The sequence below is a fragment of the Molossus molossus genome, unplaced genomic scaffold, assembly GCF_014108415.1.
Source record: "Molossus molossus isolate mMolMol1 unplaced genomic scaffold, mMolMol1.p scaffold_m16_p_8, whole genome shotgun sequence".
NCBI classification, from domain to species: domain Eukaryota; kingdom Metazoa; phylum Chordata; class Mammalia; order Chiroptera; family Molossidae; genus Molossus; species Molossus molossus.
In genome coordinates this window covers 77,871,742-77,943,228 of record NW_023425402.1, presented here as the reverse complement: position 1 = coordinate 77,943,228, position 71,487 = coordinate 77,871,742, and the positions used below count along the sequence as shown (strand labels likewise).

Here is a 71,487-nt window from a genome sequence, read left to right as displayed (position 1 = left end):
ACTTTGCCCATCAATTTTACCATTCTTGGGAGTTTGGTCCTCAGAGCAACCATATCTTAGCCTGAGTGGAATGATGACCGAATAATTGTTCCGCTGAGGTCCTGCTTTGACAAGCCTTTTACTACTGAAGTTTTCCCTCTTTCTCCCCATTCAGACACTTTCCTCATGATCGACTGACAAACATTCTCTCTTATTTCCCATTAGATTCTCAACATTTGAGTCCCAATAAAATTGTACTTTTCTCTCTAAAATGTGCTTATTCTCTATCACTTTTTTCTATATTGGCCCCACTATCCTTGTAGATACCAAGACTCAAATTCTGGTGTAAGCTTTAACCTCTGTCTTAACTTTGCCCCTGACAATTCGTCCTCCAGCACTTTTAAATTGCCTGAACTCTCTTTTGTTTAATCCTTCCTAAAATAATTAGAAAAGTGAATCAGTATTCACAGTCCCCAGTCCTCTAATTGTGACCTCATGTGAACCGAGGAAATGATCTCTGAAATCAGAAGTTCTCAATTTGTGGTCAAGGACTTCTGGGTATCACTGAGACTCCTTCAGTAGTGCTGCAAAGTTAAAATTATTTTTATAAAATTACGAAGTCATTATTTCCCTTTTTGACTTTCATCCTTCCATGAGTGTGCACTGGAGTTTTCCAGAGACTATGTAATGTGTGATATTGCAACAGATTGAATATAAGAGCAGAAATGTTAATCAAATTGACTTCTTATTAAGCCACATATTAATGAGATTCATAGAACTGTGAAATAGTCACTCATCTGATCATATGTTTGTATTTGAAAATGTATTTATCCTAAAAATATTATTTATATTAACATAACAGGTGTATTACTTTTTGAATGAATAAATGTCTATATTTTAAATTTTTGTCAGCTTTAAGTTTTAAAATTATAAATATAATTGGATAGAATCTACATAAACAAAAGTTGTTTGGGGTCCTAAAATTGTTAAAAATTTAAAAGAGTCCTGAGATGAAAAAGTTTGGAATCTCTGACTTAAATAATGATCTTATCTATAATATTTTCTCTAAATATTTTCTTTCAAAATATTGAATTGACTTTATGAAATTTGTTATGTCATTATCTATTTAAAATATTCAGTGACTCCAACTGACTGCAGAAGATAGTCTAAAGGCTTTAACCTATGACCCAACTCTCTACAGTCTGTTTCTTGACTCGCGGTCATGTACACACCTACGCAAAGTCAAAGCCAAGGCCCAAACAGTTCTACCTGTGATGGTACAATGAGCCCTTCTGAGACTGAGAAAATCATGATCAGCCAAAGCAAGAGTAGCCAAATGTGCCAGATCTTCATGGTCCTTGTTCCACACACCAAAAAGGATGACACTTAAAGAAAAGAGGCTAGATAATGCAGCACAAATTAAAGACACTTCATTGCTGAGGAGGCAACTCTAGATTACAGCCAAATGGTTTTATGGTCTGCAGTTCTATTACACAGGGTTCTAGGAAGGAGAACCCAGGAGGTAATGAGAAGAAAACTCTCATGACAGCCTCCCAGGAGAGATAGGGAGGCATGTGGGAGATGGCCTCACAGCACCTTCTCACAGGCTCCCCCACACCCCCATCATCTTATGTTCGAGAAGGATCACAGAGCATCCTCTCAAGGCTCAAATTAGCTATGATTCAACTTTTGCCTGCTTGGCCTATATGGACGTGTGCAAGACCACCACAGCACATGGTAAAACCTTCACCCTATACTTTCACTCAGTTTCTTCCTGCATATAACATATACTTCATCTATCCTAAGCCACTCAATTTTATATCTACAATGTGCTATCTTGCCTTTGTTTCTGCAATTCACATAACAGAGTTCACCCTTTTCTTTTCTTCTATAAATATGCAATGTTCTCAGGGTTCAGAAAAGATTCTCTCTCCTCTAAGACATGTGTCTGACCCTCCCAATTACATTTCCTTTTGTTTTCATTTATAATCTCCCATCAGAGTTTATCTATAACTCCCTACCATTGCTCATGTCTTGCGACCTGTACATCATATTACTTGTATTCATTTTACTACTACTTTGATTAACTTTAAGGCTTTTGACTAAAGGGAACATGTATAATTCATATTTATCCCCTACAGGGACTAACGAATTTCCCCAATTCACACATCACTCAACACATATTTATTCTGTGAATAAATCAGTAATGTAGGACTAGAGATAAACAGCCACAAGGATTATGAGTAGGCACTTAATTTTTCACATCCCAGTAAAGAACACTCTTATATCTTTGGGAGTTATAATCCAGTGAGCTTTTTAGGGCTGGGAAATTATGGTCAATTATTTGCAATTTCATCTCAGATGTATTTCATCACTAGCTGCTATTTGGGTTGCATTAGCAGATCTAGGTAGATCTCATTCCCTTAACCTTGGCTTCTTGATGAATTCCTACACAGGTTATCTTCTCAAAGATACAGCTCCATTGAGAACTAGCCAGATTATTTTTATTGTTTCCCATAAACTAGAACAAGAACAAGTAGAGTAAAATACACGAGAGAATTAGGCCTAAATTCTAGGGCTTCAGAACTGAGATCTGAAGAAGAATTATACTGGAAAACAAAATATCTGGTTTTGTAATTGAATACTTTTGTCAGTTGGGTAAGTTTCACAAAGTAGATGGGGTACTTCATTACCAACATTATTAGACTACCAGAGAGTTAATTTTTCCCTTCAATGTCAATCGGTATTTCATTTTCCTCTGACATTACTTATGAACATAATAGACCATACCTGGTACATTACTAAAGATGAGTGAGCGATGAATTGAACAGATTGCAAATACATCACTGTTTTTAAGTAGCAGCTGCTGCAGGCCTCAATGTTCTTAATAAAAATCTTGTTCAGAGTATTGGGCAGATGGTTTTCAGGGAAGTATAGTCAGTAAGTAAGCCTTTATGATATTTTTAAGCCGTTATGGCAGTGTTAAGAGGGCACAATGAAGTTTAATCGCATGAGTATTAACGGCTGGTACTTATAGCTCTTCAGAGCCAGAATGTGATCTTTCCTTGCAAACATTATATTTTTTTTGGTTGCTCAAATAGTTTACTTGTATAAGTTTGTTGCTCTGTTGGCTCTCAACCAAAAGACATGGTTCATGATGACATTTTAAGAAAATTTAACTGTAGCTTCCAGTTCTTACAGCAAATATATTGAACTTTTTAAAGGTCTAGTTGGTTAGATCATGGCTTGTTATGTTTTACATTCCAACTTCATGAAATATATTTTTAATCTCAATAAGTGCTATACTTTATTTATTTTCATCTTAGTACAATTGATATCTATTATCAATTAATAATATATTATCAATTCTTATTATTAGAAAGAAGAAAAACAGATTAGAAACAACATTTTACAGATATGCATATTGTATTTAGCTTTCCACGCCTACCTCATGCTAGCATCTAGTTGGAGAATTGGTGGTGGTGGTGGGGGGGGGTTGGAAATAATCTTGCCCTAATCTGCCACATTTATCCTTTGTCTGTTTCTACATTCTTCCCAATTTTTATTTCAATTGCATTCCTGAATAACTATGGTCCTACCATAATCTGTTTGTGTTTTCTATATTGGTGACATTCTAGAATCAAAAGATCCCTCACTAAGGATCACAGGACCTCTTGGGCAGGCAGAAATCCTGCTCCACTATAATGGAGGCAAACGTGAAAAGTTACGATGACCATTGAACTATCTACTTTATGCTTTCAACTGCTGTACGATAAGACTCCATGTCTTTAAACAGATGTAGGCACTGTATATTAATAATATAGTATTAAGTATATGACTAAGATGACATTTATCATGTTCTCGTATAAAATCATTTAATATTTTTCTATATATTTGAATTACTTGTTTAGGATAATTACTTGTGAAGGAAATGCATGAGAAAGTGTTCGCACCACACATATGTTTTAGATGGCAAATTTGGCCTAATCCATTTTACTTTCTGATGAGAAACTGAAGAGCAAGAGAAAGATTGATTTCTTTGTGGGAGAGAGTGAATATTAATAAAGTCTAGCCTAAAATTATTTTACTAGGCCATGCTGGACCCAATTGTGTTTTTAAAAAATGTCTACTGAGCCCTGGCCAGTTTGGCTCAGCGGTTAGAGCGTCGGCCTGCGGTCCGGAGAGACCTGGGTTCGGTTCCCGCCAAGGGCACGTACCTCGGTTGCAGTTTGTCCCCGGCCCTGGTTGGTCGTGCGGGTGGCAGCCACTCGATGTGTTCCTTCACGTCGATGTTTCTTTCTCTCTCTCCCTCCCACTCTATCTGTACAAAAAAATGGAAAAATATCCTCAGGTGAGGATAAAAAAAAAAATTTTTTTTTAAATGTCTACCGAATAAATAAATGTTTTGTTCCAAGGACCTACCATTTTGAAAAATGAGCCTTGTTTATTTTTTTCCTTGTACATGAAACATACCCTTATTATAGAAAAATTAAAAATTCAGAAATAAAAGGTTGAAGAAACATTGTTTTAATGACACTGTGTTCTTTATAGTCTTCCTATGGTTTATATGGTACTGTTTAATATTCCAACTATTTAGAGGTGTAAAACAATGTCATGGGAAAAAAAAAAGCATATTCCTAAATATATTTTAATATTAATTTATTTTTATTTTTTGGAAATAAATATATATATATATATATATATATATATTTGGAATATATATATATTTAGAATTGCTACCTCGAAAGAATGCTATTTTATGACTTTCTAGATTCTTTCCCAAGTTGCTTTCCTAAAATGTATGGTCAGCATACACTCCTATGAAAGTAGGTTGTTACACTGTTACTGTCATTTGTTATCATTTTTTCATTTAACAACTAAGAGTCTTTTGTGAACAGACTCCTACTCATTGTTATCTTCGAACATTTTGGGTCCATTACTTCTTTGTGGAAATAAAATCATCCTCCCTACCCATCTCACTGTAAGGCACACAAATCCACTAATTTGCAAACTGTTGGTGAATGTCTACTGATCTAGGTTCTAAGCCATGTGATGGTCAGCCAGAACAAAGTTCATCTACCTTTTGCTAGTAGCAATTTGAACATTATTGTTATGATCTAATTTCACTAATATTCAGAGAATTTCAAAATTCAATTATAGAAGAGGTCAAAAAAAGGACATAGAATATGAGAAATAAAATATTCTAAGCAAAAATCTGAGTTAAGGTGCCTCTATTCTAAAATAAATGAGGTCAAAAATCTCTTTATTTTAAAGTGGTAGGAACAGATAGATTCGTGGCCTACATTCTGGAAATAACAAATTTCTCAGATCTAAACTGCATATGCAAAAGACTAAAAATAAAATGGAAGGCTGCTGACCACCGAATACACATTACTGCATAGCAGCTACTAAGTATAATGATGTGTTCATTAGTAACCCATGAGCCAACATCTACTGGTTTCTTTTCCATTACAATAGGAATAATTGAATGTTTGTATTTAAAATGTATTGATTATTCAAAGAGACTGTGATGTATTTCTCCTGGACTGCTTGAGAATGAACAAATGAAAAAACTGCAAACTAAATTCACAGACTTCAACTCGTCCTTATGGAAACAGATCATGTGTTTGCTCAGTCTGACCTCCTATGAAAAGATTATTAGCTTCAATAGGTTCATTGTAATCTCTATGCAAATATTATGTGAATCCATTTTGTTGAAAATGATTTCAAGGTGAATGAACATTTTGTTGTGAGCTAATTAGTTGTTGATTTAACTTATCTACTTTATCAGTAATTTATCTTTTTGTTTTCAGATTCCAAGAAAACAAAAACACCTGCAGAAGGTATTGGAAATATTTCCTGATTTTGTTTTATATTTGATGAACTTCAACTAGCCTTACTTTCTAAAGGATTAATATGGGGGAAACAAAAAAATGATGTGGGATAAAGGAGAGAGAAAAAAATATTGAGATTGAGAGAAAGAAAAACAAAAACAAGAAAAAGAGTTGAGTCTTTCCTGACAATACTGCTATGAGAAATATTTGGCAGTTATAAAAAAGAATTACTGTATATGTTTACCTTTCACAGTAATTGTTTTAAAACAAAAGTTGCTTGCCAAAAAAAATAAACAATGTTTAGCACCAAGCATTTATTTTACTAGGAAACATAAATTCAATTAAACTTGGATATACCAGCATCAATTAGAAAACTAAATTATTTCTTTGTGTTGAATAGAATCATAACTCATATGGCAAGTACACTGATTTCTTCTGTATTTATTCATATGTATTTGTGTTCACATGTATTTATGAAGACTGCAAGGTATAAATTATTTAAAGTGGTTAAGCAGTGTAATCCTAGGTAAATTCATTGTCAAATACTATTTTACAACCAAACTAAAGAAACCCCTATGAGCCCTGGCCAGTTTGGCTCAGGGGTTAGAGCATCGGTCTGCAGACCAGAGAGTTCTGGGTTCAGTTCCCGCTAAGGGCATGTGCCTCGGTTGCAGTTTGTCCCCGTCCTGGGTTGGGGTTGTGGGCTGACAACCATTCGATGTGTCTCTCTCACGTCGATGTTTCTCTCTCTCTATTCGTCCCTTCCTCTTTCCTGCCCTATCTGAAGATAAATGCAAAAATCTCCTGGGGTGAGAATAAAAAAAAAAAAAAAAAAAAAAAAAAAGGAAGGAAGAAACACCTGTGATAATCAGCAATACCCCAGAGCAGCGCTCACTGTGAAATTTAAGGGAGAGGACAAAAGAGAGGTTCAAAAATTTACAGTCTAATCAGTATGTTGGGGGAGTAAACTTTTTCTTTTAAAGTTTTAACAGCAATGGTTTCTGTTTATATTTCTTTCAACAGAACAACCCAAGGGAAAAAGTAAGGAAATGCATGAATATATACATCTTTTCTCTGTACTACTACCATAGGCCTGCTGGCTCATGTGGACTTGCAGTTTTGAATCTCCCTTTTCTAAATTTTATGCATGTAAACTATTTGTTTTTTTTGTCAAGATGAAAGAATACACAACCTGGGAATGGGGTGGGTCAGAGTGAACCAAAACTCATGGTAACTATTCTTAGAGTCCTTTTTCAAACTCATGTAATCATCTAATAATATTATCCACAGCCTCGTAAACTAAACTACAACTGCCTCCATTAACCAAAACTGTATTATGTTGGTGTAAACTTAGTTCCTATAATCTGGTTAGCCTTGCCCTTAAAAAGGACTGAATAAAAATTATTTTAAAGGATAGTTTTACAACTTATTTTCTATTTATTCCCTCTTGTAATACAAAATGGTTTGGCTTGGTCATACCATGATTTTTCCTCCTCCAAGTGCTGCTATGAGCTCTGTGGAATATCATTGCTTGGGATCCATATCTTAGGCAGCATCCACATACAGCTGTTTGCTAACAACTCATTAAAGCCTTGAGGTTGTGTTCTTTGCAAATATATATTCTCTAAAGAAAATAGAATATATTGAACAAGTGGAAACAGAAAACCTTACCTTCAGCATATTCAATTAGCCATTAGAAATCACATTTCGAGGTATGTAGAGCTTTTAAAGATCCCAGTAATATTAAAAACATGTTTTAAAGCATACACCAAGTTTAAAAATATATATATTTATGCATGATTTGCTCCTGCAAAAGGTCAGGACACTGAAAAAGCCTGTCATAAAAATGCTCTAAAATATCCTGTGGAGAGAATCATGATATTATACTACAACTCAGCCAGGGGGAGCAATCTATCTATAAAGAAGGATGTGTTCCTTCAGTCCCAGATTTATGTGTGTGCAAAGCTGCTGATGAGCACTGGCACATGAAGACAGAAACCACTCTATAAACCACTGCACCAACAAGAAAATGAGAAATAACTGGAGATTGAAAAATGGTATAAAATTATGCATATATATATATATATATATATATATATATATATAAATCCTTACTTTATTGCAGTCTATATGATTTAAAAGTACCTGCAGACATGCTATGGCTCCTTGGCAATCTTTAGGGCATTGATGCAGCTAATAAATAGAGAAGATCTCTTAGAAGTTCATTTACATCTCAACTGCTTTCCTCTTTGGAAAGATTTGTGGATTTTGACTTGCGCAGTAATAGGGAGAAGAAAATATCTGTCCTCTAAACAACTATTAATATTTTTTCAAACTAACACATTTGTTCTGATTTATTATCAAAACATGTTTTTATTATTGTTATTGATGCATCTTTGGATTTACTTGGTTTAGCTTTTTTGTCTTTAAGATTGATTCATTTACTACATCATCAACCCTATATTCTTATTTTGCTCCTACTTTTCTAGTTTACACAAAGTAAAAGGCTATACTTTTTTCTTACTTTAAAAATAAATGATGTCCTGGTAGGGAAACAGGGTGAAGAGTACACGAGAACTTTCTGTACATATTTTGTAAATTCTTGTGATATAATTTTTCTGAAAAACCAAAAGTAAAAAAAAAAACTAAAAAAAAATTATTCGTATGCATGATTTTGAAGATCCTGAGAAAATAATGGTTAAATACGTTTATATTTATCAAGGGTAATTGAATAACTACTTTTTGAATTATTCCACATAATAAATGCTCTCAATAATCTTTTCTTGTATATTGTTCCAAATCAGCACAGTATTTATCTTGTTTAATATTACTGACAGGCCCTTTGAAATCTCACATTTACATGGTATTTAATATTGATGCAACTCAAATCTCCTTCAGGTATTTTTTTTTCATTGCTTTAGAGTTCTTTCAAATATTTTCTAATTGATGTTTTACATCAGCCATAAATTAAGCTATACATGTAATCACTTCATATTTTTCAGACAACCTTTAGTAATGTTATTTTGTTTAATTTTGATAAGTCTCCTAAACTTCTTCCTTTGACTTGTAACACTTGATCCAGCCGCTTGTTTTGTTTTCCTGCTTGCATGCTGTCTTGGGAGTGAATAAATCCGTCGTTATACCTTCATAACTACAAGCCTGATAAAATTGTACACTTGAGAGATTGATGAGATGAACAGAAAAGATTTGATGACACCTTATGTTTCTAAAATATAGTCCTTAGAATTATTTCAGCATAGACATCTAGTCTCCAAAATGTATTTATTAAACAAAACTCGAAGACATCTCTCCATTCTTTAAAAAATAAATCAATCAATGTTATGTTGAAGCACTTCTTGAAAATTCTTTTTTAAATTAATTCTACAGGTGTGTCAAGACAAAATAAATAAGAATACCCCACATTCTTTATAAAATTAGTACTTGTTCTTTATATAAAATGTGTGTTTATTATAATATAAATGTCAGGTTCTTCTTGAGGCAATAATGTTGTTTTGTCTTGTGCAATATTGACAAAAGTGGGTTCTTATATAGAAAGAAACACTGTCTAAAAAAAACTTTATAAGAGACATTTGTCCTATAAACACATGAATGTGTTTTGCTTTGCTCTTGTCCTATAAACACATAAATGCATTTTGCTTTGCTCTGAAAATTCTTAGTCTGTTTTACGGCTCTAAACCTGCCTCAGCAAAGCCTTTGTCTCAGCAAAACAAGTATCTCTTCAATATAAGAAGATAACACCTTAGAAGAAAAGTCCATATGAAATCTGTCCAAATGCATCTGAGAATTATTTTAGACCAGCTACAATAATGATCCTTTCTGCTTACCTTGACCCCAGTTATTTTATGTTGATATAATAGCAAATTTAATGTTTTCCATCTTTTATAAAACATATTTTCTTTTTCTGGTTTATTATCCATGTAAAATTTTAATTCCTCTAACATTCAGAATATTTTCATGCTGCTTTGTGAGGTAACTCTGTGAAGGGAGATAGAAGGAAAGACTTGTTCTAAATATGCAATATTAGTCTTATTGCCGCAATTATTATTACTTACTGCAATCCTGCATTAGCACATACATATTTCTTTGTGTTAATACAATTAAGTGGTGACACACAAAACTGGAATAATAGTAATAACAATAGTAATATGTTTCAGAACAGGAAAAGAAAGAAAAACATGCAGAACCAGGTAACTGCTTTCAAATGTCTCTATCTTCTTAATTTTAAGATATTATTTAACTTGCATTTGCATAGTGAATTGTGATCCAACAGCATGAAAAACAAGCTGACTTGTTTTTCTTTTCTTGCTTGATACAGCAAAGTCACCAAAGAAGGAACATTCAGGTGAGTCGGTCCAGCGTGGCTGGGTTCCTCTACCTGATGTCCAGCAGGCAGTGAGGGCCATGACGGAAAAGGCAGGAAGTGCTTCTCTCTCACAGTCTGTTGTCCAACTTCTTCACATAGAGTTAACACTAAAAAAGTTTTAGAAAATGAAAGGGAAATAATATGTTACACTCTTGCTACTCAGTGTGCTCTGTGAACCAATCAAAATCACCTAGAAGCAAAGCAGATTCTGGCCCCGCTCCAGGCTTCATGAATCAGAATCTTCCACTTCCTGAGACCCTCAATGGATTCATCTATGCAGTGTTCGAGAAGCACTGTTTTACAGTTTAGTGTAAAAAAAAATTTAAAATGAAAACAAAACACTTTCTGCAAATACATCTGATAGTGCTTTGCTTTTAAAATATGAATATTCAATTCCAGCAAATTCTCTCTCTATTCCAGATGTTACTTAATGACGTTGCTATGTACTCAGGGGAGTTGCAATGAGAGCACAGTAGGTTTTCCCCTACAGTCCAATAGTGAAAAAATTGAACTGGAAATCAGACAACCAGAAAAATAAACATAAAAACAAACAAAAACTAAAAATGCAGTTAGTATAGATATAAAAAGGTTTTCTAAAAGTTTTCCAACATTGAACTTTCCCTATTAGTTGTTTCAAATAAACGTAAACGCAAATTTTTGAAAAATTTATTGACCACATTTAAAAATATAACATGTTTATTTTGTCTGGTAAAATTTTACTCAACAATTTCACTGATGTTTCTTGTGTGTGTGTGTAGAGGTGGTCATAGCCTAATATAATTTCCATTAGTCACTCCTGCTATTTTATTGTATTTAAATAAAAATAGCATTTACTCAATATTATGTAAATAACCACACAAATATAGCTCAACTATAATTTTACCCATGCCACAGGTTTCAAATTACATTTCTTATTCTTCTTCCATGTTTGTAAAACTTCCTCAGACATCCTAGATCCATATAGTTGTCTCCCTAAGTCAGCGGTCCTCAACCTGTGGGTCGCGACCCCTTTGGGGTCAATCGATCCTTTCACAGGGGTCGCCTAAGACCATCGGAAAACACATATTTCCGAGACTCCAATCTTCTATCCGTCTCCAGGCGGGTCCGCCCACAGGCAGTTGCGCCCATATACAACATGAGAAACTGTATTAAAGGGTCACGGCATTAGGAAGGTTGAGAACAACTGCAAATAGTTCTCATAGTATCATTTTCTTTCTTTTATGAAAATACTTAATATACTTTTATAATTATAGTACCTTTTTTCACTTTAAATAGCCATAATGTAGAGACGAAGGATTGATTTTTATATCTTAATTCCAAGAGTGCTTATTATGAAGTCAGGCATAGAGTAGGCACTTGATAATGGTAGATTGAGCTGTTCACCATTCCACTCACTCTATCAGTCAAAGTTCCTTTGAGAAGAGAAATCTCAAATGGGTTACTTACATTTATTTAAAGCATTTAAATATGAATGACTTTCAAATAATTTACAGTATGAAATAATTGCACATTTAACCACTTCACATTAGCATTGGTATTATCCTTTCAGAAGAAATATTTTTATTTATCTCACAGAAAACAGACTATTTATTCAGGGGTAACATTCCCTCAAACGGGCCATAACACATAATCTTACTCATGCACATATGCAGAAAGCTAAAATAAAGCATACAACATAGAAACATAGAGAAGCAACAGAATGACTACAGGTGAATCCATTTCAAGAATTTTTAAAGTTAAATATTATTATCTAGTATGAGTTATCTATTCATTCTAGGGTTTCATGATACTATAGCAGCTTAGCAATAATTAGCTTTATTTTAAAAATTGAAACCATTGGATAATTTATCAATTCACATCATTTTTTTCTTACCATTTTATAGACTTTAAGGAAAATGAATTGGCTTGTATGTAAAAACAATTAGATGCTTAAATATTTTAGAATGGATAACAAAATGAGTCAGTTGTGAATGAACATCTATGTTGAAAGAAGGTATATGAATATGAAAAAATGTGGTTCAAGGCATATATTTAAAGTAGATCAAAGAAAATGGCACAGTGTTGCATTTTCTCTTCCTCAGATCTATTTTTTATTGGTTTCAAAAGTTATAATACAGTTATTTAAAAAATGAAAATAACCTTAAAACTATGTTAGAGAGAGACAAGTGGATGTGTAATTAATTTAAACTTGATTATTTCTTGTTCTTAATAGTTCTAAGTGAAAAAGAAATAAAAGCAAAATCTGTTGAATAAAACTTTTTTTAAAAAAGCATATTCTAGCAGATTCTCACTTAAGTTTTCTGTTATAGAAAATGCTAATGGTGATTTTTAAATCTGGCTTACCAAATAATTTTTGCTATGATTATTTAATTTGTTGAAATAACAAGCATAATTATTTAGCTTTGCATTTTCTGTAAATTCATTCTTATTAAAATTTATCTGTAGATTTTTTATTTGTAAATGTTAATTTATTCAGATTATAACCCCTCCTTGAGTTGTTTGTATTTTTTTTCCATTCTTCAGAATGTTAATTTTTTCAATCTCATAAACACATTAGACTAAATTTTTCTGATGATTAATTACTTTATCAAACAAGTAGGAAATATAATTTGTCGATCAGTGAAGTCATTTTGTCTTTAATAAAATGAATCCCCCCCCACATTTTATTAACTGCTACTGTGATAATGTCATAGTTTTCCTTTTAATGTATATATCCTCAGAATTTAAATATTGACTGATAACTATAATATACTATAGTGTTTGCTTCAGTAGTAGTTTTGACAATACCCTTAGGAAGAAATGATGATTACTTTGTCAGTATTTCTTAATTCAATAAAGTATCTAACAGATTGTCATTAATAAAAATTATTTTGGCATAATTGCATGTATTTGATTTTAGAAAAAATATACTTTTAGTTTCTCTAAGCATTTTATATAGAATTTATGGTTAATCCTCTGTTGTATGGCTAATGCAATATGTTTATATTTTTGGGGGGGGTGGTAGAGATTCTTCAGTATTAAAAGTTCTACTGATACTGGGTTTTTGAGACCATGTATATTATTGGTGAATCTATCAGGGAAAAATTGGAAATATAATATTGAGTAGCTTGTTGGAAATGTCTTTTTAAAATTATAGTTGGAAATGTTCGCATAGACATAATAGACTTTAAAAGAGAGGTTTTACATTAATTTAAAATTCCACTTATATTCCATGAAAAAGTTTAGTTAATACAAATCTTATTGGAACTCTATATTATAAAGGCTTTGATGCTAATACAGAAATGTTTTAAATAGCTGCTATGTACAGTAGGTTGTTTGTATAGTAAGTTAATGCCAAAGGTGAAAATTGCTTATTATTAAAAATACTCTTAAAATTTCTTAAATCACCTATATATTACTGTGCACACAGTTTTACACACATAACCTTAACATTCAGGAAATTGATTTACATGATCTTAAATTATGAGAGCAAATGAAAGAGGGAGGTACATAGTTTAGTGGACATAAATTGTGTATGTGATGTGATTTCATAGTATTGAATTTAAAAAGATGGAGATCGATTGGGTTAGAGCAAGTCCATGGGAAAAGTAAGAGGTAATTTGTCATTAGCACTCACTTAAATAAAATAACTAAAATGTAGATTGAATTTGTGGTGTGAAATTGTTTACCTAAGGAAACCAAAATGACTGTAGGAAAAATACTGGAGCACATAGACAAGCTTGTTATTAATTCAGTTTGGAGGTTCTCGTGGTACCATAAACTTGAAGAAAAAGGAAAACCTTTTCAATTCAATGACATAACACAAAGGAGGGACACACAGTGCTTCTACAAGTACAGTTATGTGTCAGGGATTATACGGTTGCAAGAAGAATGCCTTAGACCAAGCAAGGATGCCAAAGCTAGATTTACACTTTCTGTGAGTCAGCAATAATTCCTTTGGTATAGTACTTACAAACCTGCCTCGGCACACCCAGTGCTCCTCCGTGCAGTCTCCTGTTCCTACTTCTCCCACACTGGGTATCGACATAGGAGTTGACAACATGATTAGTTATTTCCAAGCCAGAAGAGAACTAAACAAGTAGATCTTTAGATTCCAGAGCATTTCAGATCTTCCATACTCTTCTGGGTGAATCTTTAAGAGAGAGTATAGTAGATAATGTTTAACAAATATGTTTGACCACACCTACCTCATTTTTTTTTCAAACAAGACTTTAAGACTATATGGGTACTAGACTTATCAGGGAGATCACTTGGTAAGGTATATAAATGTTGTACACCAGTGACTCATATATTGTATACCATTTATAATTGAAAAATAAATTTATTAAAAAAGAACTTGGAAAACACTGACATACATGACTTCATTCCATATCAGGGACCATGGGACTCTGATCATGTATTTCATATGCATGTTCAACCAGCCAGTGGTCAATTTGAATTTTGAACAAAAAAAGAACCAAGGTAGGAATCAGGATCAAAGTACAGTCATTTTTAATTGTGGGTTAAAATTTGTTTGAAATGGCAACAGTCGGGCATTTTTCATCCCTTAACTTTAACATTGCATTAGACTGTGTGGTATGTTCAGCCATCAGGCCTGAAGATGTTTATTACCTTAACTGCATTTCCATACCTAAACTGACAAATCAGATATCTGTCTCTTGATCTACATGTCAGGATTGTCCAGAAGTCAGTATACAGAGTTTTCAAATAAAGTTCCTTTGAATTTATTCAGTTATGTAACAGAAGAATATTTGGGAACAATTTATATTTGTTAGAAAAGTAAAATATGTTTTTTTTTACTCAAATACTTTGTCATGAAAATTACTTGGGGGAAAGATCTATGGGCATGAACTAGTAGATAGGATATCAGATGGGTGTGTCTAGACCACATATTGCATGACAAATATGACCATGCATCTCAGCCCCTCAGGACAGTCTTGGTTTACTCATATTATTCCCTAATAATTATTAATAATACTTCCTTTTACTTGCTTGGCTTGGATAATAAATTATTCAATTGCTACCCAAATCATTGATAAAGTTCACAAAATGAACTAAAAATAGTACAGATAAAGAATCAGGGTGATGATTTGGGGAGGTTTCACTACCAGGAAACGTAGAATGTGAGAGGCCTGGTGTTGACTTAGGTTCAGGACAAGCTATAGCTCCTGTTTAGTCCTATGTATACACCCAAAGTCGGCATCCTGGGTGACAGTCCCAGACAGGGAAATATCATGGTTCAGGGCTCAAGAATATTCAAGGCAGTTCAAAGAGATCCAATCCAGATCAATGAGTTCCAGTAACAGTGGAATCTGAATTCAGTTTAGACACGAGGAAGGAGAAGGACAGGATTTTAAATGAGAAATCAAGAATACATTTTAGTATTAGGAAAACATAATAATGAATACAGCAAAATAGCTCTGTCAAGTATGACCACTGAGACCAGTATTATTATGTATCCCAAGTCTTAGTAGTAAAATAGTCTCCAGATAGTTTGTGTTAAAGGGTAGAATAATATTGGTGCAGATCTAAACAAGTTTTCCAATAAGAGAGAAAAAAAGGAGATCCTAAACTGGTCCCACTTGAGCAAAAATATGATAAAAGAATGAGCAGTCATTTCAGACAACTAGAGAATGGATACATTTTTTTTTAAATGCTGTTGATGTAGATGGTATCCATTACCAAAAAAGAAAAAAATGTATCGGTATTTCATACAGTTCCAAAATATCAGTTTTATATGATCAGGACTTACATGGTAAAGACAAAACAATGCATTAATTCAAAGGAAAGTATAGAAAGATATATTTAATATATATTTGAAGGATTGGAGAATTTAAATTATATATGCAAAACAAGTCATAGATAAAAAAGATACAGTTCATTTTATTAAAATAAAAAAACTTTAATCCATAAATACTATAAAGAGATAAAGTTAAACTACAAACTCGGAAAAGATATTTGTAGCATATATAAGTAACGAGAGAGTAATAGCAAAAAAAAAAAAGGCCTTAAAAAAAAAATAAAAAAAAAAAACAAGATAAAGTACTTGATAGAACAATGAGCATATCAACATTATTTATAGTAGCACAAAATTAGATATGACCTAGTACCTATTGTCAGGAGAATAAATATATAATTTGTAGAATGTGTATACAGTGAAATATTATACAAAAGATTAATAAACCAGCTACAGTTACTCATATCAACATGACTTCTGTAAGAAGTTGAAAGTGTGCTTGAGCAAACAACAATTTGAATAAGGCAGCATCAAACCCCAAATATTCTTAGGGACACTCTATTGGTGGGTGTTAGCACAGAGGTTTTTACAGAGAAATGAGGAAGCAAAGCAAACAAATTATTTAAGTGGTTATCACATGAATAGCCTTATTTGGGAACATTAAGTTATTTGGCTGTTGAGATAGCCACTCTTGAGTTTCATTTTCTTTGACGTGAGAAAAATCTAGTTGACTCCGGCTTTGGTTTGTTTACATAGGTTACCAAAGACACTAGAGCGACTCCAGTTGTGCATCTCAACATGATGTTTTGAAAGAAGCAAGTCACAGAAATTAAGCAACAACATGCTTCAATTTATATAAACCTATCTCACTAAATAATATAATTTACTCTATATTAAATGGTCTAACCTTTGTTTAGAGATACATACATGTAATAGAAACTGTTTAGAAAAATAAGAAAATAATTCATACAAAGTTAGGACAATGACAATTCTGAGATGAGAGGACAGGCGTGTAGTTGTAGTTGGACAAGTAAGACGTTTCAAGAATGATAACATCGTATTTCTTACTCCTACGAAGGGTTTCTAATGCGGGCATGTTTTATAGCCATTCATTAAAATGTGCACCAGTGTAAATGCCTTTACACCTTTTATCTGTGTGTCTTTCACAATTAAACAAGTTTCGAAAAGTAGAGGATGAGAAGATAAAAGTGTGACATTGAGTGGATGACAGAGATGAGGTAGTTGGCATCGTGGGGACATAGCAGTGAAGGTTGGGGTTCTCTGAGGTTATAAAGTGTGACATGTGTTTTTAAGCAGATGTGGAAGCATCTTTGAAGTGGAAAACTGATGAGGTAGCAGATAGAATCAATATTTGGAAGAACAAAAGCCTGACTGGGAGAAAGGAGATGGGATGCAGGGCAGCAATGGAAGGGTTGGTATCAAATAGGGGCAGGGACTGGTACTCCTTTGGGACTGGAAAGAAGACAGATGTGCTGGAGATGTGACAAAATGAGTAGACTGATCTGCTTCTGTTTCCCCTATGCATTTCCCAACAGCAGCTTGACTCTCCATTGCAGGGTGTTGGAAGCTTGAGGAGGGAAGAGAATGCTGGTAAACTTTTACCGGTTCATTCTTATTTTTCTTATTTTCCTATGAATGAGAGAAAACTTTAACTTTAATTAGCCTTGATTTGAGGTCCAACATTTTGTAGTAGGACCAGCATTTCAGATTGTGTCTTAAGGGCAGCTTTCCTATCTTCCACACTAGATATTCTGAGAAGCTTTAAGAAGACAAGTTTGGCCTTTTCATTCTATTGTTTTTTCTCTCACAACAATCAATATCAAATAAAACTTTGTGTTATGTTATGCCTAATCTCTTGTAATATACAAGATTGAGGTCCCCATAATTAAAGGCTAAACAAACAAACAAGTCCTTTCAAGTCTTCTTTCCCATAACTCATATTATTTTAGATTTGATTATGAAGTAATAAATTAATATTCCAGTGTATTTTGTGGAATAAGTCACCTCCTTTTATGGTCACTACTTATATAAGTTAAAATTTTAATATCACATTGTGGTATCTTGGAAGACACTTTCTGTATTACTATTTAAAGAAGTTCATTAGTTTATAAAAACACAAACACTTCACCGTTTGACTTTCTCTGCTGCTTGCTTTGCTCTCAGTTGTCACAAACATTTTATCTTTTGGACAGTTTAGTCTTGTCTGACTTTAAATCCTCTATCTAGTTTGTATCTCTGATATTTATTTCTCATTCTTTAATATCTGAATTTGCAGAAACTGATAGAGCCAAAGGTGAGGTTGGTGCTGCCTCCACTAAAAAAGGTAAATGCAACTTAAAGAAAAAGATGTCATGACTAAAACTCATTTCTGCAAAGGTTTCTAACTTAATGTATTGTATAGTGCTTATTGAAGAGCTCTATTTATTGATTTTGCTATTTCTTTGATATAGAAAAAGACTCACTTTGCACAAGATTTATAGTGTCTCTATTAACAAGGCTTTGTCTTCAGTGTTCTAACACCAATAGTTTTATCCTTTAGGGCCATAAACTAAAACTAATCATTGCAGTCCAATTGCAAGTTAGTTTTTGAAAAATTGAGGAAGTGCAGCTGTTCAAGTTCATTGGGATCCCAATCACCTGGAGACCATTAAACTGCAAAATATAGCCTTAGGTAGTTAGAGCTCAAACAAATGAAACTTTGACTAGGAGAACTTACAAGAAAAATGTTCATTTTGTAGAAGAATAATATCGCATTTAAAAATGTGTTTCTTGGGCCCTGACCAGTTTGGCTCAGAGGTTAGAGCATTGGCCCGCAGACTGAAGAGTTACAGGTTTGATTCCCAGTCAAGTGCACATAACTGGTTTGCAGGTTCAATCCCAAGCCCCCTGTTAAGGTTGTGTGGAGGCAACCAATTGATGTTTCTCTCTCACATGGATGTTTCTTTCTCACATGGATGTTTCTCTCTCGCGCTCCCTTCCTCCCTCCCTCCCTCCCACTCCATCTAAAAATCAACATAAAGTATCTTTGGGTGAGGATTAACAAAAAAATAAAATAAATAAAAAATGTGTTCCTCAGAATTTTCACCTGGAAACATTTTACTCTAAGAAACAAATGGGGAAGTTTGGAATTTAAGATTTCAAAGCTATTTTTCTTGTTATGTCTGATCAGAAGCACTACTTATATGAATATTAGAGACATTTTTAAGAATATATTTTTAATTAATTTATTTTTAATTGAAAATGTTTAATGTTGACACTGTTGCAGACTCCCTCATTTCTCCCCCTGTGCCAACCTCCACCTATCTCTGCCTCCCTCTCCCTTGGCCTTCACCAAAGCATTGCCCATGTACATGGGATATACATATATGTTCTTCAACAAACCCCTTCAACTTCTGTATCCTGTCACCCCCACCTCCCTCCCCTCTGCCACCCCCCAGTCTGTTCCATGTACCCATGCTTCTGGTTCTATTTTGTTCATTGTTTTATTTTGTTCATTAGATTCCACCTAATAGTGAGATCATATGGCATTTGTCTTTCTCTGATGGGCTTATTTTACTTAGCATAATATTCTTTAGGTCCACCCATGCCTTCACAAATGGTTAGAGTTCCTTCTATTTTTACAGCCTTATAATACTTCATTGTGTAAATGTACCACAGTTTTTTTTTATTCATTCATTTGCTGATGGGCACTTGGACTGTTTCCAGATCTTGGCTATTGTAAATAACACTGCTATGAGCATAAGGGTGTATATATTCTTTCTGATTGGTGTTTCAGTATCTTTAAGATATAGACCCACAAGTGGGATTACTGGGTCAAAGGGCAGTTCCATTTTTAATTTTTTGAGGAAACTCCATACTGTTTTCTTTTTTTTTTTTTTTTTTTATCCTCACCCGAGGACATTTTTGCATTTATCTTCAGATAGAGCGGGAGGGAGACGGGGGAAGAAGGAAAGAGAGAAACATAGATGTGAGAGAGACACATCGACCAGTTGCCACCCACACGACCCCAACTGGGGCAGGGACAAACTGCAACCAAGGTATGTGCCCTTTGTGGGAACCGACCCAGGACTCTTCAGTCTGCAGGCCGATGCCCTAACCACTGAGTCATACTGGCCAGGGCATCCATACTGTTTTCCACAGTGACTGCACCAGTCTGCATTCCCAGAATATTTTTAAGAACATTAACATACATTAAAAATAATCATTATGATAAAAGTTTTGCATATTCCCAATTAGAAATAAACTGCAAAAATTCTGAAACTTATGACTTTATTTTATAAATAGATAGAAATGAAGGAGTAATGTATCCAATGTCTTTGGAAGTGTCTGAAGAAACAATTTAGCAAACCCTTTCTCAGCCTACACTCACACACACACACACACACACACACACACACACCCCTACAAACCATTACAGTGACAAGGTGGCAGTGGATTTGTTAACTACATAATTATTAGTGATTTCAAAAGAGCCTTTTCAGGGGAGTGGCACAAGTAAAAGCTGAAATACGGCAAACTGATGGAGGAAAGAGGAATTAAAAGATATAAGTAATGATGCTGAAGTTGCTGGGAGCAGAAGGAGAAATCAGAAGGCAGCTTGGTTATCTTTAATCTATGTCCATCTCCTTTTTAATTTTAGAGGTAAAGTCCTTATTCTTCTCTTCAAGACTGGTTTCTGCGGCTGTGTTCTCCTTAATCAGTCTTTTTTTTTTTTTATCATCCTCACCCAAGGACATTTTTCCATTTTTTGTTCAGGTAGAGTGGGAGTGAGAGAGAGGAACGGAGAGAGAGAGAAACATCGACATGAAAGGGAAACATCGAGTGGCCGCTACCCGCACAACCAACCAGGGCCGGGGACAAACTGCAACCGAGGTATGTGCCCTTAGCAGGAACCGAACCCGGGTCTCTCCAGATGCTCTAACCGCTGAGCCAAACTGGCCAGGGCCCTAATCAGTCTTTATTACTGCTTTGTGACAGCATCCGCTTTCGGGTTATTGGCTTTATTCCTCATTCTGGAAATATTATTCTCAGCTTCAAAATTACTTTTTCAGGATTCCTATTATTCTACCATTGTCTCCTCTGCACAGGTTAGTCAGTCTTCTGAGTGCTGATGTGCCAACATCTCTTCTCATTTCCCATGAAGCTGAGGCTCCTGTCCCTACTGAGCCATTGATGCTCTTGGAAAGGCTGATGACATTATCATTACTGAACCAACAAACCATTCTAGTCCTCACATTACTAGATTTCTCAGTTGCATTTATCACTGTCTCTTCGCTCAGTCTCTCCACTTTTGGGTTATCATGCCAACATAGTCTCCTGGTTCTCTCTATATTTTCTGACCTTTCTTTCTGTTTTTGTTTGTTTGGTTTGTTTTGCACCTTAATTATTGATGTTCTAAGATTCCATTAGGAATTCTCCAAATTTCTTATTCTGTAAACTCCCTTTGTGAGCTATGTCCACTCTCAAGACTGAAACTCTGCCCCCAATTCTGTTGTCATTTCATGCTTCATGAAAAGGTTTTCCCAGAAAATGTCACCCTTGTTATGTTCAAATCTCCAATAAACACCTTCAAATTAACCTTTCTTGCACTAAACTTCTCATTTCCTCTTCCCAATTTGAATTTTATTATCACTGGTGAAATCACAATCCACTCTCTACCTCACTGTTAATCTGAGGGTGATTTATTTTTCTCTTTTGCTCCTTCACTTGATAGTCAAAGAATCTTCAAGTCCTTTTGATTTTATCCACTAAATATTTCTTGAATATATTTCCTCCCATTCATGACCATGACTTCCATCTTAACTCAATTCTTCATTATCTTATGTTTAACCTCTATAACAATCTTATCACTGTCCTCATCTTTTTATTTTTACTTCGCTAATATTCATCTTACCAGAACACCTATGGCAGTAAAAGTAAATTTTCAGGCATTTGACTGAATAAACCACTCTTAATTTAAAGCTCTCTTTTCCCAGTCGCCATCCCTAAAATTAAGTCCAAGCTTGTTAAAATGATGTAGGGTCTCCCAAGATCTGGTTCTTGTAATCCTTTCAAACTTCCTTGTTTCATATGGTATAATAACACCATATTCTTTAAAATTTAAAATACCCTAGAACTAAGATTCAGGGAAGATGGTAGCAGAAAGGGGTAGTCCTGTGAATATATAAAGTGGTTAGCATCATCTGAGAAGTGATGAGAAACCGCTCTTTCCTATCTCCTTAACCTGTAACCAAGGACCTAGTAGATTTAAGATTTTTTTGCCTACAGTTAGCAATTTATTGCATTGTTTCAATCATCGACATCTCTAAGCAATATACCTTGTGTAGGTAACATCACATTCCTTAAAAATAACAGTTTGTCCTGCGAAGGCATTAGGTCCACATCCCATAAGTAGTGTATGTATCATATAGGCAACATTTTAAACTGCACAATGTTTCCTTACCACTCCTCTCTTCTTTGCTCAGATCCTGATGTATCCCACCTTCAGGTAAACCTCACTACCCAGGCACAAGTCCCTACTGCTCTTTGGCATACATGAATGGTGTTGAGGGGCAAGAAAGGAGAGATAGAATATGGGTCCCTAAGGAAAATCGAAGGGGAAAATCATGAAATTAAAGCCTGTATCTAGAATAAGCCAACTTCACAGTTGAGCTCAGGACTATGCCTAATCTAGGTATTGCATTGGAAGAATGCTAGCTACTTTGTTTCTTCCTATTAGTTGGGTTTCCTGAAGGAGTACAACATATACCTACTTTGCTTATTTTCTTAAAGTAAACTCTCCAAATGTAGAGCGAAGAAAATTTCTTCTCTCAGCACCAAAGGAGGTTTTAGGGACTCTGTGGTATTGAAAGAAAAACTGATTAAGTTCTTCTTTAGATTCCAAGCAGTTAGAAAATCTACTTAGATGATCTGTTTATTCCTAATGTTTAGTCTTCATAGAGTTGGGCTTGATGAATTTTACATCAGAATCAGAAATGAAAGGATCATTATTCTTTTTTCCAAAATGTCTTCTTTTCTGTGTAAATACTTGGCATTTTCAGTGACCTTTCCTGAGTAACAAAAAACAGCACTTTAGGCGACTAGCCTCTTCTACTTAATATGAGTGCAAGAAATTATGAACCTCTCATTAAATAGAAAACCTTGGTGTTTATGCATAAGTTACATTCAGTCATTTTTCTGAAAGACATTTACTCTTTAAAGGATTTAAATAAAACAACTCAAAAATGCATGTTTTCTGCACAATACTTGTAATAAGTTTTATAAATAAAAGAATTATGAATAAAACTATATACTCAAGATCTATTATAATTACAAATATTCAATGTTTTATTTCCATGTTGATTTAAGAGAGAGCATTAGCAGAAGAGATTAATATACCACATAACCTACTAGCTCCTTAAAGAAATTGGTTCCAAAATTGGCCAATTGGCCTTTTGCAATGGTCCCATTTTCTATTTTTAGATTATTTCATTTATTTTCTATGAGAACCCTCTGCTTCAGCTGAACTGATATACTTTCCTCTAGGTACAACTAAGGCTTTTCTGCTTCTTTGCCTCTTTCATATCTTATTGGTTACAACTGAAATCTCTACTCTTTCAAGAAAGCCACTGACACCAATAGCCAAGTTATGAAAGCAACCCCAGTGCCCATGAATAGACAAGTGGATAAAAAGGTTGTGGTACATGTATACAATAAAATGTTACTTGCCCACAAATAAATGAAATATTACTATTTTGCTACAGTATGGATGAACCTAGAGAGTATTGTGCTAATTGAAATAAGTCAGACACAGAGAGACAAATACCACATGATTTCACTTATATCCAGAATCTAAAGAACAATAAATTTTTTAAAATGCAAACTATAAAACTCAAAGTAGGAGGAAGATGAATATAAAATGTAAGAGCAAAAGCTAATTAAACAGAAATTAAATTGTACAACAAAGAAAGCAATAATAAAAATTAGGTTCTCTATAAAAACTAATAAAATTGATAGGTTCTTATGAAAATATTAAGAAAACTAGGGAGGCCTGGCTGTTGTGGCTCAGTCACTGAACGTCCACCCCGAGTAGCAAGAGGTAGCTGGTTCGATTCCCAGCTAGGATACGTGCCAAGGTTCTGGGCCCAATCCCTAGTGGCGGGGGTTGCGGGGGGGGACATGGAGGAAGTAGCCAATAGGTGTTCTCTCTCAATGATGTTTCTCTTTCTCTCTCTCTCTCTCTTCCTCTCTCTCTAAAATCAATAAAGAAAAAGTTATAAATAAAAAGAAAAATAGGGAGAACGTGCAAAATATCAATATCAGAAAATGAAAGGGGCATAATTGCAGACCTTACAGATAATAAACAATAGAAACATTTTCTAATAAATTTGAAAATTTTAATCAAATTGATATTTTGAATCAATAATTATAATTCTTCCTCAAAGAACATTCTAGCCAGATGGCTTCAGTGGTGAATTCTTTTAAACATTTAAGGAAAAGTTAGCAATCTGCGTCAAACCTTCCATATATAGAAAATGAGAAACATTTACTCATTTTAACCTTAATATCAAAACCTAACAGGAGCCCTGGCCTGTTTGGCTCAGTGGTTAGAGCGTCAGCCTGCGGACCAAAGAGTCCTGGGTCAGTCCCTGCTAAGGGCACATACCTCAGTTGCAGTTTGTCCCCAGCCCTAGTTGGGGTTGTGTGGGTGGCAACTAGTCGATGTGTCTCTCTCACATCGATGTCTCTCTCTCTCTCTTCCCCCTTCTCTCCCTCCCGCTCTGTCTGAAGATAAATGCAAGAAAATATCCTTGGGTGAGAATAAAAAGAAAAAGACCTAACAAGAGCTGAAAAAGAAAGAAAATATAAAGGTTAACTTCTCTTGTGAACATGAAGGCATAGACCTGAGCAGATCAAGTCTAATAATCTATCTGAAAGATAAAATGCAACTAAGTTGATTTTATTTCAGGAACTAAATTAAAAAAAAAAAAAGTTATCTATGTAATTAACCAGAACAATAGAATAACAGGAATAAATAAATGCATTATAGTAGATGCATTTGATATAATTCCTCACTAGAGTAGAAAGAAGCTTTCTTAATCTGTTAAATTGTATAAAAAGCCATTAACCAATACCATAGTCAATGGAGAAAAACAGAAAGATTTTCTCCTTAGAATTAGAACAAGAAAGATGTACGCTGTCACCACCTATTACATATTGTACTGGCCATCACAGCAGTGCAGTAAGGTGAGAAGAAGAAATAATAGGTACAAGAATAGAAAAGTAAGAATAAAACTCATTACTCACAGATGAAATTATCTACTTGAAAAATTCAAAAGAATGTACATATGAACTATTATAACTAATGAGTGAATTTAACAAGTTTTCTGTAAAAAAAAGTTAATTCTCTTTCTCTCTCTGGCTCTTCACATTAACTTTTTGAAAAGATCATGGCCACTTACACTGTAGACATTTTTCATTGTTCTGATTGTTTCTTCAGAATACTATTTGATATGCTATCTATATCCTGTATTTGACTGAGAAAGCTAAGTTGTTTGTTTAACTGGATTTCAGTTGTTTGGTCAAGAATATTTCAGAGGTTATACTATATACATAACAGTTCATGTCATTAGGAAGCACAGAATGTCTGGGTGTCGTATTATGAATGAATGGTTCCAAGTTTCATCACTGGATTAGGTTGGTTACAACCACATTTCTTCATTTCAAAGTTACATTCCACCCCCACCACCTCTTCCATACCCCACCCTTGCAACTCTGTGTGATGATACTTGGCTATAATGACAATATTCAGTTTCCCACTCATCTTTCATCTAAAAGTTGTTAGTATCCTCTGAAGATCTTTACTTGAATCAATTATTTCAGTGGGTACACTGATTTTATGTGAATATATTTTTACCATTTTCATGTATAAATACATAAGCTGTGAATACAGCACTGAGACCAATAAGTGTCAGAAGCAGCATATTTCAGAAGAAACAACACCTAAATGATAATCTTACTTCTCTTTTGGTTACTTGTGATTTGGGTGACTTCATTTAATATTTAAATAAATCTCAAGTATGACTACACTGTCTTTTCAATTGATTAAGCTATATTAAGCTTAAATTTAAGGAAACATCTAGTTGACGTTTTCAAGATACTAAATGACTCCAGCAATAACCTGAAATGTAAGTCGATTAATCATTATCCTGTCAAGCGGAATTCTTTGAAGAGCATGCTTATCAAAACAATATAAAAGAATAAAGTAGAAAATAATGTGGAAAAACTAGTCAGAAAAAGACAAATATTTTTTTTTCTCTGATTCTATAAGATTAGATTTAACATGGGTTTCAATTAGATTACTGAGAAATAAGAAATGTTGAAAAATAGCTTGTTTAGAAGAAATATTTGGCACTGAATAGGTTAAAATGCTTTTTGGGGGGAGCAGAAGCAGCATTTATATCAGGAACTTTTATTTAAACCTTATCTCTGTTTTGCAGCTGTACCTGGAAAGAAGGAAGAGAAAACAACCAAGACAGTGGAGCAAGGTAAAAAAAAATGAAGGAGGTTGACACTCTCTTCCTTAGAAAGACAACAACATGAGGAGGAAAGCACTGGATTCAGACAGGCGGAAGACAGTAATCCTTGAATCTATTGCTCTCCATCACTGTCCTCGCATGTTGTTTTGTGCCAGGGAGAATGTGAGGCAGCAATCGGGTTTTGTTCTTTTGTATAACTAAACTTGGAATATAAGTTTAGATCAAGAAAACTCCATAGACTGCTTAATTGCATCAGGAAAAATGCTGAAGACTGTTGGGAATAAGGCAGTGATCCTCCAGGGCAACTGGTAGACATTTTTCAGTTTGATTTGTGGTTTTAACAACACCTGACCAGAAAAATAGTTTAAAAGATAAAGATGAAACAATTCCATTTATGCAAAAACAGTTTCTTTGCTTAAAAACATTATGTGTAAAAGTTAAAACAAAGAAAAAAACAACAAAAGTAAGTTATTTGAGTTTCTATTATGACTTCAGCAATTGATTCTCCCAGAGTCTGAAATTTTAATTTTATATATCATAATGCATTTTTATTTTTATTTATGCTTCTATATAATACATATACCACTCCAGAATATGCTTGAGAAAAAAATGCTACAGCACAGTAGTTGAAACATTTAAAATGATGTTAGTTCTTCTGTTAGAGTTCACAGTGCTAAAAATTTTAATTGTGCCCTCCACTCTTTGGCATTTCATATATTATAATACCACAATATTTATTATTTACTATAATAAATAAAATCAGAACTAGAAATAATTTTGTCAAGAATAAAGAAAAAATAATTTCTCTTAAATTTTAGATGCCATAAAATTTCTAATATCAGAAATTTAGAATTTTATATATAAATATATTTAAATATCCATCAATTCCTCACATTTTAAATGAGTAAAGTAAGGTTAAGGATTCAGGTAAACTAAGGTTAAGGATTCAGTTAAGACAATTAGTCAAGGATTTATTTCTTTGGGCTTTTCTAAATAAAATCACATTATAATTACACTGGAAAAGTTTTCAAACACATTTTGGCTCCTGGGAACTGTCTGGAATGTTAGATTGCAGTAGAATGTTTCTGTCAAGTTCTTTTAGAAGTGGGTGTTTTAGTCTCTGCAATATAAAGTAGGTGTAATGACTCCTAATTCAACTTGTTCACTTAGGCAAGGTTCTGGGCTTAAATTTCCTCTTTAAAAATGAAGTTGATTCTATATGGCCTACTTATCTGATAAAAAGTAGAACCCAAACAATAAAGCATATGTAAAAGGGTATGAAAAGTTATAATTTCCTAGATAAACATACAATATTTACTTAAGCATCTTTTTCTTGAAAAATCAGCTTTAATATACGTGAGATCAACTCTCAAATTGCTATCATTCATCTTCATACATTTCTCCTATGTAGTGTAAAGGTATTGATTATTCATCTTTTATGGCTTTTATAGATTTCTTTCATAGCCATAGCATATTAGGAGAAGATTGATTAGAATATAAAGTGGCTACACTAATAATAGTATCTAAAAGATTACTGATTTAGGTGGAGAATATTTCTCCTTGCCTTCAAGTTATTGTCAGTTTCATTAATTCTATCATTTCCTCGAGTTGATAGGAGACTGGAAATGGCTATTAGAGATGGGAACATACTTCTTCCTATGATTTTGTAATTAATAATTTTAAATAACGATACCTTTTATCTTATGAAGACCTTAAGCTCTTGGCTTATGTAAAAAAATCTAAGAAGTTATTTTCATGGCTTTTTTATATCGACTTAGTAAATCATTTTGGTTTTAAATATTGTAAAACAAAGGTCTCATATTTTTCAACTATAAAAATCATAAGAAGTAGAGTATTTTCATAATTTGCATACTTTGTGATGACATATCTATGACTAACGATTGATATGAAAATATATATTTTGTGGTTTTAATAAAGGAGAGAATTTATATGAGATAAATCAATGACATCCTATAGATTTCATTATAGTATTCGAATACTTATTTATAAGATGATGCTTTCAGACTGTCATGTACTTTCTTCCTTATGTAGTTTTCAGCTATCTTCCTAAACGTGCATAATCTCAAACTAGTTCAGAATGCATTGTAGTACTATTAAATACTTTATAAAGAGTTATTTCCATTCATTTAAGTTTGAATTTATGGACTTGTACAAAGGAAAAAACTTTATGATTTTCATAATACTTTATGGATGTCAAATATGCTTCGGAATCTATGTAAAATTGTGTATATTAAACTAATGGACTTAGTCTGAACTATGATTGGAAAACTTGGGAAATACTGATCAAACTAAACTTTATAGGAAATTTAGATAAAGGTGAAACAAACTTTATGTTAGTGTACTTAGTAAGCTAGACATTATATCATATAAGATGTAGAAATTTGATTAATCTAGCTTCTGAAAAATTCTAAACCTATAACTACCTGTAACTCATGGTAAATCATGTTTTTAGTTATTCTTCTCATAAAGATCATACATTGACTAGAATAGAATTTTGAGTATTAAGAGACTCTATAAATTCCTTCACCTTAAAGGTGTATGTATGTGTATGCACACATACATAGTCACACACACACACACACACACCATTAACTATTTCCTCTTGTTTAGAAAGCATCAGGAGAATCAAATATTTTCCGCAATAAATATTACTCTGCACACTGTGAGACCTGAGGACTGCCAAAGATAACACATTTGAACACGTGTTACCATATGAAGATTCATCTTTATATATTTGTATGTTATATCTAGAAAGTGCATCACCTTTCATTAAGCTTACTTTATTCATTTGTTTATATTTAATTTCTCATATTGAGTGCACATTTCCCTCCTTGATAGTTCTTTTAAAAATTGACCTGCCCTCACTTTTTCAGTGTCACTTTTTTTCGGGAAAAAATCTTTAATAATATTCTCTAGTTATTAGCCAGAGAAGCAAAATAGTTACTCTAAGGAAGCATCCAGTGGCTTGCTACTTACTGGGGCAAGAAAGAAGACCAGCCCAGAATCTCCTTGTTTTTAATATTTTTCCTTCAAAGTGACTTAAGTTCAACAGTGAAAAGGTGAAGTAAATAGTAATAAATTAAATCACTCGCAAATCATCTTTCCTTTTCTTTCATTCGTACCTGTGTATGACATCACTTAAGTTCTTCTTTGAGAGTCTATTCCAAGAGCGTATAACAATGCTGGCATTTGGTATATGTTTAATTAATATTTGTGGGGTGAATGAAAACATAGGGGAATTGTTGAAGAAAGGATTTTTAGGTGATCCAGACTTCAGTGAACTGTGCCTCTGTAAATACTGAGCAATTAAGAGAATATTTTAGTAAATCTAAATGTGATTTCCAATAGTGAAGGTTGCCAAATATTTCAGAAACCAGAAGATAAATGATTAAATCCTTCAACTACTCCCATCTGACAGTGGAAATAGTAGAGAAAAAGTAATAAATATGCATTATTAATTAATTAATTACATTATTAATGATACGATCTTTGTAGATAGTGCTGTTATGTAAACAAGACTGCATGTGCAGTCATCATCTGGTTAAAGATATTGGAAATATTAAATTTTAGCAATTGAAACTATTATATTATTAACTATTTTTTAAAATTTAAAGTGGAAGAGAAAATAAAACAATTGGCCAATGAGGACAATGTATGAAATATAGAAACATTAAGCCTTGTCCTTGATTTTCTAATTTCTACAATTAAGAAGCTGAAATAGATTATCTCTTACTCCCTCCAAATACCAACATTGTCTATTCAGCAAAGTTTTAAAGTAGTATGTTTCTTATATCAGAATATAGAAGCTATTGCTTCTTTAAGGCTGGTCTAGAAAGATTTTCATTTCTAAGATGCTAGGGAAAACTACCTTTTCTTATCTTGATTCTTTATTGTCCTAAAACTAAACAGAAAGTTTCATTACAAAAATATTTAGTGTTCTATCCTCTTAATTAAAAAGCTCCTCAAATCCAATTAAGTAGAAACATATTTAAAATATATATGAAAAAATATTAAATAGAATTGAGTGCTTATTAACCCCACCTCAAAACAAATTTGAACAAATTAGTAATCATTTTATAAACAGTAAAATTGGAGAATGTGGATCATAAATGTGCAGTTTATTTCCTGTAATAAAAACATCGATTTTACCTCAAATTAAGAAATGTTTCTAAATTCATAAATTTGCTAATTTGTGTCCACCTGAAAAGTTTCTGTCTTCCTTGCCTCTGATGCTATTTTGTAAACAATGGTACCCTATACAATTGTATTGGTTCTCAATTGTCACAGGAGCAGATGAAACTCAAAAGCTATTATATGATTTGTAAACTTGTTCTTATCCACCTTTTCGTATTCTTTTATTCTCTGTATCTGCATTGGTCTATGTAGAATCTGTGATGTGTACCTATTGTAGTTTTAGTTCGTACTTTCAAGTGAATGTTAATAATATGCAAGAGTAATGATTTCCCTGAGAGAAACTCATTTATTTAAATGATGAATGTTTATATTTCATGGTGTGTCAACATTATTTTAAAAAGAAAAACAATTTTACAATTAAGATCAGTGGAGTAAAACTGAATGTTCAGTTAATTCATATTGTATTAAATTATTTGCTTCATATGTGATTATAAAATAACCTATTTGCACATGTGGACTAGGTCATGCTGTTGACTCTCAATAAATGTTAAATGATAATAACAATTTACTATCGATTCTTGTGAATTCCAAACTTCTTAACAATAGTTTGTACTTTAGTTGTTTAATATTTATTGAGCGCCCACAACAGGCTAGGCGCTGGGAAATGGGTGTGAAGAACACGGAGTGGGCTTCAGAAAGAAGATTGGTCTACATATGGGGCCCATGCAATACATGTAAAAATGAGTGTACTCTGCTTATTTATATATTTTATACAATTCAAGAGAACCTTAACAGTTCTCCATTGTCTCGCTTGCTCACATAACACTTTTCACTTCTGCTTACTCTTCCTTTATTTAATACTTTTAGAATATTCTCACAGTTTATCGCATGCGCGGGACATTTCTTTCTAGTCCCTTCTTTCTCACCATGTTTCTCCCCACTCCCCTCATCCTAATAGAGACAGGTCTAAATCCTATCTATCACATCAGAACAACATAGCCTAAAGATGTCTGTATTGTTACTTTGATCTATATGATGTTTCCTCCTGCCATACAACAGGTATGGTTCATTTAATTCAAACATTTATTGTAGAAACATCATTCAATGCTAAAGAGAATTTCAGCCCAATAAAGGAGCAACGAGTGCCACCGATGCTGGTATGATTTGAAAGCAATGCAATGAGACATACAGTCATGCTGTACCATTATCTCAAAAGTTAATGGTTCGTTATTATTAATGTTCCATTTTCCCTAATAAGCTAATGTGTAAGTTGATCACTCTTATTTTATACAAAATATGCTATAGGCAAATACAGGTCATGGAAAGCGATAACTGTAATGCCCAAATTCTTATTTCCATAAAAATAGCCTGCCTTTCAGTTATCATGAAAATGAACAACTCCTCTGTCTAATGTGACCTCTTTTTTCTTCCTTTTCTTAGAGACCATGGGTATTTTATGGGGGGGCGGGGAAGCATACTAAATCTATAAGATTAACTCGGGAAACTCACCCCGCACTTCATACTGGGATCACCATTCTTACCACTACATTTACCTTACTAACTCTCAGTCAGAGAACTGGTTGGCAGTGCTACCTTATATTTCCAGAACAGAAAGCAAGCCTAGGAGCAGAGTTACTTCTACTTTGCCTGCGTTCCGCCCCTTCTGATTCATCCAAGTCGTCTCTTAAAGGAAATTTTGCCCATCTTTAAGGTTCTCTAAAGAAACAAACTTTTTTTTTCTTACATCAAATGTGTTCCTGCTTCACCTATCTGGTAATTCTTAAACTTTGTTTTGATTTAACTTCCAGAATCTTCATGTGAAGCTAATAGAATGCAATTATAAACCACTTCTTAAAGCTCTGTCAAATCTAATGTAAATATTAAGAAAGTTGTCACATGATCTCTGAACTTAATGACAATAAACTTCAGACGTCTTTGGCAATACTTCATATAATTTAATAATTTCTAAATAATGAAAAATGTGTATTCTTGATTATTGTCTACACTGTAATATAAGGTTGATGGCTCTTTAACACATACTTAAATGTGCAATAAGCCATTTTCATTCTCTTCATAATGACAATTCTCTTACAAATCTTACTTTCCCTCCTATAAAATTTTGGCCATCATCACCAGATTTTGGAATGTAATATAATATTCAATTATATAATATAGATATTTGAAGATTAAAATTTTGTTCTTTAGAGAAAAAATCAACTATACAATATATTATATTTTAAAAAGTGCAAATGCATTTTAGTGATTGCTATCTAACACACTAAAAAAATAACTCCTCATAAGCGGAAGAACATTAAGGTGTTAATTATGCCTCAGATATTTTTCCATTGATTTTTCAGAAAGAGTAGACAGGAAGGAGGGAGGGAGGGAGGTGGGGGGAGAGAGAGAGAGAGAGAAAGAGAGAGAGAGAGAGAGAGAGAGAGAAAGAGAGAGAGAGAGAAGCATCGATGTGGGACAGACACATCGATTATTTGCCTCCCTCATGACCCCGACCAGGGCTGATGATCGAACCTGCAACCCAGGTATATTCCCTTGACTGGGAATTGAACCCATGGCCTTCGGTCTGAAGGCCAACACTCTAACTGCTGAGCCAAATTGACCAGGGATAATTATGCCTCTTTGTTCTATATTATTTACTTTCACTCCTGAAATTATCTTGAAGCCACATTTAGGTTTATTTCCTTTTATCCCTTTGAAATTTTTAATAGCAAGTATATTATAAGCTGCTATTACAAAGCTGAGTAGCCAGACCAAAGACTGTTTTTTGAGAAATTTTTTTAGTTTTTTTCTTTCACTTTTAAGTTGATATTCTAATAAAGGCCTGTTTAGGGGAAAACAAAGATTTGGCATACACTATATTAAATAAAATTACTTAAAATGAATTATAATACCATTTTCTGAAACAAATTAATGGAGTTTAAGATTCATTTCGTAGAAATCAAATTAATAAAATCACCAGTCCCACAAAAAATGCACTGTTGCTTTCTTGTTGTTGTAAAAAAATTAGAAATATTATGTCAAATAATTTCAGGAATGAACATGAAAATTTTATTATTATACATAAAATTTACTTGTACCTTATTGATGATTATTGCACCAGTTTTACATAGAATGATGTATTTATTATATGCCAATTGAAAAGCAATTCTCAAGAAAACTGAAAATTCAATAAATATATGAAAATTTCAATTCAATTATGAAAAATCATAATTCCCTTAGAATTATGAAATAGCAATGTGTAAATTAAAAATCACTTCATCATTATAACTTGCATGGTCTTGAAAAGCAATTCTCAAGAAAACTGAAAATTCAATAAATATATGAAAAATTCAATTCAATTATGAAAAATCATAATTCCCTTAGAATTATGAAATGGCAATGTGTAAATTAAAAATCACTTCATCATTATAACTTGCATGGTCTTGAAAAGCAATTCTCAAAAAAGCTGAAAGTTCAATAAATATATGAACAATTCAATTCAATTATGAAAAATCATAATTCCCTTAGAATTATGAAATGGCAATGTGTAAATTAAAAATCACTTCATCATTATAACTTGCATGGTCTGGATTTAATTCCAGTTGGTTTTATGTAAGAAAGAGAGATACTGTGTCAGTATTTCTTATACAAAGCATGCAACCCATACAAAGCATCTATAGCCTCAATAATATCTTGGCAATAAATTCCTGGTAAACAATTTTTAACTTGAAATTTGCATTGTTGGTCCTTGAAAAAGAAGTAACTTATCAAAGCCAATGATTATTAGAAATATTAACCTGCTTGAACCATAAAGTATAGAGCTTTTGCAAAATAAAACACAGGGTATGGTCTAGCCCAGACATTAAGCTAGTTACTTGCTTTGTAAAGCCTCTTTTATAAGCCAAGATTATTTGACTATGCAATCTCTAGAGGACTTTCATTCTTAGCATTGTCTAATTCTCATCTGTCTCCCATGCCTGTAACACTTCTACTTTCCCCCAAATGCTGAAGAATAGACTTACTTTTCTGATTGCAAGTACAATTTGTACAATAATATAAACAGAAAAGTCAAATCCAGATTCTAAAATAAAAATATTTTTAAATGTTATATCAATCTACTTAATAAATTATGATATTTGAAGTATTTATTTAAATTTCGAAATATACACTCTAATTATACCTAAATTTCAAAAAGTGCATCTCTAAAACAAAGCATACTATTGGATGTTCATTTAAATCACATGAAATCTACATATTAATTTAGTTGTAAGAATCAGTAATAATGGCACACAGTATACAGAACTTATAGCTATGATACCTACACAAAAAGAAACTATAAAAAATAAAACAAGATATTCTCTCTGGAGACAGGAAAATGTGATAACACTCCTGTGAATGATTGTTGGTTTCAATTTTGGACAATTTTCAAAGAAACTGACAGTGACTTTCTATGTATTATTAATCAATTCAGAATGTATTATATTCTCTTAAGAGCTGAATTTTCTTAATTAATTAACAATGACAAAAAATTGTTTATCTTTAGAGTCTAAAGACTTCTCGTCACTGGAAGGATATAAATTTAAAAATTTAGGCTCTGGCCAAGGCGACTAAGTTGGTTGGATTGTTGTCCTATACACTAAAGGTCATTAGTTCAATTCCTTGTCAGGAAACATACCCAGGTTGCAGGTTTGATACCTGGTCAGGGCATGTAAGAGAGGCAGCCAATGGATGTTTTTCTCTCCTCTCTCTCTCTCTCTCTCTCTCTCTCTCTCTCTCTCTCCTCCCTTCCCCTCTACCTTTCTCTCTATCAATTAAAAAAAAATTTAGGAGGATACTTCAGGTTCCTTCACCACTGATCCTCAGTGTGACATTAACAGCCTTGGCTTACTGCTTCTCTCCCATTTTGTGTATCCAGAAATCCAGCCACATGAATATCATACTCCATGGTTTGCCTATATACTTTCTTATGTTGGAGATATCTTTTTAATTCTTCTCTAATGGCAAACTTTAAATCCAGTTTCAGAATCCAACACAAGTGCCAGAGCTTCTGTAAGGTCTTTTCTCACTCCATCAGGAAGAGTTTGTCAATCCTTCTGCTATGGTCCCAAAGCCCGTGCATCTGTCTCTGTGGTTGTTCTTATTCTGTTTCGGTAGATGCATTCCATCAAAGACTGAACTTCATACAGCCCTCTTGTTTTTCCAGCTCCAAGCACAAATGAGACCCTGAATATTTATTGAATATATCAAGTTTGTCTCTTGAAAAGATAGATACAAAAAACAGTATCTAGCTTGTTGAAAGGGCATTCACTTTTGTTATACTCCTGTCAAAACCTTTTTGAGAGTCTCGGATTTCAAATTTATTTTATAAGTACTTTTCCATCAGGAAGTTTAAAGTACTGTTAGAGAGACTTCTTAAAAAGTTCACAGAAACCTAAAATATTAGCAACTCAAACAATGTATAAAAAATTACATATCATGACCAAGTGGGCTAATTCTAGCTATGCAAGTTTGGTTCAACATTTGAAAATAAATTAATATAAACCATCATCATCAACAAGTTAAAGAAGAAATATGTATAAACTATGAAAACTATGTCAGTAGATACAGAATATCATTTGACAAAATCCAACACCCATTTATGATAAAATATTTTAGCAAACTAAGAATAGAAAGGAACTTCCCAACTTGACAAAGAAGATCTACAAGAAACCTATAATTAACATCATACTTAATGAAGAGAAACTAGAAGCTTCCTACCAAGATAAGGAATAAAACAAGAATGTCCCACTTATTCGCCATTGTACTGGAAATACTAGTTAACATGCGAAAAGAAAATAAATCTATACCAATTGGGAAGGAAGAATAAAACTTTATTTTTTGTTCACATATGATGTGATTGTCTTTGTAGAAAATCCCAAGGAATCAAGAAAAACCTGAAACTAATCAGGATTATAGCAAGGTTGTAAAATACAAGGTTTATATGCAAATATCAATTGCTGTTCTATATGCCAGCAATGAAAAAATGGAATGAACAAAATTAAAACTAACAAACAAAAACATATTAAAACTATAATACAGTTTACATTAATACCAAAAAGAAAATATCTAGATATAAATCTAACAATATAGATATATAATCTACATGAGTAAAACTACAAAATTCTGGTGAAAGAAATTAAAAAAAAACACTAAATAATGGAGAAATATTTCATGTTTATGGGTAAGCAGATTCAAAATTGTTAAGATGTCATTTCTTTCCAAATTGATTTGTAGTTTCAATACAGTCATTATAAAAATTCCAGTGAATATTGACAAGCTGATATTGTGGATATCTACAAATTGATTTTAAATTTTTATGGAAAAATAAAATACCTAGAATAGCTAAGACAATATTAAAGGAGAAAAACAAAGCCAGAAAACTGACACTAATGGACTTCAAGACTACAAAGTTACAGTAATTAACAATGTGATATTGATTTTAAAAAATAGACAAATAAATAATTGAAACAGAACAGGAAGCCTAGAAATAGACCCATAAAATATAGTCAACTTACCTTCGACAAAGGAGCAAAAGTAATTCAATGGAGAAATAATAGTCTTAACATGTACTAAATCACGGGGACATCAACAAGCAAAAAAATTAAATTAAATTAATTTAGACACAGACCCTGCATTCTTCTAGAAAAATTCACGCAAAGTGGATCGTAGACATAATTTCAACATAAAGCTATAAAACTTCTAGAAGAAAACATTAGAAAAAACCCAGATGGTCTTGGGTTTGGCAAGAAATTTTAGATACACCACCAAAGGTACAATCCATGAATAAAAAATGGATAAGTTGAACTTCATTAAAATTAAAACTGCTTTTCTGTGAAAGATATTGTCAAGAATATTTGAAGACAAGACACAGAATGGGTGGGAAAATATATATATAAATAAATGATATAGAACTGTTATCCAAAATACACAAAGAACTCTTAAAACTCAACAGGATAATGAACTACCTATTTTCAAAATGGGCAAAGATACCTCACCAAAAATGATGTACAAGTGGCAAATAAGCATATGAAAAGATACTCAACATTATACATTATTAGGTAATTGCAACTTAAAACAATAAGACACCACTACATATCTATCAGAATGGCTGAAATCCAAAACATGGACAACATCAAGTGCTGGGAAAGATGTGGAGCTACAGGGACTCTCATGCATTGCTGGAGAGAACACAAAATGGGGCAGCCACTTTGGAAGACACGGTGGTGGTTTTTTACAAAACTAAATGTGCTCTTACCATACAATCCAACAATCATGCTCTTTGGTAATTACCCAAATGAGTTGAAAACTTTTGTACACTAATGTCCTGCACACATGTTTATACCAGCTTCATTCAAAGTTGTTAATACTTGTAATCAACAAAGATATGCTTTAGTAGGTGAATGGATGAATAAACTCTGGTACATTTATACAATAGATTGATATTCAGTGCTAAAAATGCACAAGCTGTCAAGCCACACAAAAAAAACCTCGGAGGAAACAAATTATATTACTAAGTGAAAGAAGACAATTTGATGAGTCTACATATTGTATAACTCTATCTATATGGCATTCTAGAAAAGGAAAAACTATAGACATCATAAAACATTTAACAAGGGTTTGGAAACAGGAAGCAATAAATAGGTCGAGCACTGGGGATTTTTAGAGAAGTGAAACCGTTCCGTATCATACTATAATGGAAAATGTATATCAAAACTGAGAGTTAACCCTAATGTAAATTGCGCACTTTGGTTAATATTAATGTATCAATATTGGTTAAGTGGATGTAACAAATTGTTAATGTTTAAATTAAGGATTTGATTTTTAAACAGATATTTAGAGAAAAATATTTTAAATTTAAAAAATATATGTGCTAAGTTCTGTAGCCCATAGAATAATGAATAATTAAACGTAACATGGCTCTCTGACCTAGTTATACTTAATTACAAAGTTAGTGGATAGTGTCCTGAGTAAAATTAAACATCTTTTCAGAAACATTCAAATTTAGTGTTAGATAAAACATCAATATATTATATTTTTTGCATGGGAATTTTAAGCAGTATATTAAACCATTTAGACAATGTGAGAATGCTTCCCTCTATATTTATTTATAAAATTTATATTTTGGAGTTTGGAAAAAATATTAAAATGCTATAAAATACCTTTTCTCAAAATGACATAACAAAATCAATTTCACCATAGTCTATTGATATAAACAAGAGTAAAGTTCCTAAGCCATAATTCTGGTTACAAAAATATCCCTAAACTTCTAAATAAAGACATAAAATATTTCCAGTATTAAACATTGAAGTAAATGTGAGCTATACATATAATTTAAAAATTTTTTCAAAGTAAGATAAAAGAATACTCTTTCTAAAATATTTCTGATTGTCAAAATTATGTCCAAAAAAACATGAGCAATGACAGCTATAGGTAGGAGATTCACATATTAATTATTAAAAATGTATGCAATTTCTAAAAATCAAATCACTTCAGGAAATGCAGTATCACTTTAAAAAACAATAGAGGTGCTATGAAATAATTTTAATATTATTGATGCTATATAATATATCATTCTCTGGGAAACTATCATCTACCATTTAACTTATGGATAGAGCTCCCCACATGGTTCTTTAAAATTATTCTTTCCAACAAAGAAAAATGCAAAAAGTTGATACTTTTATTTTATTTATCATGTTCATAAAAAAAAAAATCTCAAATTAATAAACAAGTTATATCTGCCAAAGAGGTAATAAAGACAGTTTCTAACATATTTTCGGGCACGTCAGTAGAACTAGCTGGATAAGAAAAGTGAAGAATTTTGAGTTTGGTTCTTTGTACAGCCAGGAGCCTGAATTGCCTGATGATTCTGTTAGGACCTTTTAAACCTTCAAATTTCAAGTTTTTTTGTGTTTTTGTTTTTTGTTACGTTTTGTTTGTTTTTTAATCTAGCTATATTTGACATTGACATCAAACTAAGACACTCCACCAACATTTTTTGTTACTATACTAATGTCATTAATAAGAAGCTGATAGCCCTGGCCAGTTTAGCTCAGCGGTTAGAGTGTTGACCTGCGGTCCATAGAGACCCGGATTTGGTTCTCACTAAGGGCACGTACCTTGGTTGCAGTTTGTCCCTGGCCCTGGTTGGGTCATGTGGGTAGCAGCCACTCGATGTGTCCCTTTCACATCGATGTTTCTCTCTCTCTTTCTCTCTCTCCCTCCCACTCTATCTGAACAAAAAAAAAGGAAAAATATCCTAGGGTGAGGATAAAATAATAATAATAATGATAAACTGATATTGAACTTGATCACTTAGATCAACAGTAAGAAATACTGACCAGATCAAAAATATTATTCACTACTACTGTTTCCTTAACATACATTGTTTGGGGTTCAAAATATTTACATCTGTGCCAGGGAAGATCTCTAGTGCCTATAACCTCTGTTATAACATTGACTGTTATTTTAGTCTTTCATGGGCCTTTTTCAATTGTTGTGGAAGGAAACACTATTGTTATATGTTCATTTTATCTGTTTCATGCTAATATTTGAAGAAAAATCAAATAATTTTCTTTTCTTGGTTAGATATATTCAGGTCCTTAACTTTAAAAAAAATCTTGGACTTATAGAAATTGAATGCAGTTATCTTAAAATGAATAGTTTTTATATAGTAAATTATTTAAAATTTGACTTGCATAACTATTTGATAACAGTCTACATGTGTTCTTCATTTTTAAATATCTGGCAATAGCTAATCAAAATTCATAAAATTAAATTTTTATTACCAATATATGTTGATATACTTATCAGTATAGGCAAATTATACAAGGTTAGATTTGAAACATGCACGTAAATTATTATAACCCAGGACATTAGTATTTTCTAATTTGCATATATTAAGAAAACAATTTTAACTTTCTGGTTTATTCTGCCTTTATATACTTAGTTTATTAGCTAAATCAAATCAATCTCTGTAAACTAAGTAAATGAGATTGGGGGGCATTTAAGCAATTGTGTTACTGGTGGTAGTGATAGTTTCCATTTATAAATAAGACTATGGATTGCTTTCCTTCTGCAATATTTACATATAATCTGCACTTCACCTGTATTTTTAACCGATTGCCTGACATTGCCTTTTTTGGTGTCTTGTTAACAATACAATGAACTAAACATACTGATAAACAAAACTGACTCAGAGACATAGAGGTAGGGTACACACTGACAGACCCCAGAAGAGGAGGTGTTGGGGGGGAAGAGATAAACCACAGAATTTATATGCATGTATGCATAACCAATAGTCACAGACAACAAAACTGGGGAAGGAGCGGTGGGGGGAGGGGATAGAGAGGAGGGTGTCAGTGGGGGGAAAAGGAGAAACATCTGTAACAAAAACAAATTAATAAAAATAATATTTAAAAAAGAAAAGAAAAGAAAAAAGAAACACAACACATTCAAAGCAAAAGTATCTTTTCCAAAGACTTCTCTGTCACACGTTATATCTTAATTGATGGCAGATTATCATCCTGTAAACAAAGTAGAAATTCTAGGAATTCTTTTTTAAATCTGAACTTCAGCTATTTAAATAATCAGATTTACATCCTACACCCCTGTTTACTGTTAAATTTGCATTTTCTTACTAGTGAAATTCTAAACCCACTGGCACCTTCACACTGAAAACCTTCCCCAGTTTTAAAAGCAGAATTAATAATATCTCTGTTATCTACATATCTCCACAGAACACTTACATGGCACATGGTGTAATATTTTGCTATTATTCTCTGACCGTTTCAAGGGCTGTTTCTGTATATAGACTACTTCAAAACGTAGTGGTGCATAATAACAACTGATTTTACTTTGTTCAGGATTTAGAGGGTCAGGAAGTCAAGAGAGATCAACTAAGCAGTTTTCACATGAGTATCTCGCATGATTGCAGTCATATGTAGGGTTGAACTCTAGTCCTCTAAGCAACCAACTTCTGGATGGCTCGGTTGGCTTGTCTAGAAGGTTGGCAGTTAGCTAGCGGTTGGCTGGGAGCTCATTTGGGGCTGTTGACTGGAATGCCTGTATGTATCCTTTGCCGCATGGTGGTATCAGTTAGGATACTTAAATGGCATTAGGCTCCCCCAAAGCTAGTGTTCCTGGAGGAGCAGGTGTGAGCAGGCCTTTCCTGCTTTAGCCTAGGAGGCCACACGGCATCACTCCCACTGCATTCTGTTGGTTACAGGTGACTCACAAAGCCAAACTGATAGACGGCCCAGCCCAGGGCTCCTTATTCTCTCTTCTGTCCTTCTAAAACATCTTTCTTTTCACTCCACTTCTGTTGGTCTAATTCTTTTCCATCTTTCAAGGTCTGCCTCAGGACCACCTGCCAAAGCCATTCCTGATCCCATCATTCAGCTACCAGAGCCAGTAACTTTGTGGTTGAGTTCAGAGAGACATCAGTTGAAATGCCAGGTCTTCTATTTAAGAGCTACATGACCTTGGGGAAGTTACTTAATATCTTTATGTGAAAAACTGGAATAATGCCCTGGCCAGTTTGGCTCAGTGGTTAAAGTGAAAACCTAAGGACCAAAGAGTTGAGAGTTCAATTACTAGTCAAGGGCATGGTACCTGGGTTGCAAGTTCAATCCCTGGCCCCTGTCAGGCTCCTTCGGGAGGCATGTGTCTCTCTCACATGATGTCTCTCTCTCTCTCCCTCCCTTCCTTCCACTCTATCTGAAAATCAATGAAAAAATATCCTCAGGTGAGGATTTAAAAAAACAACAACAAAAAACAGGAATAATAACAGGACCTACCTACCTAACACAATTGTTGTAAATGTTAAATGACAAAACAGTAGAGAACATTTTCTGTAGCACATAGTAAATAGACAATGTTACCTATTATTGTTACCCTAACTTCTTTCTCCAAAGCCCATGTCATTTTCAGTGTATTTTTTTGTGTGTATGTTTATCATAACTTGCACCTTATGGTAATAATTCACCAGCTTATTTTCTATCTTCTACATATTTAGTTCAATGTCTTATGAGCAACCTATTCCAGTATATATCTGTATTTTGAATATCAACTCAGAGGCCCTTTGAATTTTTAGGCCTCAATAAACAAAACACATCAAGAAACTTGCCATCTTTATCTCTATTATTTCTGGTAACATTTTTTTTTTCATGATTCTTCTTGCAGAAATTAGAAAAGAAAAAGAAAAAGAAAAATCTGAGAAGACTTCTTCAGTGCTGAAGGATAAAGGTAATAGAGTCAATGTGATGTAACACTAGAAATTTATTAGCAAAAATGTTTGAAAGTGCCCATCATGCATTGGTCATCATCACTGCAGATGTGATGCCAAAATTCCATAGGTCACCCTAATATATTTGAAAATTTGTATTTGTTGATCTGTCCCTCAAATACTTTCATACAGGTCACCATGTCCTAAAAAGTTTTCTGATTATAGTTTCAAAAATGAAAAAAAAAAACACACACACACACAAAAAAAAGAGAGAAAGAAAGGATTTTTGTTCAGGAATGAAAGGGTGAAAAAAAAAAGTCAGAAGGGAAGTAAAGAATGCAGAAAGGACTTACCTGCATGTGCTCCGGTGCTCTTCTCTCTATTCATTCATAAAATATACATTTAGTGCACAACCTTGCTTGCATGTGTTAATCATGGAGAAACAAAGATGACACCACTAGGAAAGAAAAGGAAGGAAAACTACGGAATCAGAGCAGTGAGGTGTGCTGTTTTCAAAGACTCTCTTAGTCGTATTCTGTCTGTTTTAATCTTGTCAGGCTCCTTATTGCTATGAAAAGGCATGAAATTCTTATTTAAATTGTGAGCTCTTTCTCTTTTGAATGGACTGACTTTCCTCTGTCCATCTAAATCTCAGGCCTCTTTCTAACAATATTGTCCATATAAAGCATCAAGTTTTCTCATTGTTCAATGAAACCCTCTCTTACCAATTCATACACTTCTGTATGATCTTATCTATTAATCTAGCTATCTGCCTAGTTAATGAATTGAAATGCCACCTAATTAAGCATCAAGACCTCCTGTGCTAGTCACCTTAATTTTGATGTGAACTAATCAGTACCATATTCAATAGTTATTTTTTGTGAATCTAATTTACAGTAATCAGAACACATGCTCCTTAGATACAGGAAAAGCATAGTCTGTGCCCTTCTAATATTTATAGTATTAATAACATAATGAATTAAAATTATAAGAATCATAGAGGAGATATTCAATGCGCTATAAAAGAATGTAATAGAGATTCTAATTACTCTGGGGACACAGAGAAGGTTTTCTTGAAGAAGTTACATTAAATTCAAGTGAGGAGGATGAGGAGTTGGTCAGGCAAAGCTATGGGAATTGCTTGGGAGAAGTGCATCGGGGTGTCTTCTCTCTGCCAGGCACAGTGAATCCACTTCACACATTCTGTGTCAGCAAGCTGCGCTGGATGTTGCAGTTTTTATAAATGCAGAAGCTGAGGTGTAGATCAAGCTACTCAGTGTTACACTGAGAAGTAAGGAGAACGGCAAGAATGAAAGTCAAGCCTATTGGATTTAAAGTCCATCTTTTAATTTACACCTGGATACTGCTCGCTCCTTGAAATAAGGTTCTTGTATTTTTATTCTTCAAACAACCTTTGCTTTGAGTGTAGAGCTCGTTACATAAGTTTGAAAATCTATTTGATATCGACACATTGGTTATGCAGTGTGAAAAAACAGCCTTAGTCCTTTCGCTATTGGGGAGATTCCCTTAATTGCCACAGAGGAGTTTAGTTTATTTTTCTGCGGTGGTTACCTGTACTTTGGAAGAGACTTCTTCTCATCCTTCACTATTCTTTTATCTAACAATTAACAAAACCATTGTCCTTGATTGTGTAAGAACAAAGGTGTCATTGAAATATACTACCAGAAAAATCCATATATATTTTTATACATTTATGGTTTTCAAATCATAACTAGCAAAATATAAAACTTCCCTCCTTCCCATGTAGTATAAAATACATTTATTTTGATCTACACTTATGTCATAAGAATATTTGGATTACATATTATTGTTCAATATAAAAGCATCTAAAAAAATGTCAGAAATTACCTTTCAGGCAATGATGATTATCAAAAATCTAAACTGCTACTTAATGACTCCACTTGTGCCAAAGCTGAAACTAATAGGAGATGGTAGTTGTAAAACTTTGTCCTGGAAAACATTATCTGGGGGATTTTAATCCACCTGACCACTTCACTAGAAAGCTCCTATAATTTCTATTATTGTTGTCATGTAATTAATGCACAATTGTAGATAATTTTCTAGTGAACACTCTTTGTCAATGTTAAATCCTCTACTATTTGCAAGATGTCTCCACAGTCACTAAAAAATCATGAATGTAAATGTTTACTGCATATGATTATTGATTTAGAGCGACTTAAAATGTACCTCTTTTATTCCACCTGCATTAATGCCCTCAATTACCTTTGTTATATATAAGTTGGATGCTATTTTATAATAATTTTATTGCCATGTTTCTTATTTTTTCTGAATGTCACTTATCATTGCATTTTTTTTTTTTTAATTTGCAGGATTACCTATAAGATTTCAGGGACTTTAAAACCCTCCCCAGTGTTATTTTTTCTAAAGCAGTCTCTGAAGCTTACTGCTGAGCTGTGGCAGAATCAGAATGCAGCAGTTCCACTGGCTAAAAAGCCACTTACTGCATTGGAGTCCTTATATGTTGCAAGTTATTTGCATTATGCAGCTAAGTGGTTGCCTACATTTGCCAGTCTCTCATAGATTCCACTTTGTGTACACCTTAGAACTCATATTGAAGCAATGCTCTAATTTTAAAACCAGGATTATTACACAAAAAAATTATCTGGGACCACATTTACCTGGGATGTGATAACCCTAAGTAAATTAGGCATTTAAACAAACATTATTAGGTTTGTGTCTTTATTTAAAGAGCTGTAGAGAAGGTCTAGAGGTGATTGAAAGAAAAAAAGCAAGAGAAAGACATGTCTTGCTGGTTTTTGCTGCTGGTCCAGCTATTGACTTTTCTGGGCGAGGGGACTCGAGTAAGTCCTCTCAACACACTCACAAGGGCAGAGCCCTGTGTATATGGCTGTGACCACCCAGAAACCAGGAGACCTTGCTAGTCACCCCTGTTATTGGTTATGTTCCTTCTGGTATCCGAGCCTACACTATATCACTACTTCCTTCTTACAGCTAGTCTGACTTCTCTGAAGGTCCAAGATTCATCCATGGACCAAGGAACTGCAATCAAAATTCAAACAAGTCAGTAGAAATTAATTAATTCCTCCTCTACTAAGAATGCAGTAGTAGCAACATGCTTAGGTTCTTCTGGTGTTGGAGTAGTATGATGGACACTGGCAGTGTTGTCTAGTTTTTGACGCAGGCCTGTGTACGCTTGGATCTAACACCAGTGGATGCTCAACAATGTTTGTCTTCTTTAACATTCTGATGCTCAGACCATGTACTTAATGATCCCCAAACTTCTATTTGTCTTCAGTATGCTTTTTCTTTGTCAGTCTTACTATCCAAACAAAAACTAGAGCTACAAATGGTCTAAATTGTCTGAGGACTTTGAAACTGATCCCCAACAATATTTACTTCACCCTAGTTCATTACTGCCTGTATCTCTGGGGGCAGTGTAGGGAAATGAAAAATCTGAAACCATCTTTTTATTCCTTTGTGAACATTTTCTCCATCACAACGTCTTTGCCTAGATTATTTGAGAGCGGCACTTTATATCACAACACAATTAAATATGTTCCAGATCCTGATAATCGAGATTCATAAGCCTACCTATAGGCTTTTGGACAAATGCAAAGAAGGTATCATATTTGTAAAACACACACACACACACACACACACACACACACACAAAAGAAAATATGTTCTCCAAAACTTATTTTCTAACAAACAAGAAAGATGAGTTGAAAAAAAAAAAAAAAATGCTTTAAACTGATCCAAAACAATGATGTATCTATAAGGATTTTCTAATACAGAAGTACAAACTGTTTATATAACATTCTCTCCACAGTTTTTGTCAAATTTTATATCTCACTCACTTGTTTGGGTAATTAGAGACTGCTCAGATCAGCCTGTAGACATTCTAAATCAGGTCAAAACCCCTTGAAGTCAAAAAGAAAACTGAGAGAGAATGAGCTATAGGAAAGTCAATGCAGATGACCCAGCCTGGGAGCAGAAGCCATCTTCCCATTAGCAGACTCACAAATAGAAATCACTTCTGCCCTGGCCGGTTTAGCTCAGTGGTTAGAGCATCGACCTTCGGACCCATGAGTCATGGGTTTGATTCCAGTTAAGGGCACATACTTCAGTTGAGATTCATTCCCGGCCCTGGTCAGGGTCATCCGGGAAGCAACCAGTCCATATGTCTCTCTCACATTGATGTTTCTCTCCCTCCCTCCCACTCTATCTTAAAATAAATTGCATAATATACTCAGGTGAGGATTGGGAAGAAAAAGAAATATATATATATATATCACTTCTAGTTTCTGAGAACCTTTTGTCAAGTTAAGGTAATGGGTTTATGATCTTTAAATATCCTGTAAAAGAGACTTTAGGATGGCAGCTGGCAGGAGCGGAGGGAGGGTGAGGGTGTGAGTGAGCGAGCGAGTGTGTGAGAGAGTGTGAGTGGACGTGAAAGTGAACAACCAAACCCAAGCAGTACAGAGCCACAGAGCAGAATTTTCCTGTGCTGTGGATGGGAGCAGCCGGCTACCACGGTAAGCGGCCATTCAGGGTACTTCTCCCTGCACCTCGGGGACGTCCCACCATTTTGGAAGATTCCAGGTCTTCCCTGGGAGGAGGCAGTGGAAGCGGCTAGGGCCCAGCAACCTGAGGCCACCAGCACACCTGGCACCATCAGACCAGTGGACACTCTGTGTCAACACAGACCTGTGCACAGTAGTGGAGCTCCCAAGGTGCTGGTTGTGGAAGCCGTGGACAGCCAGGAGCCCAGCACCAACCCCCATAATAGCAGTCGAATCAGAATGAAGACATACCCCCAGCAACAGAGGGTGGGGATCAGACATCCATCCCCAGGCAACAGAAGCACAGACCAGTAGTGGAGACCCATTCCCAAAAACTACAGCAAAAGCTGAGCAGGAGTTGAGACCCATGGGGCAGCAACACTCCCCAGCTACCAGCAGCACACCCCAGCCGCCAGCGGTGGGATCCGGGGCTCCCCAGAGGCCTGTGCTGTCCAGTAGCTTACAAGAGCAGAGGGAAGCCAGAGCCTGAGAGAGACTGGTGCAATCCAGTCTCAAGAACTGCAGGGTGTGGGGGCACCAGAGAGGCCTGTGCAACCTAGCAGGGACTGTGCGATCCCGTTACCCCCAGGACCATGGGGTGCTTAATCACCAGAGAGGCCTGTGAGACCCAGCAGGGACTGTGAAATCTAGTTACCCCAGGACCTGCAGGGTGCTGAAGCACCAGAGAAGCCTGTGTGACCCAGCAGAGACTGTGCCATTCAATTACCCACAGGACCTGCAGAGTGTTGAAGCACCAGAGAGGCCTGCGAGACCCAGCAGCCCATAACATAGGCATTGAGCTGGGTCCCCAAAGGGACAGTGCGATCCAGTTACCCATGGGACCTGCAGGGTGCTAGGGCACCAGGAAGGCTGGTGCAACCCAGCTGCGCACAAGATAGGCTTAGAGGATGTTAAAATGGAGGCGGAGTGAACAGAAGCTATGCAGTTGATCTCCCAGGACCAAACGGGAATTACAACTAAAATAAAGACAAATCCTCAGAAAAAAGCTACAGAAAAGCAGCAGGAAAGGGCCGTATAAACAGGGACACTGAACACCAGGGCTACATTCCAAGGCACTGAATAAATGAGACTACTAGCCACCAGAAAAAAGCTAGAGGATAACTTAATCTTTCTTGGGCTTACAAATCTACCCAGGAAAGTAAGACTTGACAGTAGTATTTAACATGGCCCACCCAGCCACATCCAAACCCAGTAGAGGGAGTCACAAACAACAGAACAACAACACCCACAGGAAAAATTTGGCAGGCTCCAAAACCCACTGAGATAGCCAAAATGGTGAAACAAAGAAACAAATCCCAAATGAAAGAACAAGAGAACTCTATCGAAGATGAGATCAATAACATGCAGCTAAGCAAATTATCAGAGGTAGAGTTCAGCCATGATCTTGAGGAAGCTCAACAGCATGAGTAAGAACACCAGCACCATGAGTAAAGATATAGAAACAGAGAACCGAAAAATGGCGGCGGAGTGAACGGAGCTACACAGACCGTCTCCCAGAACCAAACTGGAATTACAACTATAACACAGACAAATCGACGGGAAAAACCAACAGAAAAGTCGCTTGCGAGGACCATACAACGAGGGACACTGACTCCATCCCGGTAGGCTTGCAAAGGCGCAAGACGGGGCTGGGAGCCCACGGTCGGCAGCTTGGCAGCGGCCTCAGCTGGGAGCGGCGCCCTCGGGTTACACTCCCAGGTGGCTCCACAGCGCAGCCAGGACAGAGGCTAAAACAGCCACAGCCACTCACCTTGGGCTCTGGCAGAGGGAGGGCGGACTGGACTGGAACTGTGTCGGGACACTCGGGGTTTGGAGGGTGCTCAGAGCTTTGGCTGAGTGCAGCCACTCAGGACGGTGGCCACATTGCTCCTTCCCAGGGCTCTGAGGAGAGGCAGCAGCCCCTCCCTCGGAGATCCAACCCCAACCTGTGGGCCATTGAAGTGCTAATTGAAGCTCACTAACAACCAGCATCTGCCCCACCCTCGTGAAAGCCCCTTGGCTGAGAACCAGAGGGAGTCTTTCAATCAACTGACAACCCAAAACTGATCAATTAACCTAGACTGCTAGCCTCCAGGCAAAAAGCTAGAGGATAACAGTACCTTTCCTGGGCTGGCAACTTTAACCAGGAAAGTAAGACTTGACAGTGGTGTTCAATGTGGGTCCTCCCTCGCTCATCTAAACACAGGAGAGGGAGCCACAAACAGCAGAACACCAACACCCACAGGGAGAACTGGACAGGCTCCAAAGCCCACAGTGATAGCCAAAATGCTGAAACACAGAAACAGAAGCCAAATGAAAGAGCAAGACACCTCCACCGAAGATGAGATCAATGTGGAGCAATTAGGCATGTTAACAGAGCTAGAATTCAGAGCCATGATCTTGAGGAAGCTGAACAGCATGAGTAAGGACAGAGAGACACTGAAAATAAGCCAATTGGAAATTAAAAACCAACAAGAAGAGATAAAGAATGACATATCAGAAATGAAAAACACATTGGAAGGTTTAAAAAGCAGAGTAGGGGAAGCTGAGGACCGGATCAGTGAATTAGAAGACAGGGTAGAAAAAATCAACCAATCAGAAAAACAAAAGGAAAAACGATTAAAAAACAGGAAGACAGCTTAAGAGAACTATGGGACAACTGGAAACGTAATAATATTCGCATCATAGGAGTCCCCGAAGAAGAAGAAAATGAGCAAGGGATAGAAAATATATTCAAAACAATAGTGAGAGAAAACTTCCCTAATTTGGTGAAGGAAGAAGGCATTCAAGTTCAAGAAGCACAGAGAGTCCCAAGTAAGAAGAACCCAAAAAGGCCCACACCAAGACACATAGTAATTAAAATGCCACAAATTAAAGACAAAGAGAGAATCCTAAAAGCAGCAAGAGATAAGCAACAGGTTACCTACAAGGGAACCCCATAAGGCTCTCAGCTGACTTCTCACAAGAAACACTACAGGCCAGAAGGGAATGGCATGAAGTAATCAAAGTCATGAAAAACAAGAATCTGAATCCAAGACTACTCTACCCAGCAAGACTATCATTCAAAATAGAAGATCAAATAAAGAGCTTCCTAGACAAAAAAAAAGGCTAAGGGAATACATTAGCACCAAACCAGCACTGCAAGAAATGTTAAAAGGACTGCTGTAATTAGCAGTAGAAATGGGAAGAAAAATAGAACCACAGTAAACAAACATGGCAATAAATAAGTACATATCAATAATCACCTTAAACGTAAATGGATTGAATGCTCCCATAAAGAGACACAGAGTAGCTGATTGGATAAGAAAGCATGACTCATCTATATGTTGTTTACAAGAGACCCACCTCTCAACAAAAGACTCACATAGGTTGAAAGTGAAGGGATGGAAAAAAATTTTCCAAGCAAATGGAAAGCAAAAAAAAAAAAGCTGGGGTAGCAATTCTCATATCTGATAAAATAGATTTCAAAATGAAGACCATAACTAGAGACAAAGACGGCCACTACATAATATTGAAAGGATCTATCCAACAGGAAGATATAACCTCGATAAACATATATGCATCCAATATGGGAGCACCAAAATATATTAAAAATCTTCTGGAGGACTTCCAAGGAGAAATCGACAACAATACAATCATAGCAGGGGACTTCAACACCCCGTTGACAGCACTGGATAGATCCTCTAGGCAAAAATTTAGTAAGGAAACAGAGACTCTAAATGAAACACTAGACCAAATGGATTTAATAGATATCTACAGAGAATTACACCCCAAAACTACAGAATACACATTCTTCTCAAGTGCACATGGGACATTCTCAAAGATAGACCACATGATAGGACACAAACTAAATCTCTACAAGTTCAAGAAGATTGAAATCATATCAAGCATCTTCTCAGATCACAATGGCATGAAACTAGAAATCAATTGCAAGAAAAACATGCAAAGACATTTCAACACATGGAGGCTAAATAGCATGTTATTAAACAATGAATGGGTCACCGAGGAGATCAAGGACAAAATTAAAAACTTCCTGGAAACCAATGAAAATGAACACACAACAACACAAAATCTATGGGATGCAGCGAAAGCAGTTCTGAGAGGGAAGTTCATAGCACTACAGGCCTACCTCAAAAAACAAGAAAAATTTCTAATTGACTGTCTAACCTCACAACTTAAAGAATTAGAAAGCAAACAAAAAGAAAACCCCAGAGCAAGTAGAAGGAAGGAAATAGTAAAGATCAGAGCAGAAATAAATGACATAGAGACCAAAAAAACAATTCAAAGGATCAATGAAACAAAGAGCTGGTTTTTCGAAAAGATAAACAAGATTGATGGACCCTTAGCTAGACTTACCAAGAAACAAAGAGAGAGAACCCAAATACACAAAATCAGAAATGAAAGAGGAGAAGTAACAACCAACACCACGGAAATACAAAAGATCGTTAACAACTACTATGAACAACTATATGGCAACAAATTCGACAATCTAAGCGAAATGGACAAATTTCTAGAAACACACAGTCTCCCAAAACTATCCCCGGAAGAGATAGAATTTGAACAGACCAATAACAACTAAGGAAATTGAAGAGGTAATCAAGACTCTCCCAGCAAACAAAAGCCCAGGCCCAGATGGTTTCACGGGGGAGTTTTACCGAACATTCAAAAAAGAACTAACACCCATTCTCCTCAAACTATTTCAAAAAATTCAAGAAGAAGGAAGACTTCCAAACACGTTCTATGAGGCCAGCATAATTCTAATTCCAAAACCAGAAAAAGACACTACCAAGAAAGAAAACTACAGGCCAATATCCCTGATGAACATAGACGCCAAAATCCTGAACAAAATATTAGCAAATCGGATCCAGAAATACATCAAAAAAAATTATTCACCATGACCAAGTGGGATTCATTCCAGGGATGCAAGGCTGGTACAATATTCGCAAATCAATAAACGTGATACACCACATAATCAAAATGAAGAATAAAAACCACATGATCATATCAATAGATGCTGAAAAAGCATTCGACAAAATCCAGCATCCATTTCTGATAAAAATGCTCAGCAATGTAGGAATAGAGGGATCATATCTCGACATAATAAAGGCCATATATGAAACACCTATAGCCAACATCATACTCAATGGACAGAAACTAAAAACATTTCCATTAAGAACAGGAACAAGACAGGGATGTCCACTTTCGCCACTCTTATTTAACATTGTACTGGAAGTCTTAGCCACAGCAATCAGACATGAAGAAAAAATAAAAGGGATCCAAATTGGAAAGGAGGAAGTGAAACTGTCATTATTTGCAGATGACATGATATTGTACAGAGAAAACCCTAAAGACGCCATCAAAAATCTATTAGACTTAATAAATAAATTTGGCAAAGTAGCAGGATACAAAATTAACGTCAAGAAATCGACGGCATTCTTGTACATCAATGATGAACTCACAGAAAGAGAAACTGAAAAAACAATCCCATTTACCATTGCTCCAAAAAAATTACGATACCTAGGAATAAACTTAACCAAAGAAGTAAAGGACCTATTTGCAGAAAACTATAGGTCATTGAAAAAAGAAATAGAGGAAGATATAAAAAAGTGGAAGCACATACCCTGTTCATGGATTATAAGAATTAACATAATTAAAATGTCCATACTACCCAAAGCAATCTATAGATTCAATGCAATCCCCATCAAAATACCAACGACATACTTCACAGAACTAGAACAAATACTTCAAAAGTTCATATGGAACCCAAAAAGACCCTGAATAGCCACAACAATCTTGGAAAAGAAGAACACAGTTGGAGGGATCACATTACCAAATTTCAGGTTATACTACAAAGCGACTGTAACCAAAACAGCCTGGTACTGGCACAAGCACAGGCATATAGACCAGTAGAACAGAACAGACAACCCAGAAATGGACCCAAGGCAATACGCTCAATTAATATTTGACAAAGGTGGCAAGAGCATACAGTGGAGTAAAGACAGCCTCTTTAATAAATGGTGTTGGGAAAATTGGACAGCTACATGCAAAAAAATGAAACTAGACCATCAATTTACACCATACACAAAAATAAACTCGAAATGGATAAAAGACTTAAATGTGACCCGTGAATCCATAAAAATTCTAGAAGAAAATGTAGGCAACAAAATTTCGGACATCATACACAGCAGAATTTTCACTGATACATCACCTAAGGCAACAGAAGCAAAAGAGAAAACGAACACATGGGACTACCTCAAACTCAAAAGCTTCTGCACAGCAAAAGAAACAATCATCATAATGAAAAGGCAACCCACTGTATGGGAGAACATCATTGCCAATGATATGTCAGATAAGGATTAATTTCCAATATATAGAGAGTGCTCATACAACTCAACAAAAGGAAAACAAAGAACCCAATTGAAAAATGGGCAGAGGAGCTGAATAGACACCTCTCCAAACAGGACATACAAATGGCTAAGAGACATATGAAGAAATGTTCAACATCACTAATCATCAGAGAGATGCAAATTAAAACAACAATGAGGTATCACCTCACACCTGTCAGAATGGCCGCCATCAACAAGTCATCAAACAACAAGTGTTGGCGAGGGTGTGGAGAAAAGGGGACTCTAATACACTGCTGGTGGGAATGCAGACTGGTGCAGCCGCTATGGAAAACAATATGGTGCTACCTCAAAAAATTAAAAATTGAACTTCCATTTGACCCAGTGATCCCACTTGTAAGAATATACCCTAAGAAGCCTGAAACACCAATCAGAAAGAGCAGCACTATTTACAATAGCTAAGACCTGGAAACAGCCCAAATGTCCACCAGTAGATGAATGGATAAAAAAGCAGTGGTACATATATACACAATGGAGTACTATGCAGCTATAAGAAAGAAAGATCTCTTATCCTTTGAGACAACATGTAGGGACCTGGAAAGTATTATCCTTAGAGAAACAAGCCAAACAGAGAAAGACAAGTATCATATGATCTTACTTATTTGTGGAATATAATGAACATAACAGTCTGAGGAATGGAGTAGTCCCAGAGACGTGGAAGTGGGGTTTAGACTGACAATCCCCAGAAGAAGGGGGGGTAGGGGAGAGATAAACCACAGAACTTATATGCACATATGTATGAACAATGAACATGGACATCAAATTAGGGGACAGGGTGGGGAGGGCGGAGGAGGGGGAAATCAGTGGGGGGAAAAGGAGAAACATCTGTAACAAAAATAAATATATTATTTAATAAAAATAATAAAATAAAATAAATACCCTGTTAAATTAGAACCGTTATTTTACCCCTTCCTTCTTTCTTCAGAAAAATCAAATCCATTTTGCGTGTTTCTGTCCCTAAATCTCGTATTTTATAAGTATGTTCATCTCACACCAACATACAAGCTCACCCATTTAAGTAAACATGCTTAATATTGAATCCTGAGTTCTAGGGATTGTGTTCTCCCACCCCACTTCTCATATCACAACACATTAATTCTTTTGATTTAGCTGGGAAATGTAAAAGCAGTAAATGACCCCCCAATGACTTGAAAACAAAAAGTTAATGAAGGTTCTCTTTGTGTTTATTCAGTCTATAGCTCTTGATTTCATCTGTTCGTGCTAAAATATAGGGGGGAAAAATCAGCCTAATTTTTACTTTGCATAATAAATAGCAACACAAAGATTCCTTTTCCACCAAAGTCATTTAAAAAATTATACAAACATGTGGATATTTAAGGCTGTAGTTTATCTACCAAGAACATCTTGCTTTGTGGGACACAGCATTTTCAATAGAACCCCTGATTTCATTCTTGACATCATCACCCAAAGTCACTTGGACTCAATTACACCTAAATGATTGTTTCAGTCCCAGATCCATACAAGTGCCACCATAATATTCTCTGAATTTCCACCCAAAATCATAAGGTGGAAATGGGAAAAGGGGCTGAGAGTACATATTTCTTTTTCTTCCTTTCCTAATAGTCACTTTTGTCAATAAAATATATACTGAGATTTAATGTGCAGAGGAGGCAGAATATGGGTTTATATTTTTCTACAGGTTGATGAGGACATATACTGTTGTTCAAGACATTGCCCACATATATGTCTGGAACCCAAGATATGATCAGAATCACTTTGTATTTGAACTTGGTAGAATAAATGTTTTACTTGATTCACTTTAACCAAGAAGCACATTTTTAAGATGTTGGGAGTTTTTAGAACAAATTGTCTCTCATATTTTATTTTAGTCTTATTCTTGAAATTTATTTGACTTTAGTCTGATGACTAAAACACCACATTTACATCATATATGCAGGGTTTTCCATTTGATTGTTTATTTTTTGAAAAACAAAACAAAAAAGAACAAACATAGCCTGATAAAAATACATTAAGTTAGTGCTAATTATAACAGCTGAAGGAGACATTTGGATGCTGAAGTCTTGTGTTTTTAAAAATTACAAATGAAATAAGTTCTTATCCATCCAAATGACTACCCTCTTGAATGAACAAATAGATTGTAACTCATTCTAGAACTTACATTTATTTTAAATTATAATAATCAGGAAATGTCTTGTTGTACTCTATACTGTTGTATCTTTGTGTCTGTATGAGTAAAACCATTTTTGAAAGAAAACATTATATTGTTGCCATATAAGCCCACTTTATTGACAGCCCACTGACTTCATTATATATGTGTTCTCAATTATTTTTTATCTTGGCTGAAAATAAATGCTCAATGTTTCTTTCCAGAACCTATTAAAGGGAAAGAAGTGAAGTTGCCAGCTTCCCTAAAGGAAAAAGGTAATATCGTACAATGAAATGTGAAAACACATTGATCTGCCCGTTGAATATTCAGTTACTTACAACAAAGTAATATATCATTTCTTTTTAATGTTCTCAAACTTTCATATGCCCTTGTATATTTTTGAACAAAGGAAAAAGAGACTTCCTTCCTATCCTAAAATTCTAAACTGTACTATGAAACAACAAAGGAGAGAGTAACTATGTGAGAAATATTCAGAAAGCTTTTAAAAATGCATATGCTATTCTGATTTCATCAGTCTGTGGTGGGAAATCAACATTTTATAACCCCAAGGTGAATCGTATTAAGAATAGCCATGGAAATGGAAGATTTACGATAAAAAGTAATACTTACAGTTTCTCGGTGATATCTTGCCATTTTTTAAGTTCAAATACAATCAAATCATAAACAAATTTTATATGTAAGAGAAAGAGATAAACTGTAGTCCATTACCCCCTCCTTATAAATAAATGAAATGAATAGTAAAGAAACTTTCAAAGTTATGGTAATTTCCAGCAGAGACAACATTAGAACTCTGATCTAAATCAAGAACTGTACTCTTGTCCTTACATCCGACTGCATTTCCTGCCTCCCCAGTATATCACGCTCAGAGTAGTGTGGATCCTGATATGCCATACCTCAAGTCATGTCCCCTAAAACATAAGTAAATATGCGAAATTCAATGGAATACATTTAGTTTCTAGTTAATCCCAGTACATTCTATGGGCATAGTATCATACTCAGAATTGTCTAATATCTTTTTGTCAAAATGAACATATTTGTGAACCATGAAACCATACAATATGTCTACCACAATGAATATTAGAAATAGAGCCTGTTTCTACATTTACCCTGAAGAGAAGATGTGTATAAACTACTGACCAATCATTGCTTGGCAAACCTGGCCAGGAGCTTCCCGGACCAAATGTGAAATTGGCCCTCTCTAACTGGAGGGCAGGGGAGACCGAACTAAGGCAGACTACTCCAGATTAGTAGGTAGCAGGCTTAATAAACAAGAGAATTTACTTAAAGGGTTTGTCTTGGCTGGCCACAAAATGAATAGATGTCCTCACTAACCTGCCAAAATATTAGAATTTTATAGAGAGGTGTTAACTAGGTTCAGTCATGTACACAAGAAACCTCAACTGGGTTCCATCACATACACAGCAGACCTTCACAGGCTTTCATCATGGACCCAGTCCAGATCATCTCATCAGCACATTACTATCTCCAGGCTGTGTCCATGGGCAGCTTCTGGTTGGGGGAGGGTAAGTGGGGCATAAACTCCACCTCTCAGGAGGGAGAACGGGGAACTTCCAGGTGTCCTGGTGGAGCTCAAGGGTTAAACTGGCAGTAACACCTTGACTTTTCCCATCACCAATGTCCAGGGACTTGGTGGTAAAAACTCCAACTTACCGGTATTATTTCATTAGACTTCTGGTAAATTTGCATAAACAAGCTGATGCTGTGAGAGACATAAGAGAACAGTGGAAAGAGAAAGCTGACAGGGAATCAGTCAGAGAAATGAAGGATGCGTGGAGAGTCCCCATTAGTTCATGTAGCAATGTGTAAAACCATACCCTGAAGCCATATTTTCCTAACTTTGCAATTAATTTTAAGTTAAACAAAACTGTCACATACTGAGACACGAGCACAAAAAGAATTTTTTGCTCAGCCCACATACGTGCTTGAAATTTTAGAAAGCAACTGGACTCTAAACATATTAAAAGATTTATATTTTATTTTAGAAATGTATTATCATATCTAAAACTTTATTTTTACAACCATCAGTGATAGTAGTTATTTCGGTGCTATGGGCAATTTTCTATTTTTCTGGCATAACATGTAAATTAGGATATTTTGCCTTACAAAAGGATTATTACATGTTGTGTTAAATGTCCAATAGGCAGAGAAATGTTGCTATATTATTCAAGGAATTAATTAATGATGAAGACTAAAATTAATTTATTTTGAAGAAACTCTAAATTACTTTAATAGGATCTAATTGTTGATTGGAATGGATGTAAATGTTGCTATATTATTCAAAGAATTAATTAATGGTGAAGACCAAACATTAATTTATTTTGAAGAAACTCTAAATTACTTTAATAGGATCTAATTGTTGATGGGAATGGATGTTTACCTAACAATCTAAATTGTAATAATTTGATGGCATTAAGTAATTAATACACTATGATGTTATAATTCTTTTGCCAATGTAAGACAGAAATATAGAAAAAAGGAACAAATGGGAATATTATAAATATCCACATTTTTCATTAAGAAAGTTCAGTTAAAAATATTTTTCCTAGAATAAATGCATGTAGACTACATAGATAAATGAAAAACAATTCAAGTTTTCATGAAAAACACTTAGTGTTCATTATAGTCTTTGATCACTAAAAATATCCTCTCTCTTCTTTTATCATTCTGTCATTGCACATCAGATGGTGAGCCTAGCATCAGCCAGTTCATGGTCACAAATAATGGTGGTGGGGAAGGCAGCACTTTGAAAAAGATGCATTTTTAAAAGTTATATTCTAACCCAGCTGGTGTGGCTCAGTGGATTAAGTGTCATCTCATGAACTGAGAGGTGCCAGTTTGATTCTCAGTCAGGGCACATGCATGAGTTGTGGGCTTGATCCGCACTGGGGTGGGGGAGGGATGCAGGAAGCAGTCGATCGATGTTTCTCTCTCATGTCGATGTTTCTCTCTCTCTCTAAAAAATAAATAAAAACTTATTTTATAGAAAGTTATATTCTATTTCACTATTAAAGAATTTTTACATTATTGTGCTATTCTCTACCTAATTTTTAATGAGAAATATTTGTAGACAAGAGTTTGCATAAAATTTCAATTAAATGCAATAACCAGACCTTTTATTTTTAATGTTGTTCTATAATTTCTTTTGAAATCGAGACTTCTAATTACTGCATGAAAATATTTAATGTGTTTTTTTTATTTTACTATTTAAAGTGATGATGATCTCTCTTAGTCATGTGCCTTGAAATTACATTAATTGAATCTCATCATTTTTCCCCACAAACAAACAACTCAAATTCAGGTCTGTGTTACTGAATGAGAATTACAGTACTTGGGTATTCCGACAAAAAGGTGTAATAATAATATGCAAAGTGACTTTCCTTTCGCCTTTCACAGATATTGTCACATTAGGCCTTCTTTTCTTCAAGAGAGTCAGTATCATATTATATACATCAGAACAGTCACAGTACAAACAGATCCTTACTAAAAGAGAAATAAATTTTCAAAGAAATGTTGTTATGTTAAAGTAAATAGATTCTTAAAAGGCTTCAATGTTAGTCCACTAAAAAGTATCAGATGTAGCCCTGGCCGGTTTGGCTCAGCGGTTAGAGCGTCGGCCTGCGGTCCAGAGAGACCCGGGTTTGGTTCCCACTAAGGTGCCTCGGTTGCGGTTTGTCCCCGGCCCTTGTTGGTTGTGTGGGTGGCAGCCACTCGATGTGTCCCTTTCACATCAATGTTTCTCTCTCTCTCCCTCCCACTCTATCTGAACAAAAAATGGAAAAATGTCCTCCGGTGAGGATTAAAAAATATATATATATATCAGATATAATAATATCATGCACACTTAAAAGGAAAAATTCACAAATATGTACAATTTAAACAGCATGCTCTTGGAAAACAACAGCAACAGTGTATCAGAGAAGAAATAAAAAGGGAAGTTAGAAAATATTTTTTAAAAAATTAAAATAAAAACATATACCAAAATATGGAGTGCAGCAAAGCAATATATAGAGTTTATAGCAACAAACACCTATATTAGAAAAGAAGAAAGATTTCCAATGAACAATCCAACTTCAGACTTGAAGAAGCTAGATAAAGGGCAAATTAAGCCCAAAGTCAGTGGAATGAAGGAAATAATAAAGATTAGAGCAAAAATAAAGAAAATAGAGAATAGAAAAATGTACGAAATTAAAAGTTGGGATTTTTTTAGAGATAAACAAAATGGACAAACCTTTCTTTAAATTAAGCAAAAGAGTGAAGCGTTAAATAAATAAAATTATAATTGAAAGAGGAGACCTTAAAACTAATGCCACAGAAATAAATAGAATCATAAGAGACTATTAAGGAGCAGTTATATGCCACATATTTGATAAGCTAGAAGGAACAGATAAATTCCTAGATACAACTACTGAGAAGAATAATGAAGAAATACAAAATATGAACAGATCAGTAGTGAGTAAGGAGACTGATTCCATAATCAAAAGCCTCGCAACAAAGAAAAGCTCAGGACTAGATGGCTTCACTGATGAATTCTACCAAACATTTAGAGTTAATGTCAATTCTTCTCAAATTCTCCCCCCAAAAATTGAAAATTAGGGAACACTTCCAAACTCATTTTATGAGGCCATCCTTACCCTGATACCAAAACCATGCAGACACTAATAGAAAAAAAACACAGACCAATTTTCCTGATGAACACAGATGCAAAGCCTCAACAAAGCAGTAGTTAACTACACTCATTGTAAAGGAGATTGTTACTAGAAGGGAAAGGGTGGGAGAAAAAGTGGGAAGGGAAAGGGAAATAGAGTCAATAATATTGTGCTGACGTTATGTGGTGTCAGATGATTAGTAGAATTAGTAGGGTGATCACATTGTAAGGTATAAAAATGTTGAATCACCGTGTTGTACACCTGAAACTAATATAACCAATATAAGATTGTATACCAAATGTATTTAGATTAAAAAATGAATTTAAAAACAAAACAGTAGTTTACTGAATTTAACAGCATTTAAAAATGATCATCAGAATGATCAAGTGGCTTTTATCCCTGGGGGAATGCAAAGATGGTTTCACATGAAAATCAAGCTATGTGATATGCCACATTAACAAAAGGAAAGATAAAAATCAGATATAGATAAAAATATCAAAAGATACAGAAAAAGCATTGACAAAATTCACCACTCTTTCATGATTAAAAACTCTCAACAAACTATTAATAAAAATTTATCTCAACATATTAAAAGCTATACATTAAAAGCTCACAGCTAACCATTCTCAATGGTAAAAAGCTGAAAGCATTCCCCTTAAGATCAAGAACAAGACAGGGTCCCCACACTTACAACTCTGTTCAACACAGTATTGGAAGTTCTGGCCAGAGAAATTAGGCAATAAAATATATAAATGACATCCATATCCAAAAGGAGGAAGTAAAATTACTCATTTATATACGACATGATCTCACATGTAGAAAACCCTAATGACTCTACCAAAAAACCGTTAGAACTAATAAATTCAGTAAAGTTCGGTGATACGAAATCAATATACAAAAACCAAATGAATTTCTAAACACTAACCACAATCTGAAAAGAAAAGTAAGACAATTTTACTTATAATAACATCATAAATAATAAAATACTTAAGGCTAAACTTACCTAAGGATAAAAAAGACTAGTAAACTGAAAATTACAGTACATTGATGAAAGAAATTAAAGAAGACATAAGTACATAGAAGACATTGTATGTTAATGGACCGAAAAACTTAATATTGTTAAAATGTCTATACTACCCTAAGCGATTTACAGAATCAATGCAATCCATATCAAAATTCCAATGACATATTCTTGCAAAAAGAGAAAAATCAATCATAAAATTCATTAGAAACCACCAAGGACCCCAAACAGCCAAAACAATATTGAAGAAAAAAGAACAAATCTGGAGGAGTCACACTTTCTGATTTCAAAACATATTACAAACTACAGTAATTAAAACAGTATGCTACTGTCATGAAGTCAGATGAAAGACAACTCAAACAAAATAGAGAGCCCAGAAATAAACCCATACATATATGGCTAACTGATCTTTTACATGGGAAACAATACATAATGGACAAGAGCTAGTTTCTTTAACAAATGATAGAGAGAGAACTGGATGTCCACATGCAAAAGAATGAAATAGGATTCCTGTTTTACACTGTATACAAAACATAACTTTAATAGTTTAAACATGAGACCTGAATATAAATTTCCCAACCAAAGTGCAGGTAACAAAAAGAAAAATAGACTTATGGGACCACATGAAAGTAAAAGTCTCTGCACAGCAAGGTAAATAATTGACAGACCAACCTATGGAATAGAGAAATTATTTTTGCAAACCACTTAATCAAATATACAAGAAACTCCTACAACTCAATAACAAAGTGAGAACTCAATTTAAAAAATGGGCCAAAGACTTGAATAGACATCTCTCCAAAGAAGACATAAAGTGATCAACAAGGATATGGAAAGAAGCTCAACATCATTAATCATCAGGAAAATGCAAATCAAAACCACAATGCGTTATTACTTCACACCTATTGAGAATAATGATAGTAACAATAACAACCAGGGTTGGTGAAGATATGGAGAAATTGGAATGCTTGTGCACTGGTAGTTGGAATGTAAAATGATACCACCTTTGTGAATACACTATGGATGTTCCTCAAAAATTCAAAGTGGAACTGCTATATGATCCAGCAATTCCACTTCTACATATTTGTCCAAAAGAACTGAAATCAGGATATTAAAGAGGTATTCACAATAACCAAGATTTGGGAGCAATCTAACTGACCATCAGCAGATGAATGAAGAACATATATATATATATAATGGGATATTATTGAGCCTTTAAAAAGAAAGAAATTCTGCAATATACAACAACATGGATAAACCTTGAGGGCATAAGCTAAGTCAAATAAACCAGTTACAGAAGGAAAAATACTGAATGATGCCACTTATATGAGGTTCCTAACATAGTCAAACTCATAGAAGCAGAAAGTAGTGTAGTTGCCAAGGGCTAGGAGAAGGGTGAATGGAAAGTTGTTAATTGATAAAAAGTTTCTGTTATTCAAGATGAAGTTCTAGAGATTTGTTGCACATTAATGTACTTACAGTTAAAAATACGGTACAGTCAATAACATTTTTAAGAGAGCAAATTTCATGTATTTAACTCACCATAATAAAAATAAATCTGGTTAATTAATCAGTCTCTTTAATGAAAAAAACACATTAAATGTATCTATTTTGGATGAAATTGTGAGTTTAAATATATATAGCATATTGAATAAAAGTAGACATATAATAATTTATGTTCTTAAATCTGGTTATATACTAAAATCTCATACTGAGTTAAAATAAAAACTTCTAGGCAAGTCCCATGACCAAAGAATCACATTCAGTAATTATGTGGTAGAAAAAATAATAACTTTTCAAAGTCTCATTTTTTAGAGTAAATAGAACTATACATTAATGATTTGATGCCTCATCTTTTCTAGAAATCCTTAGAACGAAAGATAAAATATAAATGAATAAATGAAAAACATAGGTATTGCAAACAAAGGGATACACACACACACACACATATGTGTATGTATATATATGTATATACGTGTGTGTATATACATATATATGTATATGTATGATTGTGAGAGAGAGAGAGAGAGAGAGAGAGAGAGAGAGAGAGAAACAGCAAAGAAACACAAAACAATTAGCCACAATGAAGCTGCATGAGTGCTGGGCTTAGGGTGTTTAAGCAGCAGAGCTGAGGAGGAATTTTGTTAAGACAATAATGCGCATTGCTATAAGTAGGGGATTTTTAAGCAAGTCTCAGTGCAATTAATCATGCCCTGAAGTGGAGCTCCCATTCATGAAAAGATGCTAAAAAGAGTTACTGCCAGGAATTCTCTGGGGTTACAGTGTATGGGAAACTGCATACACAAGGAGAATTGGAGGCTCATCCAGGACCTGAGATAAGTCACCTGCTGGTTGGGTGACTTGTTCGGGAATATCCCTGCCTGAACTGAGGAGCAGATAGATGTCTTGAGTAAACAAAGTAAAATTGAACTAGAGGTGAGAGGGAGAATGGGTTCAAGGGAAGAAAAACACACATATTTCATAGAAAAGAAAAAAAATGAAGGAAAAGCACCAATCACAGTAATACAACCCACAGGTTAAAATATAACCCCAAACTCTAAATGATCTGAACTTAATCAATGTTCCTATACTGCTATAACTAGTAATCACAAATATTCTGATGTGTAATGATTGACATGAAAACAATCAAGATTTTTGTGCAAAGTTTCAGTTTTAATGTTATGAATGTTCTAATTTTCTAAACTAATATTACAAAGATTTATTTTGTCTTGTAATTGAGAATTCTTATAAGCAAATCCAATTAATTTATATATTTTATCCACCATTTCGACTATTTTACATTTTCCTAATAATATCGAAAATCCCATATATCATCTTTTCTTATGACATTGTCATCCTCTAAGAAATACTAATACTTGTCACAATACTGTTTTTAAAATCCAATACTTTATCTATCAGAATACTTGATTTAATAATCAACATTTTAAAATTTTGTATAATTTTTCTGAGTTTTTATTTTTGTGCAGGTCTAATTATTTGTTGACATGATTTAATTCTGCTTTGAGGTATTTTAAGGAGAAAATATTCTGACTATCATGTTAACAGTGAAGAAATTGATGCACAAAGATGAAATGATTATTCAAATGATTGTCTATGTTGATTAGCTACTTAGAACCAGATTTAAAGTACCAAAAACTAATCTTTCTTTCCTTTTTTCTTCAGTATTGGAATAAATTAGCAAAACTTACCCTAACATTAAGGTTTTTTTCCATAATAATTTTATTATATTTGGTAAGAATGAAGGAAAGTTACAAATAATTTATTGATGAACAAGATCAGTATTCAAAAGCGTACGATGTCCTTGTGTCCCTTTACAAATCCATGGTAACTCATTTCCTGCAGAATTGTTTAAGTGAACATTGTCCTGGTAACAGCAGCACTATCACTCTAGGCAGCAACGTACAGCCCAGAACTCTTTTTGTGTGTCCATCACACCAAATGCAAAGTTGATAGGATAAAAAGGGGTTATGTGTTGGTAAGAAAAGTAGTTGAGCTTGACAGAGTTTTCTGTATAATTATTAGTTTTATAAAATTAATGTATCCAAGCGTTGTGAATTTTTATTTTCTTTCTCCAAAAAAAAAGTACAATGATAGTATATGCACAACTCTATGTATATGGAATACATGGACAATGACAAATCCAAAGCCCGATCTTCCTGCCTTTGTATCCGTTCTATTTAATTCCTCATTAAAAGGGGCAGAGTCGACTGAGAGAATGAGTCACTGTCCCTCTGCGTGTTCACTTTTCCTGTCACTCCAAGCTGCCTTAGGAAGGTATTCTAATATGCCTCTCTTGTAGGGAATTTTTTTAAATGTCATAATACACCTTTCTATTTTTCCTGTTCACTTAAAAAATGTATTATTTTTTACACAAGGTCATCTATTATTTCTACATTCTTGAACAAGATATAGGGCCTGGCCGATGCGGCTAAGTGGTTGAGCATAGACTCATGCACCAAGAGGTCGCTGGTTCGATTTCCGGTCAGGGCACGTGCCCAGGTTGTGGGCCACATCCCCAGTGGGGTGCATGCAGGAGGTGGCCAATCGATGTTCTCTCTAATCAATGTTTCTATCTGTCTCTCGCTCTCCCTTCCTTTCTCTCTAAAATTAATAAAGAAAAAAAAAAAGATATAGGATTATCCTTACTTAAACCTATATATCCTTTTTTAAATTTGATTATTCTCACTTCAAGTTAAAGAAAATGAATGCTGAAGTTCAGGGAAACAAGTAAGAGTCTAGTTAAAGACCGACTCTCCCTTGATGAGGGAAAACCAAAGAATGTGAGCTTATTTATTTTAGCAATGGATTTTTGCACAACTTTCTGAACCCACTGAATGGTTTGGAGTCAACTGGCTCATTACCTGAAATATGTCCAACGTGCTATTCTGTCATCTTCAAATAACATCACAGGACTTGTTCTGAAGGACTATTCTTTGTGCAACCTACAATATGTTCAGCCTTCTCCAATTATTTCTTATTTCAATGCCGACTCTTCATGTTGGATGCTTCAGGGAAGGAAAGGATAATGAGGCATACATAGCGATTCATAAAACAAAGGTAGATAAAGGCGAGTGACACTATCAGATCCGTGGTACCTTGTATTTGGCATATACAAAAGACAAAGGATCATGAAAGTAAAATGATAGAATGAGGCAGGAAAAATGTATAGAGGCATTTATTCTTGCTGCAAAGAGAGACTGCCCTCTGGCTTATTCTGTGTTTTATTGTGCACTCAGCACACATTCTTTGGGAGCATCAAACTCCTATGGGAATCTTGCCAAAGAAGGACTGCAGAATCAGGACTTAGTCACAAATGAAGCTCTTGCATTATAAACTAGAGGCATTTGGAATTATAGCTATAGAGGCTTATGCAGCATAATTATTTTCCCTTGTTGATCTAATGGGAATCAGAGGTGAAGAGAAAGAGACAGGCACAGACACAGAGAACATGTGTTGGGGAGCGTTTGGGTGTGTGATTCTGTGTTATGGAAAAGGCATTGTGCTCAGTAGCTAGAGACTCCAGCCACAGCTTTAAAATAAGCATCTACAAACTAGTTAATTCACTTAGCTACTCTGAATAGTTGTATCTGGTAGTTGTACTGATAATTCCAACAACTAAATACAAAAATTTGAAGATAATGTACAGCAATGTTAATTTGTCTGGTGAGTAAGTTGTAATGGGCTTTTTTATCAAAAAATACAAATGATTACTCAAATGAGGTTAAAATCATGGGTTTAGAATAAACTTATGAATGTTATTTTTTTATCAAATGTAATTTTGGTTTATCTAAATGTAGATTTTATCTAACAGTATGGAAAGCATACAAAATTTAATTTAAAATATTAATAAAAAGAATACTGTTTGCTTTGGATCTGACACTGTTCTGAAGTGATTTACATGTAGTGTTTAATTGAATTTTCATAGCAGTTTTCTTTGTATGTGTGAAGTTGAAGAACTGGAGGTGACGGTGCCAGGTCACACAGACAGCTGATGTGAATGCGGGACTCATGTCTGGCCTGTGGAATGTGTCTTTAACTACCATGCTTTCTACAGTCCCTTTTCCAGCCCAAAATGCACATAAATTTGACTAGTGATGACACTACTTAAGTTCCTTCATATATTTTACAAAAATAGGTTTGATAACCTGCTTTCAAGCATAAAATCTTCAAGTATCATTAAATATTGAATACTACGCTAGGTGTGTGTGATATCGCAATCAATTTTCTATCAGTGCTCAGTCTATTTATTTAGTTTAACCAGTTTAATTTAGGAAACTAATTTATATGATTCATGACTTAATGACTGGCTGAAATAAATAGAAATCTCAGTGACCATATCGCACATATCAATCACAACCTTGATGACTGTTAGCAATTTGTCTAAGTAATACAACCTAGGTAAATACAACCAAGCTATAAGGCATAGAAAGTAGCTTACTATATAGTTTTTAATGTATGAAATCTTAAAATCTCTTAATTCTATCTGTACCAATGATACTTATAACAGTGTGCTTAGAAGTAAAGGCTTTTGATTTTGGGGGGAAAAAATCAAATATTTAATTTGATTAAATATTAATCAAATAAAAATCAGTATTCAATTATACCAATTTTGCCCCTTACTATGGAGTATGTACTTAGACAAATTATTAAACCTCAGTATTGTTATCTGTAAAGTGGGTGTAATTAAATGTTTACTTCATAGGAGTGGTATGTGAGAATTATACAATATAATTTGTCCATTCGTGCAACAAATATTTATTGGTTGCTATTTTGTGTGAAGCACTGATCTAGGCACTATCATACAACAGAAAAAGTAAAATATCATCTCAGAACTCAAAGTTAATGTTCTATGAGTTTAGAGAGCTAATAAACAAATGAATGTTTAATATTGTATAAATAAAACACAGATAAATGAATATAATACACTTGCTTAGTGAGTACTATGTAGCAAATGCAAAAATACCAAAAATACCATTGTTTACAATAGTAATAATTATCTTTTCTTGCAATATAAGGCATCTATCTTTATGCTGTGGAAGCAAATGTGATAATAAAATTAAGTGGGAAAGCAAAAATTAATCAGTGATATTCAGCTTCTAACTTGCAAAATATTTAAAATAGAGGCATTCTGAAACAAAGACAGATTTATAAATTGGATAAGTACAAAGAATGGTATTTATAAATTGAGTAAAATTTTTTCTTTGCATTGTACGAAGATAAAACAGAAACTCCTGAATAAAGCTGATCTCCACTGGCGTCCTTCTCTGACTCAGGCACAGACATGCTGAAGTTTGGGTCAGACTGTTTTACTTGTTAACAGAGTGTTGATGACATTGAAAAATCATCAGTGAAGCTCCCCTCCCCAGGTTCATCAGCAATTACATTTCAGATAAAATCAACAGCCCAGAAAAGTCCGTGCTGCATAGTAATGTCAGACTGTCTGCCTCAGCAACTCTGGGTGGGAATTTTTTGAGTCCATGTTTCCAGAATGATTCTGTAGGGAGTCCAAAATGAAGGGCTCGAGTGACACATGTTTAAACCAGATACTTGAAGATAAAACAATTATGATTATGGTGAAAAAATTTATACAGTAACAATAAAAATAAGGTGAATATAAGGAGTTCTATTCACTCTGTCTGGCCTCCAGATCCCAATCTCTAGCATTAACCACTATTCTTAGTTTCCTGAAACTTCTCCATGAAGCCTTTTGACTAAACTTTAAACATGTGTGTGTGCGTGTGTGTGAGTGTGTGTAAATATACATTTAGTAGTCAAATTATATGGAGAAAGAGAGCTGTCATTTTTTTGTATGACTAGAAACAAACATCCTTGACCATTTCCCACATATCAGTTCCTTCTTTGCATATTCAAGGGTAAAGTTCCAATTCTTTAAGAAAAATTACCTCGAGAAAGCATGCAATTTAAGTTTATGAGCATAATTTTTTTAAAAACTAAGACTTTTTTATACATCACTTATAATTTTTATACATCTCCATAAATTTTATATTATTTTTTTTCCATTTTAACAATGACAAAATTAAGACTTGAGGTTGTAAGTAATGCCCTAGGTCACAAAACTTAGTGAGCTTGCTTTGAAAGCTGGTTTACATGATCTGAAAGCCTCCTTTTCACACTTCATAACTGAGGAGGTCATCTTGTTAGTGATGCTTCCACAACACCTGAAGTCGGTGATTCTAGCATACCGAGAGGATCCACAGCCACATGACCGATGATAATATATGTTCATAAGAGTGCTTATACATTTCTATGTACAAGATAAGTGTTGGTTCTGGTTGTATTGTATTTATAGCGAATAAAAATATTCTCTACATCTGTATGTGTCAAAAGATCTTAAGACAAACATTAAGACTAAGATGCTTCCATTTTGAGATTACAGCAGGGTTATTGACGGGGAAAGAGCTGTGTGTACAATGAGAAGTAAGGCTCTTTCAGATAGTTACCTCCACTTGATGAACAAAATATCTATGGATCCCATTCTTACAGAGCATAAAAAAATTAAATAACATTATAACACATATAAAACATTAAAATAGCGTATGTCCTACCCAGTGAAGTGAACATGTTAACAAATGAAAAGAGAAATATTTGCCAGGGAGTGAGGTGCAATAATAGTACTGATACAACTTTTTTCAGGGTGTACATTCAAGTATTACAAGAAGTAGAGTGTGAACAGCTATGTAAATCTCTGTTATATAAAATTCTGCACGTAAAACAAATTAGGGTGTTTTTTATTGTAATTCTAGGAAATGAGACTCTGCTAGGCTAAAAACAAAATAAAGCTGACTAGCTTTATCCCTGACACATGGTCTAAACTTAGCAAGTAGCCCAACCACAAGATCAGTTTTTCTGCTATTTGAAGGGAAGAAATATGTAATGTATCAGAACCCTTCCATTAAGCAACACAAGACTTTGTGCCAGCATAGAACTATAAGGCATAGGCAAGTTGTGAAACAAAAGGAAGGGCTAGGAAACATGGAAATACAGTCAACTACCACATTGGTTGGATGGTGTCATAGGCATCATCTGGATAGCTTGTAAAAATTATGTACTTATCTTAAGTTAAAATATAAAATTTCTAGATAAAGACCATTGTCTTAAAACAAAGAAAGATAAAAATACTTCATTCTACTAGTTTTTTATATTATTATACTGAATTTAAGCCAATTTAATGTATTTTATAATATTTATAACAGAAATATTAATAGACAATAATTATACCAGTTTGAAATTATTAAATTATCCACCAGGTGGAGCTCTATGAATTGTGTGTACGCAGTTGAAAATAGAAAATTGATTAAACCGATTAAATTGGGAAAAATTACACCACTTTTCTCCTGAACAGTTTTCATTAATTTTCTTATTTGAAATACTTATAAACTTATGAATCATATGGAACAGACTCTAATTAAAAACAAGATGTCAAATTACTTGACTAGCATGAAACTATTTTAAGAAACTGAATTTTAAAATCAAAGTTCTTTTGCTTAAGTTACTTTATAATTTACCAGTAATACATGTTCCATTGTATGTTGCTAAAACTATGTAACTATAATTGAAATTGAAAACATATGAAAAAATCTATAAATTTTGCTTATTAAACTACTTCATACTATTTTACGGAATACTTTTTTTCCCCTTTGTTTATTGTGTGTGTATGTATGTGTTTTGTTTTACCCTAGAACCTGAAACTAAAAAAGAGGAAAAGGTGTCGAAAGCAGGTAAGGGCTCTTTCTAAGCTCTACAAAGTCATAAACAAGGCTGGTTTTATAATTAGGGCTGGGTAAAGCTTTAAGAAGCCCAAAATATTGAAAAAATACTGGTGTTCCCTTGCCATATATTTTAAATATAAATCAGCAATAAACGGACATGTAAGCTAAAATTAAATTATATGTTTTCTGGTAGCAGATCTTGGATAAGTTTATTAAAGTGCTGGAGCTGTTAGCATATGCTGCTCCTTATTAATCTACTGGACAATTGAATACTGTTTACAAAGTGCTAAGGGGACAATATGCATTTCAGAGGCTCTAGCCCGATTATGACAAATGCCTAAAACTTATCCTTATGATTGATTGAACCTTATGGAGTCACCTATACTCAACTATTTTTATCCCAAAAACAGTAGATTCATATGGTTTAACCTAAAAGATTCAACCATTTTATTTCTCACTAATTAAATATGCAGATTATTTGGAAAGATGATCTCTTGCCTGTTGTTCATTCATTTGAAAATTTGAATACTCTTTTTAAAAGACTTTC

At 34.3% G+C, this 71,487-nt stretch overlaps 2 long non-coding RNA genes across 3 annotated transcripts; both read left to right on the top strand.

The window, feature by feature from the left end:
- Positions 1 to 5,796: 5,796 nt before the first annotated feature.
- LOC118621542 lies at positions 5,797 to 26,461 on the top strand. 2 transcript variants are annotated; one of them, XR_004957719.1, is made up of 5 exons: positions 5,797 to 5,822; positions 6,837 to 6,854; positions 10,150 to 10,176; positions 18,231 to 18,278; positions 26,434 to 26,461. It is a non-coding gene; the product is annotated as an uncharacterized LOC118621542 (long non-coding RNA). The 2 variants fall into 2 exon arrangements; XR_004957718.1 differs by lacking the exons at positions 5,797 to 5,822; positions 6,837 to 6,854 and adding an exon at positions 9,991 to 10,021.
- Positions 26,462 to 42,846: 16,385 nt separating this feature from the next.
- On the top strand, positions 42,847 to 70,940 carry LOC118621541. The gene is made up of 4 exons (XR_004957717.1): positions 42,847 to 42,906; positions 45,881 to 45,949; positions 56,208 to 56,258; positions 70,911 to 70,940. It is a non-coding gene; the product is annotated as an uncharacterized LOC118621541 (long non-coding RNA).
- Positions 70,941 to 71,487: the final 547 nt, after the last annotated feature.